Source organism: Poecile atricapillus, chromosome W (genome assembly GCF_030490865.1).
Source record: "Poecile atricapillus isolate bPoeAtr1 chromosome W, bPoeAtr1.hap1, whole genome shotgun sequence".
Taxonomy (NCBI): domain Eukaryota; kingdom Metazoa; phylum Chordata; class Aves; order Passeriformes; family Paridae; genus Poecile; species Poecile atricapillus.
Window position 1 is genome coordinate 91,862,328 of NC_081288.1, and position 72,089 is coordinate 91,934,416.

Sequence of the window (72,089 nt, forward strand, 5' to 3'; positions counted from 1 at the left end):
GGGGTACGGTGGATACCTGCAAGGTGCGTTCGCCCTGATCTGTGACACCAAAGGCAGAAAGCAGCCAACAGGCGACCCTCAGATGATGATCAAGATACCGATCATCATTCGGATGGTCCTTCTACAAGCAGAGAGTGAACATTCTTACTTGTCGACAAGTTAGACTGTCAATTTCAAGCAGACTAACAATGTTTTATTTGCTGTGTGTGTTAGTTCACTGAACTAGTTGTATTAGAGTCAACCATCAAATCCTTGCAAAGGAAACAATCCTTAAACATCAAAAACATAAACCAAAATTCTAAATCAGCATCCATTCAAAGTTCTGGTAAAAGAAACCTCTTGTGCTGTGTTTGTTCTCTTTCCTGCAAGGGCCCAGCAGAAAATTACAAACACTGCATTTTTATTTTAAAAAACCAAAAAGGGTGAATTATGGATGCTAACTCTGAAACAGAGAAGCACAGTGCCTGTGTAAATTACAGGCCACATAACTTTCTCAGTCTTGTCTGAGAAAGTAGCCTGGGAAAATCATGAAGAAGAATTAAAACAATCCTCAGAGACAGAAAACAGCCTTGCAGGTGCTGTTTGTCTGTCCCTTGTTTTCTTTGCAGGAGAAGGTCAGGGGGTGGTGTGCCCCACTGACCAATGATGGTGATGTAGTAGTTTGCTAACCAATAAGAGTTTCCTTTCTATACTTTCCACGTGTCGGTCTATAAAAAAAGACCTGAAGTAATAAACTAGGAGAAATTCTCCTGATTAACTCCTAGAGAGTCTGTGTCGTTTCTTCCCAGCCGTTCCTAATAGAATGACACTAGTCCACAAATGTGAGAAACAACATAATTATTTTACACCATTCTCTGAGTTAGTTACATGAATAAAAGCATTTTAATATTACATAGCCTCTATTTTAATATTTTGCTAAGGTCTATGCTATATTTATCACGCTACTATTTGTATGAGCTATACGGTGTGTACATAAACTGATAGATTATATTATACTAACAAGCAGTTAAAAAGGAATTATAAATTGTACTATAGCAAAATACTTTTGATTAATAACAATATACAAAAGCTAATAGATAAATGCAAAAGACAATATTATATTGCCATTTATAACATAATGTATCCCCCCCTTTGTCTTTTCCTTTTGTCAGTCAGTGCAATTCCTATGGAATTTATGGTTCTTCCCATTGTTTCTTTCGTTTCTCTGTATTCAATTTTATTTATCAGCAGACCTACAGTTTGTTTGTAAAGAAAAATCTCATTCCATTTTTCAATCAGTGGAATCCTTCCCATTGTTTCTTTTATCTCTCAGTATCTCACTTTATTTATCAGCAGACCCACAGTTTGTTTGTAAAGACAAGTCCCTCATTCCTTTCAAGAAGACCCTTTGCTTTATGTTGAAATAGCTCATCCTTAAAATCCTACCTCATAAGCCTAAATTGCCCATGAAAAGCAGTTGTGGAAAAGCTGCTCACCATGGGAGGGACCTCACAATTGCAGATTTCTGGGCAGGCTGCTATTTGTGAAAATTAAAACTCCAAGAGATTGTTTCCTGTAGCATTGCAAAAGAGACTGAAGAAAGATTTCTTTTTAGAAGTGGTAAACTGACTGAAAATCCCAGGTTTTTCTGTTTGCATTGTCAGAGAAGGAAAAAAGGGCTGGGGGGGGGAGAAAAGTGTTCTAAATGTTTATTTAATTCTTATTATTCTTTTTTTAGTTCTGTTAATAAAACTTCCTTTATATCCTTTAAAGTTTTTGAGCCTGCTTTGTCCTTCTCCTAATCCTTATCCCACAGAAGAAAAATGAATAAATAATTTTAGTGGGTGCACTGGCTTTTGGCCAGCCTCAATCCACTACAGCTACCCTCCATGGGTGCCTGTGGAGGAAGCCCAGTCTGACAGGCATCCTTCCTGGAGATCTACCCCCTACGATAAGACAAAACCGCCTAGTCATGGTGACTAAGCTATGGACCCCTTCCTGCTTCAGGACCCCATGTTATCTCCCTGTTAACTATTGGTCATCTTATCCTGGTCTCAGACCATTGGTCCCCTTCCTGTTTCTCCCCTTCCCTATAAAAACCCCAGCTTTTGCCCAGATCAGGGGCTATATCATCACTGGCCCCCTTCGCTGAAGCCTGCATTAAAGACTTTCTGTGGAATGCCATATGATCTTTCCATCTCTTGTCTGCGTTGGCTGGGGTAACTCCTGAAGGGAGCTGGCTAAGCTGAACAGAGCTGATCACAGAGCAGAAATCACTTCTAATAGCTGGTGACCTTGAAGCCTTTTCCCCTGCTCCTAAGGGTTACCCCTGGCTGGAGACTGCCTGGAAACCCCGGTCAGCGGCTCTCTTTCCCGGGATGTCTATCTGGGCTGTTGCTGACAAAGGCTGGGAGTCGGACAGGCCCCCAGGACCCAGCCGCAACAGGTGCCCTTCCAGGTTTACACCCCAAAGATCCCAGTGTACTCATCAGTGAGATTTTCAGTGGTCTTCCCCTGCGGACTCTTCATGGAACTCCCTGGTCTGTCACTCATATGTCTTCTGGACAGTCTCGGGAACCCAATCAATTGCTTGGTGCCAGCTGCTACCAAGGGGAGCTGATTACTGAAGCTAGGTGAGGCAAACCTTCCGCTTCGCTTGCTGCCTGCTGCTCCAGGTTGGTGGAAATATCCTGGACACGAGTCCCCAAATTTTCAGGAAAATTAATCTACAAACACCAGAGGTTTATGTCCAAAAAGGACACAGAGAAGTCCTCTTACTTTATTAGAATAAAGAGGGAGATGTTGTGTCTCTGTCGGACACAAAATAAGTCACATGGACGCAGCTCAAGATATGATGATGGAAAGAGCAAACTTTATTTCTTCTCTCACAATTTATAGGTTTCTGACCACGGCCAGGGATTGGATAGTCAGGATAACACCTTTCCAACTACACTGGCCATGAGACATGTCAATCAAGAGACGTGTAACAGAAGGAATGTACACATATCTATGTTTATAGTTACTGTCCTGGGAAAGTTCTTTATAAACTATGTCAACAAGGTCCAAAGCTGAGTTTTCAGGGCGACAATGTTGTGTATACGCAAAGCCTTATAAAATAAGGGCCTTGTTACTGTTGTAAAATCATGGCTCAGGCCTGCTACTTCAGCAAAGTAGAAGAGGACTATGGGAAAGTGACTCAGATGAATTAGAGGTAGAAAAACAAGTTATATAACCATTACATGTTCACATCCTGGTTTATGCTGGTTGGTTTAATTACATTTGTTATGCTTAAATGCAATGTAACTGATAATGGTGTATTGGTTTGGCACAGCCTGTTTTTTGGTAGCAGGGGGGCCACAAAGATGGTTCATGCGAAAAGCTCCTAGAAGCTTTTACCATGTCCAGCAGAGTCAATCTCTGATGGCTTTGAAGATGGACATGCTGATGGCCAAAACTGGGCCAATGAGAGATGTTGGTAACACCTCTGTGATGACATATTTAAGAAGAAAATCAAACCAGAGTAACAAGTTTTTCTTCTAGTCGAAGGAGAGGAGGAGGTGAGAACATGTGAGAGAAAACAACATGGCAACACTGAGGTCAGTGCAGGAGGGGGAGGAGGCGCTCCAGGTGCCAGAGCCAAGATTCCTCTGCAGGCTGTGGTGAAGACCATGGTGAAGCAGGTTGTCCGCCTGCAGCCCTTGGGTCCATGGGGGATGCAGAGATCTGCCTGCAGCCCGTGTAGGAGGTGCCCATTCTGGAGCAGGTAGATACCTGGAGGATGCTGTGATCCAGTGGAAAACCCAGTGAAGAGAGAGGGCCCTTGCTTCCAGGCTGGAACAGCCTGTCCTTGGAAGACAAGCGAGTCCTGTTAATTTATTCTAATAAAGGGAGAGGCCATGGGCATTTCTCATGAGGTCTTTCAAATTGTTAGAGGACACAGCCTCCTTTTTATCCTAATTCCCTGGCCACTTTTCCCTCTCTCTTTCCCCATTAGCTGAGGAACTTGAGAGGTACAGACTTCCTGAATCGCCTCATACAGACCCCCTTCTAATGTATACCCCCCCCTTTTCTATTCCTATGGAATTTATGGTTCCTCCCATCATTTCTTTCATCTTTCAGTATCTGGTTTTATCTTCCAGTAGACCCACAGTTTGTTTGCAAAAACAAATCCGTCTCATTCCTTTCATTAAGAAAGCACTAATGAAGGCTACGGCTTTAGGCTTGCCAGATTCTAGGTCTTTTGAATTATTCACTTATGCCTAGAATGGCCCAGCTGTTTGCAAGCATTTGCAGCTATGGTGCTGTTGATTCAAGAAACTTGTAAATTGACTCTGAGTCAAAGCATGATGGTCTGTGTACCACATATGATGTCTTGGAACAAAAGGGAGGTCCCTGGCTGTCCACAGCCAAATGCTGAAGTACTGTGGCAGGATGTGTCCTCCCCCTCTTTACCACAGATAGTGTTACTATGGGATAAAATGTTTCTGAAAATGTTTCTGAAAATCATGTAGAAGTAGGCCACAAGAATGCTTAGTATTAGGGATGGTCTAGCAAGCTAAAATATTTATGGTAATGGGAACTGGTACTCAGGGTCTCTAAGATACCCACCCAGAGATAAGATTCGTACATGTTCGTACAAGGATGAGCTAACTCTAATGAAGCAATATTGATAAAGTTAATGAATCAATATTAATGAAGCAATATTGATGTTAGGGGTTAAGTGTCCTTTTTTTAGTTCTGGCTTGCCCCTGGAATTTTTACCCATTAGTTGCAGGGACAACCTAACTGTGGGTACTTGGTGGGTGCTTGACAAAAGACAAAGAGTTTGGCTGGGCCCAGGGGGGGAAAGGGGGCAGGAAAAAAGGAGGGTGGGGACAGTTTGGTGGGCTTTCTTCAGCTTCGGAGAAGGACACTTTGGGCGTGGAGCTATTGCGGTGGGGAGAAGGGAATTTCACCATCACCCAGACGGAGCTGCTGCTGCTTCACCTTCCCTCTTCATTGGTGGCCTCGCACCCCCTGTCCTGCTGGGACGTGTGGCAGTGCCAGCCACCGCCGCGGAGCTGCTGATACACCTCAGCCACCGGCCCAAGATCTCAGCTCATTCCTGCTGTTCCAGCCGACTGTTCCTGAGAGCCCTGCAGGAGCACCGAGACTGACTGCCCAAAGAGGTTTGTGAAAACAAAGCCTCTCCTCCATCCCGTCTCAGCCGAGAAAGCTGTCACCGGGCCCCTGGTTCTGTTTTCTTGCTAATGCTGTAGTTATTGTTGTTTGTTTGCTTGGTTATACTAGTAAAGAACTGTTATTCCTATCCCCAGATCTCTGCCTGAAAGCCCCTTGATTTCAGAATTATAATAACTCGGAGGGAGGGGGTCTACATTCTTTCATTCCAAGGGAGGCTCCTGCCCTCCCTAGCAGACGCCTGTCTTCTAAAACCGAGACAATCGATAAGGTTGTTATAGTGATTACAGCTAAAATTGTATAAATATGTGCACTTTGAACAGAGACGATGGAGCTAGATTTGGGTTGCTGATACCCCTAGCTTCCGTGCACTTCAATAAAGCACCTGCATATAATCAATCTGTGATTATGTGTGTTCTCGAACAATAACAATAGTGCATACGGAAGAGATAACCCAGGCAGGTGAGAGGCTCAGCAAGGGGTCATCTCTGGTGCCAAAAGGGCTAAGGCCTCAACTAAGAATCAACATCTTAGTGTTATAAATGTGATGGCAAAATGAGGTTAAATAAAAACAATTTATTATAAAGCAATTTCAATGAAACAAACAACAAAAGGAAAAACCACAATAAAATATATCAGCGCAGCGCTGGGTGGACAGGGGTCTATACTCAAAGGTACAGATTTTCCCAAATCCATGCTGTATGTGTTGCAGTCCGGGGTTCTTATAGGGGTTTTGTGCCCTGAGGCCAAAACTCCGAGCAGTCACTGTTCAACAAAGAGTCTTGATGGTTGGTTGAATGGATTTCCTGGAACCGGCGAACTGCATCAATAGACAGTTGGGCAGAGTCTCTTTGCATGTAGAAAGGTTCTGAGTGTCTCTTGATTTCATCTTGGGTTGGGCTATCAGGACGGAGTGGTTGGGTCTGGGTTGGAGCCGATGAATATCTCGGCTGGGCTTCTTTCTTTGTCTAGTTTGATTGTTTCTCCAACTGTGGCTTGCAGGGTGGGGCGTTCAGGTTCGGTGATGAGTATCTCGTCCCGTCCGGGCTCGTTTCTTTGTCCAGCCTGATGGCCCGTGTCCTGCTCATTCTCTTAGGTTGATGGGTGCCGGCTAGAATCGTTATCTCTTGAATGGGTATTTGCTGCTGGGTCTGGGGAGGAATTTTTGGGCCACACTATATTTTATATTTTCTTATATCATTATATATACAGATATATTTATTTAGGCTTTCACGAATTTTTATTCATAGATACATTTATCACATTAGTCTGGAGACCAGATATGGGAAGAGATAAAGATAATTATTCTTGACTGAGGGACACTGTTTTACAAAGACTATAAAAGACGCACAGTTTGCCATGGAGGCAGAAGCCTTCTACACACATGCGTCCTGAAAGCATGTGAGACTTCTTCCCGGAGTTTGGACGCAGATTCCCAGGTTACTTTTTTGGGAATTGAGGGAAAGGATTTTTATGTGTGCTCCATCACAAATTGGTTGGTAAGATAAAAAAATTTATAATCTTCAAATTGGTGCAATTGATTTATTAAAATATGGATATGATCTAGTATCAATATCCACTGTGACAGACAAAAGACACTCTAACTGTTTGAAGTTAGAAAGTGTATGTTTATTCAGCACCGGGCTAGTGCAAGGATATCCCCCTTAATATGCACTGCCACGATTACAGGTGATTTTAGGTCTTTTATTTACAAAAGCATTGAATACAAATACATATTCATAACCCAGTTACCACCCACTCTCTACTTCGTATGTTAATTAGCAAAAAGCAATTAAGCATGCGTAGTTTGTTCTTTCAAATGGGTCGGTGGTCTTTTTATGGGGAGGGGTCATAAAAGGAGGAAGAAATACAGGTCTTCCTTGTTCTGACCTTTCTACCTTTTCAATGCAAAGTGACAAATGAACCTCTGGTTGGACTCCCAGTTTCCTGTCTTCAATAAGTTTCTGAATACAGGAGATTTGTAATTGTCTTGTGTTCTTGAAGTCTCTAATCAGACTCTCTGTTTCTCATTACAAGCCCAGCTGAGCAAACATAAGGTTGACAGGCAATCAGTTATTCAAATCTGGGATAGCTAACTATTAACTTCTAATTTTAGCAAGACCTATCTATCTACCTTTAATTTTAGCAAGACGGATCTATTTATTTTCAATTAGTTTCAGCAAAGCTTATCTTTAGTTAAAATCTTAACGTCTCTAAAATCCTAAATTCCTCAAAGTTTGTTTCTCACAATTACACCAGTCATAAGCTTTCTTCATCCTGACTCTATCCCAAAGTGTTGCCCCGAGGGGTATTTCTCATCTGTGGGGACTGCGTATGGGCCGGCATCCCCTCACGCCTCCAAGGAGGTCCTTGTAGCCTTGGCCAGCTTGCTACCCTCGCCCCAAATATAACTTTACTTCAAAATTGGAATAATAAAAGGAAATTGCCATGCCAAAAGAGAACATATACTGAATTTGATGAAAATTGTGACAGTCAAGTTACTAATTAGAATAAAGCAAAGAGGGTCATGATCTCATTATTTTTACCTCGGGTAGCTGCAGCTAGGGCTCGCAGTGACCTTTCTCACCTGGGGTGTTGGCTTTGTAAGTAGGCCAACACCACCTCCGGTGCACTCAGTGACCTGCTGAGTGATGTTGAAACTACCAGGCACACGTCTCTACGAAACTGTGTGGCAATAGACTTTTTACTTCTTGCCCACAGACATGGCTGCCAGGATTTTGAAAGAATGTGCTGCTTCAACTTTTCTTCACACTCCAAATCTATCCATGCAAACATCCAGAAGCTGAGGGAGCAAATAAAGAACTTGAAAGTGGAAAAGAACCCAGACTGGGTTGTCGTTCTAATTGGGAACGGCAGAAAGAACGACACGGACTCTCAAAGGAGTCAGAACAGGAGAGAATCTCCCAGTTTATTGCTCCAGGCCTGTTTTATAGACAGATACGTGGAAAGTACAGAAAGGAAACTCTTATTGGTTAGTAAACTACTACATCACCATCATTGGTCAGTGGGGCTCACCATCCCCCTGACCTTCTCCTGCAAGGAAAACAAGGAGAGCAAAACAACACCTGCAAGACTGTTTTGTTTCCCTGAGGATTGTTTTAATTCTTTCTCATGTTTTTCCCAGGCTACTTTCTCAGGCAAGCCTGAGGAGCTATGCGGCCTGTAATTTGTACAGGCACTCTGATTCAGATTTAGCATCCATAATTCACCCCTTTTGTTAAAAAAAATAAAATAAAAGGGCAGTGTTTGTCATGTCCTGCTGGGCCCTTGCAAGAGAGAGAACAAACACAGCACAAGAGGTTTCTTTTAACAGAACTTGGAATGGATGCTGATTTAGAATCTTGACTTATGTTTTGATGTTTAAGGATTGTTCTCCTTGCAAGGATCCGATGGCTGACTCTAACAGAACCGGTTCAGTGAACTAACACACACGCGCACACAACAAAAACCATTGTTAGTCTGTTCCAACTGACGGTCTAACTTGTCGACAAATAAGAATGTTCAGTCTCTGCTTGTAGAAGGACCATCTGAGTGATGATCGGTATCTTGGTCATCATCTGAGGGTTGCCTGTTGATTGCTTTCTGCCTTTGGTGTCGCAGATCAGGGCGGACGCACCTTGCGGGTATCCACCGTACCCCAGTGTCTGTGGAAACGCATGCATACCCGCGACCCCAAGCGATGAGTTCACACGGGCCTTGCCACTTGTTAGTGGTTAGGTCTTTCACCCAGACTTTCGCTCGGGGCAGGTGCACCTCGCCTGAGGACTGCAAGGAAAGAAAATGATTCAAAATGGCAGGGTTATCAGAATTTTTTTGCACTGTGAGGTGATTGATTGTATACAAGGCTTTCTCCAGCCGGCTGTGTGGAGTTTCTCCAACTATCCCCGTTTTTTGCTTTTCTAGAACACGTTTTAGGGTACCATGAGCGCGTTCGACAATAGCCTGCCCAGTGGGAGAATGTGGAATACCGAATGTGTGTGAAACTCCCCATAACTGTAAAAATCGTCGTGTCTTCTGTGAGGTGTAGGCAGGGCCATTGTCAGTGTTCACAGAAGAAGGTATGCCCAAGACTGCAAATGCAATTTTCCAATGGGCAATAACATCACGACCTTTTTCCCCGGTGTGAGCAGATGCCCACATAGCAGATGAGAAGGTGTCAACAGACACATGCACATACTTAAGTCTGCCAAATTCCGCAATGTGAGTAACATCTGTCTGCCAAAGCTGTAGGGCTTTCAACCCTCTGGGGTTCACCCCCGCTGGCAGAGGTGCTGCAAGTCCATGACAGTCAGCGCAAGAACTGACAATGTCACGAGCTTCGGTCGGTGTCAGGTGAAACTGTTTTTGCAAAGTATGTGCACTTTGGTGGAAAAAATCATGCGATGCCTTGGCTTGTGCAATTTTGTCAGGCTGAGGTGCTACCCATGCAGGGTTAGCTAACCTATCAGCCCTGGCATTACCTTCTGCTATGAAACCTGGTAGATTGGTATGACTCCGAATATGCAGGATATAATATGGGTGAACTCGAGCTGGGATTACACACCACAAAGACTTCAGCAGCTGAAATAGATGCTCATTATCAACTTCTTTCAGGAGCACACAATCTAAACGCTTAGCAAGATCTGCTACATAAGCAGAATCAGTAACTAGATTCAATGGTACCTGAGAAAACCGCTGGAATGCCATGGTTGCAGCCCTTAGTTTGACTAACTGGGCTGAGCCTGACTCATGGCCTTCCAGCACTTGCCACTCAGACTCATCCTTCCATGTAACAATGGCTTTTCCCGTCCTTCCTGAACCGTCAGTGAAGATGGTGGGTCCCTGCACCGGCACCCGACTACTCTTTTGTCGAAAGGACAATTCAGCTGACCCTGCTAATTGCAACAGTTTGTGGCTGGGCAGATGATAAGCAACCTGCCCTGAAAAGTTTTGCAGCGCACTCTGTAAGGAGGCACTGTTAGTCAGACTCCATTCAAATTCCTCCCGCCGTATTGGGAGGATAATTTTCCCAGGGTCGGCTGCCATCAGCTGCAAACACCGTTGACGGCATTTAATTATCAATTGAGCAACCAATTCAAATACCGTGGGCGCCGTCTTTTTCGGTTGATGGGGCAGAAAGATCCATTCCAAAATGTGCAAAGGATCAGACCATTGTTCACTCCATTGGCCAATGATACCTGTAGGATGAGACTCTGGACAAGTAATAAAAACAGTGATATCAATGGATGGATCCACCCGGTAAACCTGCCGAGCAGAAACAGCCTGTTGAACATCCTCCAGCGCTCGCTGCGCTTCAGGAGTCAGCTCCCGAGGGGAGTTCAGATCAGGGTCCCCCTTCAAAAGATTGAACAATGGGGACAACTGTGCCGTGGTCAGCCCTAAGTAAGGACGCAACCACGTGATGATACCCATCAATTTCTGGACATCATTCAGAGTTTTGATAGAATCCACAAATTGCACCTCTTGATGGCAAATGGTTCGATCTAAGATTTTGACCCCTAGATATTTCCAAGGAGGATGCTGCTGAACCTTTTCCGGAGCGACCTGCAGGCCATGAGAACGCAGAGCTCCGAACAGCTGGGGCTGTATCCTCAGCAGTTCATCCTGGGTGGATGCTGCCACCAGGATGTCATCCATGTAATGATAACAATAAGCTTCAAGAAACTGCTCACGGACTCCTGATAAGGCCTGAGCCACATACCACTGACAAATAGTCGGGCTGTTCTTGCAGCCCTGTGGCAAAACCTTCCATTGATACCTCTGCACGGGTTCAGTGTTGTTGATCGCAGGCACTGTGAAAGCAAACTTGCATTTGTCCTCAGAATGCAATGGAATAGTAAAAAAACAATCCTTTAAATCAAGGATCAGGATTTTCCACCCCATGGGAAGCATGGTAGGCGACGGCATGCCAGGCTGCAGTGCCCCCATGCTTTCCATGACTGCATTGATCTTGCGGAGATCCTGCAACAATCTCCATTTCCCAGATTTTTTCCTGATCACAAAAACAGGACTGTTCCAGGGACTAGTGGAAGGCTCAATGTGTCCCTGCTGTAACTGTTCTTGGACTAATTCACGAAGGGCAACCAACTTCTCCTTAGCCAGGGGCCACTGGTGTTCCCAGATGGGTTTGGTCACCAGCCACCGCAAAGGCAGCGTGGAAAACTGTGTCCTTCGTCACAGTGGCCCCTATCAAAAATTGTTGCTATATTTTATATATTAGTAAAGGCCTGTATGCACAAACCAGCCTTTGAACTAAGTCGTGATATTAAGGGCTAAAGTCCTTGAAACCTTCATGCAGAAGAGAGAGTAAAGTAAAACAATATCCCTGTGTGTAAGAGGAAAAATGTAAACTGTGTGTGTTAGCCAATAGTAGCTCGTTCTGCTCGCAGACCCTGTAGAACCCTATAAAGGTGTGCTAAAGATAGAAATAAACTGGCATTCACAATTACTTCTGTGAAGACTGGTGAACAGCTCGGGGGTCTTCTCAATAAAAAATGTGTCCCAATCCGCACTCCCCATGCTGCCAAGACATCCCGCCCCCAGAGGTTAAGTGGAGCTGCAGTGACATAAGGCCGGACCGTAGCTGTTTGCCCTTCTGGGTTTCTGATCAGCACGGGCCGCTGGCTCACAAATGTCTGCGTGGTACCTCCCAGTCCCTCAATGGCCGAACCCATAGGAGTCAAGGGCCAGGACGGAGGCCACGCAGAGAAGGAGACGATCGTCACATCTGCCCCGGTGTCGATGAGACCTCGAAGCTGAATTTGCAGCGGGCTGGCAGTCGGCAGACTCAGGGTGCACGTCATTTGAGGACGCTGAGTAGAGATACAGGCAGACCAAAGGACTTGGGGCAAGCCGGTAGATCCAAAGCCACCATCCCCACGGGTCCGACCAGCAGTCCTAGGAACACAGGACTTAAAAGGCACAAGTTGAGCAATGCGAGTCTTCTCAGGGATGGTAACTGGGGGGGAAGGAGTAGAAACCAGGGCACAAATCTGTCCCATTACATATCGTGCCCTGGGAGCAGCCGCTTCTATAGTTTTTAGCAATGCTCCCATACCAATCTTCTGCCCTTGCTCAAGGACTCTGATGTCCCAACGGGCCTGGAGGTCAGGATTGGAAAAGTCACCAATACCCATAAGGGCCTCTACTCTGACCCCCTGTCTGGGATCATGTGCAGGCAGACGCACATTCCCGTCTGCAGCCCTCTGAGCCATCTGTCTCCAATTGTCTTCAAAAACTTTAAACTGCACAGGCTGGAACAAGACTTGGGCCAGGTGCCTAATATCAAACGGAGCAAGCACATCAGTGTCTAACACTCTAATAATCTGCATAACCTCGGGAGATCCGAGCCCGTATTGTGCCACCTTACTCTGTATATCCTGCACCACTCTCCATGCTATCACATTATGCTTGTCGGCCTGTCCCGTATTCGGGGCGGCCTTAAACACAGGGAAGGCTTGGGCCACCCCTTGGGGCGCCCCTTGGACGTCCCGTCCCAGCCGGACCCAGTCATCAGGAGCCGAAGCGGTTTCCAGTCCTCCCGCCGTCTCCCCCGCTCCAGCCCCTACGGTGTTAAAAATCCCGGTTCCGGGTGTCCCCAGCCTCTCGAGCAACTCCCAATCCCCCACTTCCAAAGCTTGCTGTTTCACCACGTCCCAAAAATGCCCCCGATGCATCAGAGACGCGGTCACCGGACAGGGTGGGGATGGGCCGAGATGGTCCCAGGGCGGGCCCGCTGCCGGGTCGTTGCGGGCACCAGAAGAGGTGGACGGGCCGGCCACGTCAGGCGGTGCAGATCGTCGCTCGGAGGCCAAAGCAGGTACAACAGCAGAACAGCCGCACCGGGCTCGGGGGAGGGGCGGCGCCGGCCCCGGCACGGGCCCCGCCGAAGGCAGCGGGGGGGAAGGAGCCCCCGCTGCCGCCGCGGCAGAGCAGCCACAGTGAGTCCGGGGGAGGGGCAGCGCCGGCCCCGGCACGGGCCCCGCCGAAGGCAGCGGGGGGGCGGGAGAAGCACCCGCCGCCGCTGGCGGCAGAGCCCGCAGCGTCGGTCCTGGGGGGGGGAATTTCTGGCGCGCAGCCCGCGTCCGCCCGCGGCCCGAATCTTCCAGGGACCCGGGCCACTCCGGGGAAGCGCTACGCCACTCATCTACGGTCTCATCCCCCTGTCTTTCATCTTGTACAAAAGAGGCACTCCTGGCATCTGTCTTCCACCCCGGCCTCACTGTTTTCAGACTGGCTCCGTTCCAGCGCCTTAAAAAGCGCCCCCCAGGTGACTGCCAGGCTGCACACACTGGTATCCCCATCAGTCAATTCAGACCATAGACGGTCTCCTACCGACAGCCAAACCTCGAGATCAAAGGCATTATCCATAGTCACAGCAAAACCTTGCTCTTTTATCCACTGAAATAAGGCACGCATGGCATCTTCAGAAACACAGAGTCCCATACGGGGCAGGGCATCCTGCCAAGCGAGGTAGGCAAGCTGTTCATCAGCTGAATTACAGTTCCCCATTATGAGAACTTTATCTTGGTGGCTCCGCGAATGTAATTATACAAACACTATCGGCTTGGACCCGGGATTTCAAGCTCTGCTTCACCAAGATAGGCCGTTCCAAGCCCGCTCTCTGGCAGGCTCCACTATCCCGTTGGTTAGAAACCAGCTTCCTCTTGGGAAGCCCGGGAGAATTCCACTTTCCCCTCTAGGGGGAAGGGCTGGTGTTTTTCCCGCTCGCTGCTTACCCTCAGGGGTTCAGCGTCACGTCGGTTGTCTTCAGACCTCAGGGGTCAGTAGATACAGTTCACGTCGGGTTACCAGACCTCGGAGGGTCGGTTCATCCTCACGCGGGGTCACCAGATGTCGTTCTAATTGGGAACGGCAGAAAGAACGACACGGACTCTCAAAGGAGTCAGAACAGGAGAGAATCTCTCAGTTTATTGCTCCAGGCCTGTTTTATAGACAGATACGTGGAAAGTACAGAAAGAAAACTCTTATTGGTTAGTAAACTACTACATCACCATCATTGGTCAGTGGGGCTCACCATCCCCCTGACCTTCTCCTGCAAGGAAAACAAGGAGAGCAAAACAACACCTGCAAGACTGTTTTGTTTCCCTGAGGATTGTTTTAATTCTTTCTCATGTTTTTCCCAGGCTACTTTCTCAGGCAAGCCTGAGGAGCTATGCGGCCTGTAATTTGTACAGGCACTCTGATTCAGATTTAGCATCCATACTGGGTCAAAAAACCTTTTGGACCATGGAGGTTGACAGCATGGGTTTCATCTTTTGTTAAAGGGATTTTGTGGGTTGGACTCATCGTTCTACTTATATTCTCCTGTTTAGTTAAGTGTCTGCATAAATCCACTGCAGAAGCCTTTTTAATAAGACTAAACAGGGGAGTTGTGGAGGCCCTTGAGCCTATTAGGGAAACTTCTGGGGGATGCCCTGGAAGAATCTGCCACAGGCTTTGAGAAAGTCTGACTGCTTAGGATGAGACAAAAAGGCTTTCCCCATGATGCTATGCAACACTAGGTTAATCTACCTCAGTTTCTATAAGTCATTGCCCTTTGCCTTGCCCTTGTGCCACCCCTGTGTCTCCAGACCATTGGCTCCTGACCCTATACTTAACTTGAGACACTGCAAGGAATCCTGGTCTTTTGTCACTGGATCCCTTTGGTGGGAGTTTGCAATAAACCTCCCTGGAATACTATAGAAGAGACCCTTCCCGTCTTTCTTTGCTGACCTATCTGTGGTGTGTCTAAGTTTGTATACAGTGAATGTCTGTGCCCACCTGAGCCACTTTCTCAAGAGATGCTTTGGAGTGGTAGCTGCAACACTATATATTTTCCACGCTGCTACAGTAAGAAACATTGGATCCTAAGTTATATTGAATACAAATGCATATTCATAACCCAGTTGCCACACACTCTCTCCTTCTTATGCTAATTAGGAAAAAAGCAATTAAGCATGTGTAGTTTGTTCCTTGAAATGGGTTGGTGGTCTTATTATGAGGAGGGGTCACAAAAGGGAGGAAGGGATATTTCTCTTCCTCGTCCTGACCTTTCTACCTTTTCAATGCAAAGTGACAAATGGACCCTTGTCTGGGCTCCTAGTTTTGTCTTCAATGAGTTTCTGATTTGCAATTGTCTTATGTTCTTGAATTTCCTTACCAGATTCTTGGTTTCTCATTATAAGATCAGCTGAACAAGCATAAAGTTGACAGACAATTAGTTATTAGCCAATGATTAGCCTCCGATTTTAGCAAAGCCTATCTACCTTTAATTTTAACGAGGCACATCTATTTATTTTAATTAGATTTAGCAAGGCTTATTTTTAATTAAGGCCTCAGCTTCTCTTAAATCTTAAATTCTTCGAAGTTTATGTCTCAATATTATTTCTTCACCAGCTGTAAAATTAATGGTACCTTTAACTCACGCTGTATTTATTTCCTAGTAGTCTCTTTTTGTCCTTATTCCTGTGTAGTATTGATGTGCGGAATAAAGGGACTCTATAACTAGCAGAGTAGTTATAAGAGCAGGTATGAATTTATTCAGCGCTGAGGTGCATGGGGATATCTCCTCCAAAAAGTATGCACCCCTTTTTGATTAGGTTTTCCCTTTTTATCCTTTACAGACTAGGTTTACACGATACGCCTAATACATATTCATTTCCTAACCTCGCCTGTCTTCACTTCATATTACAATTAGCTCCATGCCCCTTTCAGTCCTTTGGCCGCCTTTTGGGACTTCAAATCCGTTTCTTCCTGCTTAGGGTCCTAGGACTCTCCTTTATCCTGTGGTGCCTTTGTCTTTGCATCTTATTTGTGTATTCCAGCTCCTTATCTCATCTTGCAGTCTGACTCTTTTTCCTGTTCTTGTGGATTAGGGTGTCAGGGTATGGTTTTTGTCAGACACCTCTTTTAGTCAAGCATTTCTTCCTAATTCTTAATTTCTCTGTTTCAGTATATAGTCTTTTTTAAGTCTTATGTCTGTTAGTTTTGTGTCTATTAAATAAAGAATTCATTCTATAATAGACCATATCAGCCATAATTAAAGAACTTCTTGTTATAAATTAAATTCAGCCAAATTTATCAATAATAATTTTATTGAAAAATTTGCAAAATCAAATTATGGAAACAACCACAATCACGGCTAGCGTCAAGCCCAGGGTCGGTGCTGAGTGAACTCTGAACCAGCCTCTATCGCACTGATTCCCCCAAGTTCACTGCCTGTCCTTTGGAGAGATGAGTTTTTATACAGTTTTTACAGCCTGAGGCTGTGCAGTCTTAGTTTTTTCTTTCTTCCGAAGTTCATTGCATATTCATATTTTCTGTTGGTTTGTTAACTAAGTTTCAGAGAAGAGAGGAAAAGTCTGAGTGGCTTTTATGGGAACTGAGTATTGAGATGCATGGTCCGGAGAATCAGATCAGGTCGGTATCAGGTGTTAATCACGGGTCGTTAGTATGCTTATCTTGCTTGGGTGGGCTTTGTTCTCCTTGGTGCCTTTCCTGTTCTTTTGCAAATTACTCTTCTCCTTCTGCTCCTGGCTGTCCTGCTGCAATTTCTTGCTGTGCATGTGTGTTTGATATCTGTAACAATTTTTATTTCCCTTTCTGCTTATATACATATACAATAAAACACGAATTATACAAACATATATTACATTGTGAATGATAGTGGGTTTTGAGGTGCTGGCCACCTCAATAAAGCTACTGCCTGCTGCTGGAGGCCTGGGAAAAAGGCAGGGGCTTATCTAAACCCCCACATCTATTTATAACATGTACCAAGTTGTACTAATGGAAGAGGATTACATTATCCTCAAAACCAGCCCTATTATTAATTCTGCTATGTTTATGTTGGCCACCAAAGTAGAAAGTACTCCAGAATGATTGCCTACAAACAAAGAAGTTTATTCCAGCCAACCAGATTTAAAGGACAGTGTGACAGAGAACCCAGATTGGTAAGTATATACTGATGGAAGTAACTTTGTTTACAATGGAAAACTCATGTTAGAATATCTGGCAAGTACCCTGAACAAGGTAATTGTATCTAAGACTCTAATGTCAGATGTTTCAGCACAGAAGGCCAAACTGGTTACTCTAACACAGGCATTGGAACTCAGCTAAGAAAGTAATGCCTCAATATCTTTAGCTTTTTATATATTTTTCATATATTTGTAACTTTGTAGACTGTTAATACATAGTTATAACTTCTGTATATTCTTAAAACTGTATTTGTCCAGGTTTAGGGCAAATTTGGGAGTGAACTTCCAAATGGGGTTCCCCAGAAAAGTAAAATTCAAACTACCCGTCCTGTTGGAGTCTGAGATAGAGTGTGTGCCCTTGTTTCTAATACTTAGTTCTAGGATCCAAAGAAACACTGAATTTCATATAGCATGAAATTCATGAGCATGTTTTCGTGGTGATACATGAGAACAAATGTTAAAGTTAGAAAAAGTGTAAGTGTGTAGATTAGAAAGTTTCTTAAATCACTGGGTGAAAAAAGTAGTTTAGAGAGCAAAAGACAAGATGGAGGATTTAGGATGTTGTCTCTTGTCTTTCTTCTTTCTTCTTCATGTTCATCTCCTAGACGTTTTTGGGTAGTAGGAAGTGATTGGATAGAAGATGCCGCAGTGCAGCACACAGGTGTTGGGTCATTGGGTCACTAAGAAAAATAATTTAGTTGGCATCTGTTAATTGGGTAAATGGACATATAAAAGACCTTGAAAAGAATCTTTGTTAGCCATTTTACCCCCTTTCTATCATAGTGCACATAGCTCCTTGTACCTTGTAATGCTGATAAGAAAAGAATAAACAACTGAGACCGAACAAGAGGAAACTGCCTCCCTCTCGTCAATCTTCAGTTCAAAGGGAAAAAGACCCTAACCCAAAAGTCCTTAACAGGACACCCTCCCCCCAACTGGTTTGGAAAAAGAGATTTCCTTGGAAAGAAGTGGAAAAAAATGTTTATTTAACAGAAATTGAATAATATTAAACAACAAAAGCTCTCACTGTTGGATGAGATGGCAAATCCAGGGAAAAAAGTTTTTCATGTGGTGTATCTCAGCTCACTTAGGTTCTTATCAGTCCCTCCGGCGCCGGAAAGTGCCGAGGCCCAGGCCCTGGTGGGCAACAGGCGTGAGCTCCCAGGGTTTGGTTGGGTTTTTTTCAGTCCAGAGCAGGTTTGAACAGGTCCAAGAAAAAAAGAAAAAAAAGTCCAGGGAATGCCTCTGCTTCAGCTAGCTAAAAACTAACTAAAAGCAAAAGAGAGCTCTGTCCCGCTGTCTGTGCTGCAGACAACACAGTCCAGGAGCAGGATGCAGGGGAGTGATGTTTTTACTCAACACAAACTGTGAGCTTCTTCTTCCCCCCTTCGCTCTCAGAGTCAGTCTTAAAGGTGCAGAACTTAAGATGTAACATAAACCAGGCGATTGGGGATACAAACTTCATAGTTACCCCAGGACAACGTGCTTTTCCTGCTGTCCTGGGGTGATTGTATGGTCTGGTATCCCATCGTCTAGTACTTTCTGCTCAGAAATTGGTCCTGGATCTTTAAGCTAGGCCCAGAGAGACAGAGAGGGTGAAGGAGGAGAGAAGCAGTGTGCAGTTTGTCTGCAGAAGCTTCACTTTACTCCCCCAGAATTCCACTCTCATGGACTGTTGTCTGCAGCATGGATAGTGGGAGGACAGCTTTCCTTTGATTTTTAAGCTAGTTTTCTCATCTGTGAGCTGAATCAAGAAAGTTTTTCCTGGAATGGTGTTTATTTCTGGAACTGCTCAGCTCTGCTCCAGACCGAAAACCCAGAATAACACTGGGAGCTCACACCTGTGGCCCACTGAGGCCCAGGACACTGCATTCCAGCACCACAGGGCTTGAGAGATGGAGCAAGAGCTGAGGCCACACCCACGAAAGTACTCTCTAATCTACAGAAGGACTCTCTCTAAATTTGCCATCTCTTCAGAGCAATGAGAGGTTCCATTGTTTAATATTATTCATTTCTTCATGTCTGTGAGTATTTCGCTTGTGAAATAAACTGATTTTTCCACTTTTCTCCAAGGGGATTATCTCATAAACCAGTTGGGGGAGGGGCTGCTGGAATCTGATTTTAAGAGGAGACCCCTTTGGAAGTTTCCTCCTAAATTTTGTCTCAAACCAGGACAGTAGCACAGGTAAAACAGGGCACCTATGGAGGGTAGCAAAGGTAAAGCCAGGAAGGGGCCCCAGGAAAAGGGATGACGATCCCAAAATCTCTCTGAAGAATCCCTTGGAAGAATGTGGAGTTGGTTTACACATTCTCCCAGAAGTAATTAAAGACATGGATGCCCAAAGGGGGAAATAAGTGGAGTTGAGAAGGAGTCCTGACAACAGGAGATGGACAAATAGTGTTGAAAATTAGTTGAAAGGGAGCGTAGAGAAATATGCTTGAGGCAAGGAACGGCAGGACTGGGAGCACAGGCTGCGGGCCTGTGCAGGGCTCTGGGGCAGCTGGGGCTCAGTGCTGGGCAGTGTCTGACCCTGCCAGCCCCTGGGCGGGGGCTGCAGTGGACCCCAGCCGCCCATGAGGCTGCAGGACACTCCGGCCACCTGCAATGCTGCTGACCTTGCCTGCTGGGAGACGCGGGGGGGGAGGAGCCGTTTGGACACTGGCAAAGGACAGGGACTGGCTCTCGTATATGGTGCGTGATAGAGTGAGCACAAGGAGGAAGAAGGAATATTTGGGAAATGGAAATTGTATGTGGAAGGATTAAGATTTTCTTTTAAGGATTTTGTTAGGTTCACCAGAAAAACTAATTATTTTGAGCTGTGGGAGAATGAATACTGTTATAGGTGGCAATATAATGTTGGCTTTCACATTCATAGATTAATTTTTTTGTATCACAAGTATTTTGATATAGTACAATTTATACTTATTTTTAACTGCTTTTGTATAGTATAATCTGTCAGTTTACATATACACTGTATAGTTTATATGAATGGTAATGTAATAAATACATTGTATTGTAGGTTTTAGCAAACTGTTAAAAATAGAGACTAAAAATATCGCTATGTAACCAAATTAAAGAATGGTGTAAAAACACTAATTTTCCTTACATCTGTGGACTGACATCTCCAAGTGATAAGAATGGTGGAAACCAGAGCATAAGCATCTGGGAAGGTTTTATTGATCATCACGCTTGGGAGTTGTGAAACAACAGGATGGGAACACTGGAAGACCTAATCTATAGAATATCCTGCAGGCAAGTCAGAGGTTAAAAACCAAACAAGAGGGATCCTGAAATATCAAGAGTTCCCAAGAAAGTTTGAATAATAAAACACATGAATATGCATGAACCTCAGTAATGTTACAGTATAAAGGTAACACTTTCAAATCTACAGTGTCTCTGGCTAACTGTCCAGAGACACCCTAGCACTGGATATTTTTGTCCCTTCTTTTATATCTTATTAAACTTTTTTAAAATTCTAAAGTGTGAACTTTGTTTTTCTCAGTACTGGCAGGCAGTAGCAGAGGAGACTAGAGGAAGAACAGAATAAATCCCTGAATGAACTAGTTAGAAATATACAGCAAGTGTATGTAAAAAGGGATGAGGAAAATGTGAAAGCAAAGGCAAAGTTGATGGGAGATTTTTTTATGGCCCCAGAAGGATAAACTGCAGGACCCAAGGGGTGTCCTGGGATAGAAGGGGTGGGGTTGGCCACAAGGAAGTGGCAGAAACTTTCCCTCCTGAGCAGGGTAGACCCAACCCAAAGAGCAACTGGGAAGGAATCAGTGTGCTGTCTGCAGGGCAAAGGGACACTGGAAGTGGGAATGTCTGCAGAAACAGCTGGATCCTCAAGAGGAAAAAGTCTGGAGGATAATGGAGATGGATTGTTAGGGGGTGTCAGGGGCTCCTATTATACCAGGGACCCAGTACACTGAAGCCCTTGTAAACTTTTAAGGTGGGTCCAGATCAAGAGGAGGTGTGTTTCCTGTTAGACATGAGCCTCTAGAGACACTTTGAATTTTATCACTAATGGGGGAAAATTGTCAAAAATATCTTTGATTATTCAAGGGGTGAGTGGAAGGTATGAGCAGGTGTGTTTTATTCAACCGCTGTTAGTAGATGTGGGGGATATATTTGAAATGCATGAATTCCTGTTTTTTCCTAATTGTGATTGCAATTTACTGTGAAGGGATTTGATGGCTAAAGTGGGAATGAAAATTAGTAATGTGAAAAATGATACAGAGGCTAACAGTGTGCTAATTTTGTGTAAAATGTCTGAGAAGGTGTCGTGGTTTTAAACCAGTAACTAAAAAATTACTTATTTCTTGCTGTGAGAAAACAGGCTTAAAACTTAAAAGGAATAAAGACAGTTTATTAACAAACTACAAGAATAAGAATACCAGAATAAACTTTCAGAAAACTCTTTTACCTTTCACTACTTGACCATTTTTTATACACATGATAACATAGAGACAAAATAACTTTAGAACTTTGGTGGTTAAAAACAGTTTCAATTTTTTCTAGAGTTTTTTCATCAGTCTTTGTAGAGAAACAGAAGTCTCTTTCTGCCAATTTATGGAGTTTTTAGAGTTCACTCCTCCCATTCCACACTACTCCGAGGTGTGCATGGGTCAATGAGTCTAGGGATGCTATTTTAAGGATGAGGTATTTAAAGGTAGAAGTCCTCTTCATTTGTTTCTGTGAGCCTTCCTGGAAAACAGCTTTTCCCTTGCCCCCCCAAGGCTTCAAAATCTTCACTTTACTCATTTCCAGCAACTCACAGTATCACAACCACTCTCTCTTTTCTTTAAAGTCCACACTTTGAATACTCTATTCCTCCCATACTCTAGTCATAAATTAAAGGAGTCTTTGAAACTACTATTGTCTATCTCCATAATTGTAACAGAAAGATATTTCAGCGGCAATCATCTTCTTATTCTATCTTTCTTATTTAAACTTAACTCTTTCTCTCACTGTTTTTGGTGGTTCTATGATGTTTTTTGCATGTTGATTGTCTCTCTCGTTCTCTGTCTTTTCTGAGAAAAAGGAGTAATCTGTTCATTTATCCAGGTAGTAAAAGAATTAAAAGCTTTATGAAAGCTGCAAGAGCCTATGGTGTCAAGTTTCAGTCCAGCAGCAGAAACCGAAAACAAAGCTCCGCTAACCGTCTCTGCTTCTCTCCCCCCGCCCCCCTCCCTGCGGCCTTATCGGCCTGGAAGGGGGGGGGGGAAGGCCAAGACAGAGCCTGTTACCTCTTCAGACGCCGGAAATCAAAGAGAGCCAGAGAGCTCTGACTGTAGGGGTGTTTACAAGTTGAAATCACTTTTTAATGGTCAGAACTGCTGTCAATTCTTGGAAATGACTGATAATTGGTCAGGAGGAAAAACTCCCATCAGCCACCAGCAGCTTCAACTTTCCCTCTTTCCAAGCCGTCTTAAAGGTAAAGCTACCCTATGACAGAAGGTTTGTGAGGAAGGAAGGAAGGAAGGAAGGAAGGAAGGAAGGAAGGAAGGAAGGAAGGAAGGAAGGAAGGAAGGAAGGAAGGAAGGAAGGAAGGAAGGAAGGAAGGAAGGGAGGAAGGGAGGAAGGGAGGAAGGGAGGAAGGGAGGAAGGGAGGAAGGGAGGAAGGGAGGAAGGGAGGGAGGGAGGGAGGGAGGGAGGGAGGGAGGGAGGGAGGGAGGGAGGGAGGGAGGGAGGGAGGGGAAGGGAGGGGAGGGGAGGGGAGGGAAGGGAAGGGAAGGGAAGGGAAGGGAAGGGAAGGAAGGAAACTGAGAACAGAGCAAAGCCGCGACTACCTCCTCGTTCTCGTCGCTGATGGTACCACTAAGCGCCTTGCAGATGATCTTTCAGAAATGTCCTGGGGTGACTTTATGATACTGGTATCCCCAATCGTCTGGTTTATGTTATATATTAAGTTCTGCACCTTTAAGACTGGCTCTGAGAGCAAGAGAGGGGGAAGAAGAAGCCGCAGTTTGTGTTAAAGAAAATATAACTCCCACACATCTCGCTCCTGGACTGTGTTGTCTGCAGCACAGACAGACAGCGGGACAGAGCTTCTCCCTGGCTTTTAGTTAGTTTTAGCTAGCTGAGGCAGAGGAATTCCCCGGACCTTTGTTTTTTTTTCCTTTTTCTTGGATCTGTGCAAGCCTGCTCTGGACTGAACACCCAGCCAAACCCCGGGAGCTCACGCCTGTGGCCCACCGGGGCTTGGGCCTCGGCACTTTCCAGCGCTGGAGGGACTGATAAGAAACTGAGCGAGCCGAGCTACACCACATAAAAAGGACTTTTCTTCCTAGATTTGCCATCCCATCGAACAGCAAGAGGTTTTATTATTTAATATTATTCAATTTTCTGTTAAATAAACAGCTTTTTCCACTTCTCTCCAAGGAAATTTTTTCCCTTTCCCGGACCGGTTGGTGGGGAGGGGCATTTCCCTGGGGAAATCCCCATTTAGAGTTTTCCTCCCTAATTTGCCCTAAACTAAGACATATACAGCTTTTGGCGCCCAGTGCGGGGCGAGAGAAAGTGGAAAAACCTGTACTGATTGTTGGTTGTATTTTTGGTTGTATTTATTCTGTGTTAAAATAAAGCAGTCAGTAGCCATGTTGTTTGGATACATAATATCTCTCGGGGTGGAAGCCTTCATGTCGATCTGGTCCCTAGAATTTTTGAGGTTTTAATACTTGTCTTTTCCCTCTTTCACAATAGAGGGGCATGGATTAGAATGGTTATTGTGCTGGGCTTGGTGATAATTATTTGTAGGAAGTTTATAGAACTACTGAAGTTTCTGTCAGGTATGTTTGGCTTATGGTTTCTTCGCCCGACCCTGCCTCCCAGTCCCAGTAGCACATTTTGGGAGTTTATTGGTAATTGTACCCAGTTTGTTAGAGGAAGAGCAGGGGATGAGGCTTTTCAGCCTTTTCTTTCCTTTTTCTCCTTTGAATCTGTTATGTCCCTCTTTGAGAATATCCAGTTTCCCCTGAGTGTTAAGGATACCACTTTCCTGGTCACTTTCCTGGTAGTTCAGCTGTTAAGCTTCCTCTATACGGCCTGTAACTTCTCTAGAGTGAGGGCTGAGATATCCAGAGGAGCCAATGAAACCCCTGTCCCAGAAGTAGGCTCAGGTGTGAAAAATCCTGAGTGGAGTAGAGAATGGGAGAGAATTGGCCGAACTCTGGAGGAATTTTCTGATTCCCCAGCCTGGGAATTTTCACGTGAACAAATTCAGAACCCAGATGAAGTAGGGAAATATCTGGAAGAGAATTGCTGTGATGATTCTAAGAAGAAAAATTTCATTGCAATAAGCTGGGCCCTAGTGTATGCTTATCGCACGCTGCTAGATACTGTAGGGCAGGCAGATAAATCAGCAGCTACCCCAGTCACTCAGGCTGCAGCCAAGCCAGCAGCCAAACCAGACAGTGAGCCTAAGCCAGCAGCCAAACCAGACAGTGAGCCTAAGCCAGCAGCCAAACCAGACAGTGAACCTAAGCCAGTGTCTGTTGCTCCTACCACGAGAGGTATGAAATTCAAAACCAAAACCGATCAGCCAGTAGATGATGATAATGGCGATGCGGGGGAAAGACCCTCAAGACCAGCAACTGATCAAAAATCAGAAGGCGCTGGTGAACCTTTCTCCCTGAAGGACCTTCGTGGCCTGAGAAAAGATTACACTCGACGACCTGATGATTCTATAATTAGTTGGTTAGTCCGTCTGTGGGATGCTGCAGGTGAAGCTACAGTTCTGGATGGCACTGAAGCGAGGCATCTGGGATCCCTGTCACATGATCCGGTTATTGACCAAGGAGTGATGAGGGGGGCTGACCCTTACAGTCTCTGGGAACGGGTCCTAAGAAGTGTGGCACAAAGATATCTGTGTGCAGACGATCTCTATATACAGCAAACTCGTTGGAAAACCATAGAACAAAAGATTCCGTGCTTGAGAGAAATGGCAATAGTAGAGGTTGTCTTCGTGGGTGACTTAAGTACTAGAAATCCAGATTTGGTGCCATGTACATCTGTGATGTGGCGAAAACTTGTTCGACTTGGGCCACAAGAATACGCTTCTGCTTTAGCAACAATGAAGCGGGATGACCGAGAGGAGACTGTGCTGGATATGGCGAAGAAACTTCGAACATATGCAGATACCGTGCATGGCCCCATGCAGGCAACAATTGCAGCTGTGGAAACACGTATGCAAAACTTCCAAAACAAAATGGAAGAGAATTTCAAGAAACTCAAGGAAGATCTTCTTCCAGTCTCGGCAGTACAGTCCAAGAGCCCCGGGACTCAACGCAGAAATTCCCCAGATAGAGAGAAAAAGCTACGAGCTGAGCTGTGGTTTTTCCTACGTGACTGTGGAGAAAACATGAAAAGATGGGATGGAAAATCTACTGGTGCTCTGGCACAACGGGTGCGTGAATTAGAAGACAGCAAGACTCAGGGGGGATACTCCACCAAAAAGAAAGCCGCTCCAGTAGCCTGTAGTCAAACTGACAAGTATGATGATGACATGTCTGATTCCCTTGAAGGAACCTCCAAGACATATACCCAAGGAAAGAAGGATAACCAGGCTTAGAGGGGCCCTGCCTCTAACCAGGTAGAGGCTAGGGAAAACCGTGTCTTTTGGACTGTGTGGATTCGTTGGCCTGGCACATCAGAACCACAAAAATATGAGGCCTTGGTTGACACTGGTGCCCAGTGCACCCCAATCCCATCAAAATATGTAGGGGCAGAATCTGTTTCTATTGCTGGTGTGACAGGGGGATCACAGGACTTTACTTTAGTGGAAGCTGATGTGAGCCTGACTGGAAATGAGTGGAAGAAACACCCCATTGTGACTGGCCCAGAGGCCCCATGCATTTTGGGCATAGACTACCTCCGAAGTGGGTATTTTAAGGACCCAAAGGGGCTTAGGTGGGCATTTGGGATAGCAGCTGTAGAGACAGAGGGTGTCCAGCAACTGAACACCTTGCCTGGACTGTCAGAGAACCCATCTGCAGTAGGACTCCTGAAAGTGGAAGAACAGCGAGTACCAATTGGCACCTCGACGGTGCACCGCCGGCAGTATAGAACAACTCGAGATGCTGTGATCCCCATCCACAAGATGATCAGAGAGCTGGAGAGCCAAGGGGTGGTCAGCAAAACCCACTCACCCTTCAACAGCCCCATCTGGCCTGTGCGTAAATCTGAAGGAGAATGGAGATTGACTGTGGACTATCGTGCATTGAATGAAGTGACTCCACCGCTGAGCGCTGCCGTGCCGGACATGCTGGAGCTCCAGTACGAGCTGGAGTCCAAGGCAGCGAAGTGGTATGCCACTATTGACATTGCCAATGCATTTTTCTCCATTCCCCTGGCAGCAGAATGTAGGCCTCAGTTTGCTTTCACGTGGAGGGGAGTGCAGTACACCTGGAACCGACTGCCACAGGGGTGGAAGCACAGCCCCACCATCTGCCATGGACTGATCCAGGCTGCCCTGGAAAAAAGTGAGGCTCCAGAACATCTGCAGTACATTGATGACATCATTGTTTGGGGAAAGACGGCTGAAGAGGTCTTTAAGAAAGGAGAGAAAATCATCCAGGTTCTCCTGAAAGCCGGTTTTGCCATCAAGAAGAGCAAAGTTAAGGGACCAGCTCGTGAGATTCAGTTTCTGGGGGTAAAGTGGCAAGATGGACGGCGTCAGATCCCTACTGATGTCATCAACAAGATCACAGCAATGTCTCCACCAGCCAACAAGAAGGAAATGCAAGCTTTCCTAGGTGCCATAGGTTTTTGGAGGATGCACATTCCTGAGTACAGTCAGATTGTGAGCCCTCTTTACCTGGTCACCCGCAAAAAGAACACTTTCCAGTGGGGCCCTGAACAACAACAAGCCTTTGCTCAGATTAAGCAGGAGATCGCTCATGCAGTAGCCCTTGGCCCAGTCAGGACAGGACCAGATGTGAAGAACGTGCTCTACTCTGCAGCCGGGAGCCATGGTCTGTCCTGGAGCCTGTGGCAGAAAGTGCCTGGGGAGACTCGAGGCCGACCACTGGGATTCTGGAGCCAAAGCTACAGAGGGTCCGAAGCCAATTACACTCCCACAGAGAAGGAAATCTTAGCTGCCTATGAAGGAGTTCAAGCTGCCTCAGAAGTGATTGGCACAGAAGCACAACTCCTCCTGCAACCCGACTGCCAGTGCTGGGGTGGATGTTTAAAGGAAAGGTTCCCTCTTCCCACCACGCCACCGACGCTACATGGAGCAAGTGGATCGCCCTCATCACGCAGCGCGCCCGTATTGGAAACCCAAATCGCCCTGGGATTTTGGAGATAATTACAAACTGGCCTGAAGGTGAAAACTTTGATCTCACTGATGAAGAGGAGCAGGAACAAGTGACACGGGCTGAAGAAGCTCCACCATATAACCAGCTTCCAGCAGAAGAAACACGCTACGCTCTGTTCACTGATGGTTCCTGTCGCATCGTAGGGATGAACCGGAAGTGGAAAGCAGCCGTATGGACCCCCACACGACAGGTCGCAGAGGCCACTGAAGGAGAAGGTGGATCAAGCCAACTTGCTGAACTCAAAGCTGTTCAACTGGCCCTGGACATTGCTGAAAGAGAGAAGTGGCCAAAACTCTATCTCTACACTGATTCATGGATGGTAGCCAATGCTCTGTGGGGATGGCTGGAAAGGTGGAAAAGAGCCAACTGGCAACGCAGAGGAAGGCCAATCTGGGCTGCTGATGAGTGGAAAGACATTGCCACCAGGGTAGAGAAACTGTCTGTGAGGGTCCGTCATGTAGATGCCCATGTCCCCAAGAGTAGGGCTAATGAAGAGCACCGAAACAATGAGCAGGTGGATCAGGCTGCAAAGATAGAGGTGTCAAAGATAGACTTAGATTGGCAACACAAGGGAGAGTTGTTCCTAGCTCGATGGGCCCATTATGCCTCAGGCCATCAGGGTAGAGATGCCACCTATAAGTGGGCACGAGACCGAGGGGTGGATTTAACCATGGACAGTATTTCCCAGGTTATCCATGACTGTGAGACATGTGCCATGATCAAGCAGGCCAAGCGGTTGAAGCCCCTCTGGTACGGTGGGCGGTGGTCCAGATACAAGTATGGGGAGGCCTGGCAGATTGACTACATCACACTGCCCCAAACCCGCCAAGGAAAGCGGTACGTGCTCACGATGGTAGAAGCCACCACTGGATGGTTAGAAACCAACCCTGTGCCTCATGCTACAGCCCGGAACACCATCCTGGGACTTGAGAAGCAGGTCCTTTGGAGGCATGGCACCCCTGAGAGGATTGAGTCAGACAATGGGACTCATTTCAAGAATAACCTTATAAACAGCTGGGCTAGGGAACATGGCATTGAGTGAGTGTACCATATCCCCTACCATGCACCTGGTGCAGGGAAAGTGGAGAGGTACAATGGACTGTTAAAGACTACCTTGAAAGCATTGGGTGGGGGATCTTTCAAAAATTGGGAGCAGCATCTAGCAAAGGCAACCTGGATAGTTAATACCCGAGGTTCCACCAACCGAGCAGGCCCAGCCCAATCCGAGGCCCTGTATATAGTAGACGGAGACAAAGTCCCAGCGGTACATCTCAGAGGTTTGTTAGGAAAGACAGTTTGGATCAATTCTACTTCGAGTGCAAACAAACCCATTCGTGGGGTTGTTTTTGCTCAGGGACCGGGTTGCACATGGTGGATAATGCGGAAAGATGGAACAACACAATGTGTACCTCAGGGAGATCTGATGGTTGGGTGAAGATCGTGAATTAATTCCCTTGTCTGTATAATGTATGTGTTGTAGAGTTAAAATATATATATATATTAATTTTGATAATAAGTTGACGATATGGGGATAAGGGGTGGAATGTCCTGGGGTGACTTTATGATACTGGTATCCCCAATCGTCTGGTTTATGTTATATATTAAGTTCTGCACCTTTAAGACTGGATCTGAGAGCAAGAGAGGGGGAAGAAGAAGCCGCAGTTTGTGTTAAAGAAAATATAACTCCCACACATCTCGCTCCTGGACTGTGTTGTCTGCAGCACAGACAGACAGCGGGACAGAGCTTCTCCCTGGCTTTTAGTTAGTTTTAGCTAGCTGAGGCAGAGGAATTCCCCGGACCTTTGTTTTTTTTTCCTTTTTCTTGGATCTGTGCAAGCCTGCTCTGGACTGAACACCCAGCCAAACCCCGGGAGCTCACGCCTGTGGCCCACCGGGGCCTGGGCCTCGGCACTTTCCAGCGCTGGAGGGACTGATAAGAAACTGAGCGAGCCGAGCTACACCACATAAAAAGGACTTTTCTTCCTAGATTTGCCATCCCATCGAACAGCAAGAGGTTTTATTATTTAATATTATTCAATTTTCTGTTAAATAAACAGCTTTTTCCACTTCTCTCCAAGGAAATTTTTTCCCTTTCCCGGACCGGTTGGTGGGGAGGGGCATTTCCCTGGGGAAATCCCCATTTAGAGTTTTCCTCCCTAATTTGTGGCGCCACCAGACTGGACGGCCCACACCCCGATTCTCTTGTCAGCCAAGGACAACGCCCGTTGTCGCTCCTGCGCTTCCTCCACTCGCCCAGGCCCTCTGCGGCACCCATTGGGCAGCCGGATCGCTGCTGGCCGATCCTGCATTTCAATTGGTTGTCTCGTCTGTTGTTTTCGTTTGTCTCCACCTCATCTGCGTGCCCGCGGGCCGTGGAGGGATCCGACCTTGGCGAGTCCACGGAGGGATGTGCCCCCTGTAGTGCTGCGACCCTGAGAGTGGGATACGAGGTCGCAGAAGTTGTTGCAGCTATAAGTACTATTTTTTGTAATTTGTTACTGCATCAAGTCCACCCCAAAGGTGCCTGTGCCTATTTGGTGCTCCTTCCTCCAGTCAAACGACTGCTCAGGGCAGGGCAGGGCAGGGCAGGCCTGGCTTTAACTTCTCAGGACATTTTGCAGAACCAACAGAAGTTTCTCTACATTGTTCCCTGAAAGCCCCACTTCAGTTGCAGATGTTGCTAAGCTGCACACCTCCTGGGAGAAAATACAATACAAAATGTGTGTTCGGCACTGCTGGCTTGAGGGCTCAAGGTAGGATTTGGGCTAAGCTGGGTAGGAGGCTTTTAGAAAAATGGGCAGTGCCCCTAAAGCTGCCCAAGGATGGTCTGTGGTGCCCTGCACCTCCAGGGACAGTGAGCGCTTTGAGTGGTCTACACAACTGTCTTGTAACATATATAAACCCTGCTTTCCTTTATATTAGGCTGAGTATATCCGTTGCCACCTTTGCGGCAAGGGCACATTGTCCTACTTTGCAAAGCTGCTTTCCAGCTGATGGGCCTCCAGCATTGGTGCATGGGGTTGTTCCTCCCCAGGTGCATGACTGATGTACGTACAGGTTCATCAAGTGGTCTCAAACCAGATTGTTTCCTATGATGGGAAGGACTTTGTTCCCCCAGTGCCTGCCTGGAGCTTCCAGGTCTGGAGGGATGTGGGAACAGTGATTTCCAGTGAAAACAGGGGAAAATAAATTGCCGAGTGCCACAACCTTCTCCATGTGTTTTGTCACTAATCTTTCTGGCTTATTTATTGGAGGGAAAAGGAAGGGGGGGCATGTGATGCACGCTTTCCTTAGTCTTCCTTTTTTTACCAATGCACCTGTGGAAGCCCATCTTAGGATTCTTCACATCCCTTGCCAAATTCAGCTCCAGGCATTCCTCAGCTTTCCTGATCCCATCCCTACAGACCCGGGAGGCATCTTTAGGTTCCTCCCAGGATATGTGTCCCTGCTTCCACTACCTATGCATTTCCACTTTGCGTTTCAGCTCAACCAGAAGGCCCTTACTCAGCAACACTGGGCTCCTGCCTCTCTTGGCTGATTTCTTATGTTGACCTCCTCCTCCTCCTCTTGATTGGGCAGCCTATAGTAGATGCAAACCATGAGGTTTCCTTTGTTGGCTTGTGTGGGATGACGACCACGGAGCCAGGAAAGGGCATATGGCCTACACTGTGTATCCTCCATATTATCTTTGTGGATGGAGAACTGCATAGCTGTTGCAGTCCGCAACCTCAGGATCTCGTCCAGGGAAGCAGCAGGATTCTGGGGACCAGCATGAAACACCAATGAGACCGGCTCCCTGTTCATGAAACCATTTATTCAGCATGGGAACAAACTCAGGTTGAGAACAGAGAGCCCTGAACAGAGGCACAGCAGGGGTTTTTGAGGGACAGAACCCCCAAGGATTTCCACCTTTGAGGGTGGAGTTCAGGGTCAGGGACCAGTAGAAGCACCAAGGGAGAACCCCCCCCAGGGACTCAAACCCAATCAGAACACCTGGGCCGCCCTTCACAAGGGGTTTGGGGTGGGACAATGTTAACTCTTTGCCTCCCCTGAGGCCGCTGCTACACATAGCTGATGTCAGGACTAGGCAAGTTGGCTGAAGAAGGAGGTCCCGGGCAGTTAGGATAGTCCTCTTTTGGCTCTGATGAACGACACAGAATGGAACAAAATCTTATGACCAGAATTTGAAGGACACCACAGCCAAAAAAGTAACCTTTTCCTGATTAAGAGTCGTTTAAGATGCAGACCCCTGAGTATGCCAATAAGCTTAATGAAGTACGTTACCACATATACGACTATATTACTCAGCTGTCCTCTTAGATCATGCTATATATAAGGAGGATATCCCAAAAGACCTTGAAGACAGTCGACAGGCTGCTCTCTTTTCTCTCCTCCCAAGCAGGGACACCTTCTTGGGAAGCTTCTGCATACGACTGTTATTATTATTATTACCTGAGTTAGCACAATGTTATTAGAGCTCTATCACAGCTAGTGCATTTCTGAATCTGTATTTCTGCAGCTTCAATACACTGCACTATTGGTGAATCTATGCTCACAAAGGTTCTTAGAGAACACAACCAGACTTATAGTGCTGAATTGGTTGTAACAGGAAACTAAGCCTAACCATACCCAGTCCCTCTGATCTCTGAGGACCAGCTGGAACACAACGGGCTTTATTTTCTGTCAAATTTCTTACTCTAAATGTGAAATGAGAAACATATATGGTTTTGAAAATTCAGAATTTTAGAAGCCTATAATATACTTAAGCAGGTAGAGGAGAAATAGAAAACATAGCAGAAACAGTTTGTAACAAACCGCACAGGAACTTAGTTACTAGGAAAAGCCATTAAGATATATTATGAAAACTTAGTAAAGCATGACCTAGGTATTGTGAAAACCTGACAAAGCTTGAACCTGTGGCTTCAGAAACCAGCCAGGACCAGATGGGTGGTGTTGAGCGAGACAAGCTGACCTGAAGGAAAGCCAAACCTCCACTGCGCCTGCCCAGAAGCAGCGGAAGAGATATGGTCTTCATCCCAAAGACCCTAGCCCACGACCACCAGGAGGTGTGGCAGCTAATTACAATACAAAGCAAGAGAAGATGGAGAATAGGTGGGCAGGGAGGTGTGGGCTTGCAGGATCAATGTGTATTTATACCTAGGACCTGTCTTGACCAGGTACTCATGGTTTATAGGAGATATCCCCCCATGTGTCCCAGCTGGCAATAAAACATATCTGTAATTTCGGTTGTCAAGTCTTGATTCCCGAAATCAAATGCAACAGCTTGGCCTCTAATTTTCCCCCATAAGCTCTCAACCTGTTCATCGCTGTCTTTCAAAGACAGCTCTATGCAGTCAATCCCTCTTATTTTCAGTTTATATAGAGGGCAACCCTTGCCTTTCCTTCCTTCTTACTAGTTTATAGCCATTGATTGCACAGTTGTCCCAGCACATTTCTGTTATGGTGATTACATAATTTGTTTTCTGGCTGCATGGTGGCTTCCAGCTCCTCCTCTTTCTTACATGTACTGTGAGCATTGGTACAGAGTCACTTCTGTTGGGCTGTTGACCGTATCACTTTTTTGGAGGATCAAGCCCAAATTCCTTTGTAGCCTTTCTCAGGTATTCCCCTCTTGCTTCCCAATGCATTAGCAGCACCTGGCTCTTCTCTGTTGCTCAAAACTCCATTGTCTTTCCCTGCTGAATCTTGTTTAAAGCCCTCCTTGTAAGTCTGGCCAGCTTGTTGGCGAGGACCATCTTGCCCCACTTGGTTGTGTGAATCCCATCAGCTCCAAAGAGACCCGGCTTCTTAAAGGTAGATCCATGATCATAAAAACTAAAACCTTGAGTTATGGCACCAGCTATGCAGCCCGGTATTGAGCTGTTCAGTTCGTGTCCTCCTTCCTGGACCCCTTCCTCAGATAGGACATCAATAGAGGCTGTGCTCCTGATCCTTCTAACATCACTCCTACAGACAATAGACTCCTGGGAGGGTTCTAAGTTGCCTTGTCAGACTCTACACAGAAGAATAGGAGTAGATGATAATCTGTAGGGTTCACCAGACTCAGCAGCCACTCAGTGACACCATGAATGCAAGCTCCTGGTAGGCAGCAGACTTCTCTAGAGAAATAATCTGGGCGGCAAATGTGTGCCTCTGCCTCTCAGGAGGGAATCTCCAATTACTAATACTTCTATGTGCTTCTCTGGTCATGTTAGCGTTCAGGAACACATAATCATGGAATGATTATACGAAGGTGCTTTATTGAAGAGCTCTGGGTGTCAGGGGTACACATACCCAAATCTGACCCACCTTGGTTTTGAGCTGAACATGTTTTTATACTCTATCGTTATATAACTTACATATTAATTATTAAACTTACATTGTTCTATTGCATGCATTATTTTTACCCAAGCATGAATTTCTCGTGATCCGCTCTCAATCCCCTAACATTGTTTCTAACGTTCGTTAAACAATAATTATATCTAATCACATCTAACAATTGTATCATTTATCATATACTGATTACACAGGTGCAGTTTCACCTGAACTTTAGCAAGCACGAGGCCTAACATTTCCCAGGGCCTACTTTTAACACTTTTCTCAAAGCTTGCCAAGCTTAACTTTCTTCTAAGTCGCTGAATTTTCTAAGATTTTAAAACTTTTTACTATCATTCCCCCCTTTGAATACATTTTCACTATAAGTGCAAATGTTTTCACTTGATACAGTCCATTGTTTCTGAGTTTATACTTGATGTCCTTCAAATCCTTGATTGATTTAAACATTGTCTTGGATGCTGTCACGAATTGGAGAACCAGAAGATGGTGGGTGTGGATCTCATGTCAGTGCCTTTATTATTTTCTGGTTTCAGGATGTTATCTTCTGTATTTCTCCCTTTAAGATGCTGTAAACTAACCAAATTGCTAAGAATACAATTAGTAAAATTATCACACTCTCAATGATAGATTTAATCCATGAACTCACATTCCACCCTAACCCTTTGAAAATTTTGCCTAACCAACTTGTAGTCAAATCCTTTTGCTCTTCCTGTGCTCCATGCTCTATTTGTTGCAACTGATTGATGTCATATTCTACATCTGCAGTTACATTTGGGATGTGGACGCAGCGATGTTCAATCCATCCATTTAAAAACCCACACACTCCCTGCTCTTTCAGGAGTAGCAAATCTAGGGCAAATCAATTTTGTGAAGTCATTTTTGTGGTGGCTTGTGCTTATAATTGTACATTTAGTTCTTCAAATCTTTCTCAGGTCACTCTTGACAATCTATCTACCTGACCAGTAAGTTTGTACAACATTTCTCTATTTGGATAGCTTGCTTAGGACCAAGCAAAAACTCTAGGGCCCACTCAAGTTTCACTCCACTAGAGGGTTCTTGCCAAGTGTCATTTTGATTCTATTCGTATCTTAATCCTTCCTAGCTGTGCCTGTGTTTAGGCACTGAGTTGTTTTCCAAGCAGATCTCACATTTTGACATTACTGATTTTGCCATTGTTAGCATCCGTACCAAGAATAATTTTGCTTTAGCAATTTTACCAATGCCTCTGCACCCCAATGACATTTGTTATGTTTAATTTGTAGGACTTCTCTCATTATCAAGGGGCATAACACTATTTGTCTTTGTGCAGTTACATACCACTCTTCTGAATTCTTTTGTGCATTTAGCAAATGTCCCAATTTCTCATGTTCTACTGATTATTTCAGTTTTGGAGGCAAATTGAATTGCGATAAATTAAAGGTATCAATGCTATTGTTGTTTGCATTCCTCAAGCAATCAGTCGGGCTGTCCAGTCTGCCTTTCGATTCCCCTCATAAATTTTGGAGTTTCTTGATTGGTGTGCTCTACAGTCCATGACTGCTACTTGTTTAGGTTTTTGTTCTGCTTTTATTAATTGCAGCACTGCATCTTGATGTTTAATGTACGCACCTTGAGAAGACAGTAGTCTTCTTTCTTTCCACAGTGCTCCGTGTACATGTTTTACTCCAAAAGCATACTTTGACTCAGTCCATATGTTTACCCTTCTCCCTTTACTCAATTTTAGTGCTCTGGTTAAGACAACCAGTTCTGCCCTCTGGGCAGATGTATTTGGTGATAATGCTTTTGCCTCCACTACTGTACTGTATTGAAAGACTGCCGAGCTGTTCACCAGTCTTCACAGAAGTAATTGTGAATGCCGTTTATTTCTATCTTTAGCACACCCTTTATAGGGTTCTACAGGGTCTGCAGGCAGAGCAAGCTACTATTGGCTAACACACACAGTTTACATTTTTTCTCTTACACACAGGGATATTGTTTTGCTTTACTCTCTCTTCTGCATGAAGGTTTCAAGGACTTTAGCCCTTAATATCACGACTTAGGTCAAAGGCTGGTTTGTGCAGACAGGCCTTTACTAATATATAAAATATAGCAACAATTCCCCCTTTCTCTTTTTGCACAAACCAGGCTTTGGATAAGATAACATACAACTTAGACTGTCATCTCAATTAACACTATAAGTAAAGTCCGTCCCCCTTCTAGCACAAGAGACCTCAACCATCTAGTGATGCCCCAGCTGGCGAACCAACCTCCGATGGGATCACTATCTTCCTTCAGGGCATGCAACCCATCCTGTAGCTGTTGTAGTTGCTTATGGATGGAAGCTGAATGATCAGCAAGATCCAAGCAGCACATGCCTTCAAACTCCCCACAACCATGTCCTTGTGCTAAGAGCAAAAAGTCAATTGCAACTTGATTTCATAGTACTGCATGATACACACTACTCATATCGGCTGAAAGCTCACTTAACATTGTGGATGTTAGGTTCAATTCTTCCTTAGTCTAACAAGCGAGCCTTTTTAGAGTTGCTAGGCCTTAATTCATTCAGGCTTCGCTTTGACTGTTTGGTGTTCTTCATTTTGCTAGCTATATTCAACAATTGATGTGAGCTTGGGTGGAACAAAGTAAGTTTCCCAAGATAACAGGGTCTTCTATGTGGATTAGCAGGAATCTAATTCCATGCTCTATCTCCACAGATTAGGAAGATGGAACTAGGTGATCATTTTGGTAATTGTCCTGTGAGATTGCACTACGAATAAAGGCTTTACTTACAGTGGTAGTAACGAGATCAGCTATAGGGTTGACTGCAGCCCAGTGCCGCATTACTTTGTTAGAATGACTTTTTGTCGGGGGTTCAAACATTATCTATCCACCTGAGGTATTGGTGGAACTTAACAAATCTAATTCTTCTGAGGGTTGTAACATTAAGAACTTTGGTAATTTTTGCTTGCTAACAGGCTTCAAGTTGTCTTAATGTGAAGCCAACAGTGCGACTACACTCTTGCAACATTGCCAATCGATTCAGTCGAGTCTCATTACTAATTAAACCTTTAAATGCTGGAGGATCCCATTCAGGGACTCCTATGAGACAGGTGCGAAAGGATCTCCAGGGGTGGCTAGGCTCAAACACATTGACCTTTGGCCAGTTCGATGTGCCAGAGTGACCCATATATTCTGTCACTTTTGGATGTTAGTTAGCAGACAGTTGGTCAGGACTATACACAACACAATTACCATAAGCATTTTACCATGTAAATGACACCATATTTGCAAACTCACAGCTAGAACTTCAATCGTTAAATGAACTTTCAAAGATGCTTACACTACCTCTTGAAGGGGGAATGCTTATACTTTATACTAACATAACAATTACTACACAAGCTAAACACTTAAACTATTATCTAACTACTTTTAACACAGGTGCTCTGGTATATGTGTAGTCTAAGCGTGAAAGCAATTTGCTAAAAGGGTAAACACACAACTACAGTTTGCTTTATATACAGTTAAATGGAGTCTCTTCTTAGATCTTCTACAGAATTTCTCCAGCACGATTCAGTCCTGGAACGTTCACTGCTCTCGTGATGTCAGCTGGCAGCTGATCGGTGACTGAGGGCTTTGATGTTCAAGTTGTTCTTCAGATCCTTCTAAATCTTAAAACAAAGGATACCTGAAAAATTGGTAGAGACACAACATCATAATAACAACATAGAATTTCTGTTGGCAACTGTCTATATAGTGTTCAGACACAACTGTGTCCTGACAGGTCCACTACTGATCCATGTCTGGAGTACCAAGGCTGTGTGATGACATCTCCGTTCACTGGATCTGTGTGTTCAGAGACATACAGTCTGGTCAGATGGACAGGTGACCTTTTTGAACCTGCCAACAAAACACAGGCACTTCTCTCCTTGAAGTTAATGAATTACACTAATTAAATGCTTTTAGGGCATCAATCTCCCCCGTTTTTCTTAAAAAAAATAAAAATGAGATGTACTTCTGTTATAAACATCAATAGCAACACAAAACCATATACACAATTAATAAGAACTTATACTAGTTAAAAATCAATTAAATCTTAAACATTATTAATAGGGTATATAATATAAAACTACTATTAATTACTAAAACACTGCACTAGCATCCCATAGTTAGCAAACAAACAGAAACAAAAATCAGTGAAGGATTGGATCATCACCTCTGGAAATGATTCTCCAAGCCCACTTCAAAATTGATCCAGCTGTCATATTAATAGGGTCAAATTGCTGAGTCAAAAAGTGACTCAAATACAGTTTTGGTACAGAAAATATCTGGATCTGTTGGCAAACATTCTATCCAGGTAAAGTCAAGGCTTGGCCAGGGCCTTAGGCTTTAAACTGGAAAGATGCCTCTTAACTCATTTCTAAAACAAGGTTCTCAATAGTAGCAGCTATGAGATGCTTACAGCATAGCAAATTGTTAAATTGCATTTGTACAAAGCAAATGATCAGGAGCCTTAGGTACCAGACTAATTAAACCATGCAGCAGTTGGTTTAATCTGAAGCCTCTCCTATGGCATCTGATCCTCAGCAATAGCACATCTTCTTAAAATTCTGGAAACACTGAAAAATAAGAAAACTATAACAAACAAAAACTGCAGAGATTGCAACAACTAGTAGAACTTCTAATGGAGTCAAGGGTGTCACAGACTGCATTCACTTCTATCCATAAGCAGGTGTTCACCAGTGTTCCATCACAGCTGTCTCAGCGGTGGCCGTCCTCTTCACTCTAGGAAAATAACTATACTTTGCAGTTTAAACAAGTGTCTCCAAGAAAACATAAAACAATTTAAATTAAACAATATCTAAACCCAACAATAATTACATATGACAAAAGGAAATAATAAACTTAACTTTAAAAGAATATCTAAGTTAGAAAACTTAACTTAAAAGCATTCAAGCTTAAACATTATAAAACTTGACTATCCTTAATTCTATTAGCACTTAATCTATATTAAATGAAAACATAACTTAATCTTATTCTGTTACTACAAAAAAGCAACTAAAAGTTTAATATATACCTTTTAAACACAATATATCAATAACATGGATTCACTATCAAGATTATAAAAATGTAGCAAACACATCACAATTCTATGTCATCTAGCTTTGAGAATAACCCACAATAACTGCAAATGTTACTAAAAATACTTATTCATAATAGAAATTTGCCTAGTATATGCTTAAATTGGTTAGGATTTTAAAGTGCAGTTTTTCTAGAGAAAAACCACAACAACATGGGATTTGGCAGGTTGCCATCCAGCTTTTATAGCACTTTTCAAAAAGATTAAGTCCAATTTTTAAACTAAAATCTAAAATCCAAATTGGTATATATGCAGTTATATGTGTTTTATATAACAAAAGAACTCACATTAAAATTCCCTTATTAAAATTGTGGAAAAACCAAGCAAATAGATAATATATACCTTAACTTAACTTTGTCTTGTACAGTAAAGTTCTCTTAACTAATTATTTTTTTTTTTTAAACCACAAATCTCTTCTATAGATAACACTAATTGGAAGAAGGTTTTCCTAGAAGCTGTAAATCACACCATATTTTAACCTTAGGTTCTAAGACCAATTATTGCAAGGCAACTTCTGTTAGTATTCACCTTAAACACTTTTTTTTTTTTCTTTCTTAACTTTTAAAGAACCACAATAATTTCTGTAGTAAAATCCTAAAAACTGAAATTGCATAAACTCATAATTATTTAAAACACAAAATTAACTCTACAATGGTATATAAAAACATTTTGAAAACCCAGTAAATCATGACCCTGCAACAAACCAGGCACCATCCCAGTGCCCCCCCCGAGAGAGGGAGCGGGGGGGTGGACGGCCCACTCTGCTGCTGCTGCAGCTCTGCTCTTATCTTTCTTCACATTCTCTACATACTCTCGCAGCGAGGAAAAACGGAGAGAAAAAAAAAAAAAAGCCTCACAAAGTTAACTTTAACAAATGCAGTTTTTTCTCTCAATCTCTCTTGTTGTTCGCCGATAGAGGAAGAAAGGGCACGATTTTGCAAAAGCAGACGATTTTACATGAAAAGTCTCTCACGGCCAGGTGCTAACAACGGCGATCATTGCAGTTTATCAGCTTCTAATTACAAGGATGAATTTTGAACTAGATACCATATAGTTTGAGATTTTTTGACTAGTTTGTCTCTGAAGCTGTCTGAGCCACCTGTTTTTGCTCAGTTGTTTCTGTAATTGTTCAGAGTGGCCTTGGAACTTTTCTTGCGCTGCTTCTACCCCCAGGGTGCCTTTGTTCTCTGCGCCCACCTCGCTCCCTCATGTCCCCCTGGTTCGGGTGGAAACCAGTCCACATCCGGCTTCTTTTCTTCCAGGGTGGTAAAGATGGAACTTAAATAAGGTTGTAGTGCTAAAAGTGACTCCAAAAATGAAGCAAATAGTTCTGGATGTATCACATCCTGCCATAACTGAACAGATTCTGTTCGTTGTTTCAGCGTTCGCTGTGGAACTTTTTTTCTCATTATTTTCTTCTCCCTAACTCTCCCTCCCTCTCTCCAAGGGCAGCATGATAGGAGTACTTGCCCAGCAGTGGGAGGTAAAGGCATCTGCCGCTGTGACGCAGGTAGAATTACGGGGCTCACAGCTTCAGCATATCTCACTTTTCTGTTTTTTAAGGTATTAATTACAATCTGCCAAGTTCGACCGAGAAACACAGTGTCCTTGCTCTTTTCCGTAATTGCCGTTTCTCACATCAGAGCCAATATATCAGTCTGTTCTTGCACCGCAAAAAGCAGTGAGCACTGCAAATGCTCATGACAATTAGCCCATATAATGAGCATATCCAAGTCCCTTTCCTGGGCTGCTTCACCTCATTTAACGAGGATGCAGAGAAGCAGTTTATCTGCCGCCGCAAATTCCACATCCATGCTGACGTCAACCCGCAAGAGGGAAGGTTGTGACCCTTCTACAACGCCCTTGCCTGCCTGGGCCCCCCCCAGCAGCCCTACTTCCACATCTAACCGCTCCGCGTCTCACTGCGCTCAGGCTGCCTATCTGGTGCCGATCCGAGCCCGCGACGATTAATGCCCAGATCCACTCCGCTGACTCCAAAGCCCCTCTGCCCGCAGGGGTGTCCCTGTTCGGGCGCCAAATATTGAAAGACTGCCGAGTTGTTCACCAGTCTTCACAGAAGTAATTGTGAATGCCGTTTATTTCTATCTTTAGCACACCTTTTATAGGGTTCTACAGGGTCTGCAGGCAGAGCAAGCTACTATTGGCTAACACACACAGTTTACATTTTTTCTCTTACACACAGGGATATTGTTTTACTCTCTCTTCTGCATGAAGGTTTCAAGGACTTTAGCCCTTAATATCACGACTTATGTCAAAGGCTGGTTTGTGCAGACAGGCCTTTACTAATATATAAAATATAGCAACAGTACTGACTGTTGTTACCACATATCCAGCGTATCTGGTCCCATTCTCCACGAAGCTGCTTCCATCTGAGAATAGCTCCCATTCTGGTTGCTTTAGTGGGATGTCTTCCAGGTCTTCTCTTGCTGAATAGGTGTACTCTATTACTTCTACAGTCATGCTCTAATGGGCCTTCTTCAGTTGTGATACCTAGGAACAAAGCTGGATTCAAAAGGTTAGTTGTCTTTAGTGCGACATCATCCTGCTCAGTCAGGATTACCTGGAATTTCATCGTCCTGTTTGGAGATAGCCAATGGGCCCCCTTTTTGTTCTAAAACAGTGGTTACCATATGTGGCACGTAGACATTTATGTGTCTACCCATAGTGAGTTTTTTTAGCTTCTTGTATCAGCATCACAGTGGCTGCAACTGCCCGCAGGCACGAAGGCCATCCGGCACTCACATTGTCAAGTTGTTTGGAGAAGTAACCTTCCGGCCTTTTCCAGCTTCCCAAACATTGGGTCAGCACTTCCAGTGTCGGGTATAGAGATCTTTTGCGAAATTCTGCAGACAGAGCCCTCAAGCGAGTGTGGGGTGCTTTTCACCTTGGCGTGTGCGGTTTACAGGAAATTCGAGTCGCCCCCCCTTGCTTTCTAGACACCGCTCACTCTTTTGGGAGTGTTGGGCTAGGTGCAGCTGGAGCAAAACGTCCTTCCCCTAATACAGACTACACAACAAACCTGCAGCCCCTTCTGTCTGTCAGAAATCCTGTCTGTGACTCCAGTTTAAATATCACGATTTGCTAACACGAGTGGGAGTCGTGAGAAGTTAGTTTGATCTCAGAGTGCAAAAAGGACACAAAGGGATTTCAGTTTAAATCACAACAGCAATAATGCACCTTTATTTTAGTGCCAACAACAAGGGTTATGTGATAGAGGAGAGGGAGAGAGAGAGGGAGAGATAAAGAAAACAAAGTAAAAAGAGAGAGAAGAAGGGAGTTATAGCTACCAACAGATGAGACGGGGTCACTGGGGTCTTCTTCCGTGGGGAGATCTCGCTGAAATTAATTTAGCCTTATGTAATTCTATGATTTTAAAACTTTTTACTATCAGTCGCAGTGGTTTTAATGTGGGCAAGTGGTTAGATCAGCTTTGCATAGTTGGCTTTTCCTGGGTCCTGTCCATTACTCATGTACTCTTTAGTCTCCAACCTTGGAGCATCCTGTCTGTTGTGTAGGGGCACATCAGGAGATGGGAGAGGGTTCTTCCTTCTACCCCAAGCACAGACAAGTGTCTGGTCTCCTTCAACTCAGGAGTTAGTTGTGTCAGTCACCTCAAGGTTGAAGTCTGGCTTACCTTCCTCTTGCAGAGCCTGAAGGCAGGCTGTCACTCAGCCTAAGACAGTGTACTGTTGCCTTTTTCCCAACCTGGAAATTAAACTTGAGATAATTTTAGTAAGGAGGTAATATAAGAGCAGACCTCTATTTGAAGGCCTTCAGGGGCAGCTATGGAAAGATGTCCACAAAAGCCCATGCCCCCAGGGATGACTACATTTTTATAGGTTTTAGGAAATTAGCATAAGTGATAAAAAGAACCAATTAGGAGCACAAGTGGTGATGCAATTCCCTCCCAGGTCAAGCCCCTTCTCTGGAGTCCCCGCCTTGGCACTAGCTGTACTTTGTCCATGAAAATGTATCTCAAAGAGTTGCTCTCAGCCTTGGTTCCCAGGAAGAACCAAGATAGCACTGGGGCCTTGTACCCCCCCCAGGGCTTGGAGCTCTGGAATTTGTTTTGTCTTTCTGCCTAGGGAAAGGCCATGGAAAAGTACTAGGGAAACTAGCTACTAATACAATAGGCTACAGAGCTACAAATACATGTGTGAAGAATACAGAGAAACATATAAAAGAAAAAAAGCAAAAACCAAACAGCATCAGTACAATACTACACATGGATCTCCTGCTTGTGTTCCAGGATACTGTGCTGCCTGTTGAGCTCCTCTTGTAACAGTTACTTTTCCAAGGAGATCTTCCTCTTGGGCACACTTGCAGCTATGACATCCACCGCTACCTTTGGACACTAAGGGGGACTTCAAGGTACTAGAGCTCTTTCCCTGCCCTTTGCTCATTGTCCATCACTCCCACACAGAGCTGTTGGTTACTCTCTATTTCTCCCTCCTCACACCCTCAGTTATAGTTTAAAGCCCTCCTAATGAGTTCAGCTACCCTACTGGCAAAAATACCTTTGCCCTGCTTAGTGAGGTGGAGCCCCTCTCTCCCAAGCAGATGCTGATGCACAAACAGGGTCCCTTTCTCATAGATCCCAAAAGCCTGTTGCCAGCACCAGTTCTGCAGCCAATTATTGACTCGCATTATTAGCACCCTTTCCCCTCAGGGGCAGGACTGAGGAGAACACCCCCTGGGCCCTCATGCCCTTGACTACTGCCCTCACAGCTCATGAGTCATTGCTAGGGGAAACCTTGTGTCACAGATGCACTCCTCCTGTTAGAACTAACTGAACTTTGGTCCAGGCAGATGCTCAACAAGTAAGACTATCCAAAGTTAATCCTACTGTGTGAGGCTATCGTCGAGAATGCAGCACCAAAGCCAACAAACTGTTTTTGCTGGATGCTGGGCTGATAAGCGGCCAAAACTGCATGAACACAGCAGAAAATCTGACTACAAGTCAACCACTTGATGCTATCAATATGTGCAGCCATCAGGGTCCGTTGAGCTCTCCCTCCATAGCATCTGGCTGCACGGCAGTGATCTCTCCTGGAGTAGGAATGCCTCTCAAGGTTACCCCTCAAGGCTGAGAGATCCCTTACTGGATACCAGGCATTGATGGGTTACTAAGGGACATTTTTTTCATAAGCATAGTAACCTTACACAATAATCTTTGTATTCTGTACTGACATTAAGTCTAGCAAATAGCTTACTGTCTCAGTTCTGAGACAATTTGTAAGAGCACTCTGGAATGGGTCATCTTCTCTAAAAGGTTCTCAACAATCCCTTTTCACCAATAGGAAATGAATACTAATAGATGAAAGTGAAAAAACCCAAAAATGGTTTATTAGCAAACAGAATTCCCACAAGGCAAGGGGAAAAGAGTAAATAACTGCTAGGTATTAAACTGTCAGACCTCAGCCCCCACACATTGGAATAAAGACCCAAAATCCCGGAGGAATACCTGCTCACAACATGCAGTACAAGATTGCGCCGGCTTCCCTCTCAGGCAAAACAGGAGCTATCATGGATCAGTTCCAGCAAAATGAAAGCCCAGTGCCTCATCTGGTGTTGAACTCCTCCCCACGGCAGTGAACAACAGAATGGTTATGGCAGAGGTGAAGCAGCTGGGCTGAAGTCTCAGTGTTTTTTCTCTCCCGGCTCAGCTCGCAAGGGCTTTAGACTGGAGTAGGGCCGCTCTGTTCCTGACAGTGCAGTGTCTCTGATCTCTGAAAAAGCAGCTGCTCAGTTTGCTTCAAGCAAGTCCAAAGATCGCTACTACAGCTTCTCCAAGCCAAGGAAAGCTTTTTTCCTGACTGGGCCAAAAAACCCAAGCCAGCCAGGCAAAAAAAAAAAATCACACTGCACCGACCCACAGAAAACCTGAGCAGCAAGAGTTTAAAAATGCTCGTGTAGCAACAGAAGCTTCCCCACCCTGGCCCCACACACATCCAGTCCCTGGGCCTTAAAGACACAGCAACCATATTTGGGCACAAAGCAGATCACGGAATATGCATTCATAATAACTCACTCCAAGACACTGACTATTGACCGCAAATCCATCTCTACTTATTAAAAAAATTCAGTACATAAATTTACTGACTAGAACTAAATAAACCAACTGCTAGATCAGATCTGAGTGATCTCTGACCCTTCTCCTGTGACACCTGGACAGCATCAAAAGCATTTGTGGTGGCTTGACCTTGGCTGGATGCCAGGTACCCACCAAGCTGCACCATCACTCCTACTTCTCAGCTAGACAGGGGAGACAAAATTAGATGGAAAACATCTCACAGGTTGAGATAAGGCAGTTTACTAAAACAAAAGTGAAAGGTTTTGGGTGAACAAGCAAAGTGGAAAAAGAAAATAATTCTATCCTCTAATTTTCATCAGCAAGTGCCTCATGGCCACTTTCTGGGAAGCCGGACTTCAGCATGCATAGCGGTTGCTCTGAAAGGCAAATGTTGTGAATAACAAATGTGCCTCCTTCCTCCTCCTTTACTTAGCTCTTCTATCTGAGCTGACATCATATGGTACAAAATATCCCTGATTCATGGACAAAGACTCTCCAACTAATTAAAGTTAGAAAGTGGTATGTTTATTACAATGCTGGGCACACCCAGGAGAAATCTCCCACAGGCATGTGGAAAATCCACGGGGCTCTTGCCCTCTTTTATCCACAGAAATCTTACATATTCATATAATTATTCACTACACCTATACATATGAATTGCCTAACCCCGCCTACCCCCCATTTGTATTAAAATGAGCTTAAAGTCTTTACGCACCTGCGTAGTTCTTTCCTCCAAATGGGTGGGTGGGTTTCAAAATGAGTCAGTGGTCTCCTGAGATGAAGTCAGGGACATCTTCCTCATGTTAAACTTTTCACCTTTGTCTTGTTGGCAGGCTCTCTGCTCCCTTGGCCATAGTCCAGACCTCCCCATCCTGGTTCTGGCTGGTCCTTGGGCCCAGGTGCAGCTATGGTTTCTTTATCTTCACAATGGCTCATCTTTCTTGTCTCCTTCTACAAACACATCTAAATCAAGCAATTAATATATTGTCTTAGCTCTAACTAGGTCCACCTGGTAATAATTAACCATCTACATAGTTTCTATTCCTCTTGATAAACTCTTAATCAAAATATATTGCTTCTGTCTTGCTAGCTACATTCTTAGCTTCTAAGTTCTTTTAACCCTTTGATTCAATCCCTCTGGCCAATTTGGGTCAGCTGTGCTGGTTGTGTCCTCTCCCAGGATTTTGCCCATCCCCAGCCTACTGATGATGGGACAGAATGATGGAGAGACAGCATTCATGCATTGACAACACTGCTCAGCGGTAGCCAAAATACTGGGGCGTCATCAACACTTTTCTAGCTACCAATACAAAGCATGGCACTGATAGCTGCTATGGAGAAAATGAACTCCATCTCAGCCACACCCAATACAATCTCCACCCCTTACTCCATACCATTTGCATCATACTCAGATCCCACAGATTTTTATACATCTATATCTATATCTAGATATCTTCTAACTATTCCATTGTATTTATTTGTCATGACTGAAATCCCTTCTTACCAACACAACTTAAACTCCATCATTAAACACTCTTTATACCCAAGACATAGATGTATACATTTTCATTAACTACTGTCCCCCATCCTTTCACAGATAGTTATTATTTTCCCATTTCATGGGCTTCCTCCACTATTACAGATGTTCAAAAAGAGGCCATAACTTGGGCTCCATTCCATCAAGATGGGTGCTCAGGACAGGAGAAGCAGCGCACTTGATCACTGGGCCCCAACACCGGCCCTGCCTGGGTCATCATCTCACTCTCCTCTCTCCTTGTAAAATTCACTCATCGTTGGTTCATGTCACTCCTGCTACTTTACTTCCTGCAACATACAATTTACAGATTATTTTTCATGCAAGGTTTAATCTCCTTGAGGCACACACCAAGTCTCCCCATCCTTTTGTGTTACCCACCAAGTACACCCAGGTCCTTGAGCAAAGGCAATCCCACAAATGGGTTTGCCTTTTCCCATGGAAGGAGAAATCTACATAGACTTGCCCAGCCACTTCCCTGTGTATAGTACAGGAACCTTATCTCCTCCCACAGTATGTAGGGGTTTTGCTTGGGCAGGACCAGGGTGGTTAGGAGATCCCTCTGGTGTTAACCCACCAAGTGGCTTCTGCTAAATTTGTATCCCAAAGCTTCCATGCCCCATTGGCTAGCACTCTTAAAATAGTCTTTAGCACTCCATTATAACTCTCAATTTTTCCAGAGGCTTGTGGGAAATGGGAGATGTGATATATCCACTCAATGGCACGTTTCTTTGCTCAAGACTTTAAGAAGTTATTTAAAAAATGAGACTCTTTGTCTGATTTCATTCTTTCTGGCATACCATGTCACCATAAACTGTGCCTCTCAAGACCTAAGTGGTGTTTTGAGCAGTGGCATGGTATAAAGGGCATGTTTCCAGCAAACCAGTGGTTGCCTCCACCATGATAAGTACGTAGCTCTTGGCTTTGTCGTGTTTATGGCAGTGATCCAATATAGTCAATTTGCCAGACCTCATCATATGGGAAAACCAGCCACGGCCCTCTATTCCAAGGAGATTTTACTCACGTGGCTCCCTTGATTGTAGCATGTTTCACATTCATGAGTGAACTCTGTGACAGACTCCATGACCAGTTCCACACCTTGATTGTGAGGTGCGCCCTGCCCAGGGAGGCAAAGATCTAGGTTCAGATAAGCATTGTTAAAGTGAGAGGCGTGGCTTTAAAACCCGGGAAGAGGGAATTCCATTCCTCTGCCTCAGGGGATGGGTGAGCCTAGGAGGAATTGATCCACCCCTGACCCCTCGTGGGGTGGCAGTCTAGGGAGTTCGGATTAGTTCTGTGCCCCTGGGGTTTCTCCCTTGCTCTGTCCCTATTAGTCCCCGACCTTAAACTCCACCCTGGTTCTGTCCCACAAAACCCATCACCCTGCCTCTGTTTGGAGCTCTCTGTCTCTGGATCTAAGCCAACTTTGTTCCTGTGCTGAATAAATAGTTTCCTGAGCAGAAGCGCATCTTGTTGGAGTCTCATGTCGGTCACTGGTAACTGTAGCCTCTCTGGATGTGATTCTGCAGCTCCAGAAAGCTACACTCGATCATTAGTGTAGTGGGCCATCTGATCCTTGTGTCTTGGGGATGGTTTTCATCCCATATCCATTTTTTTGGTTTGGATTTTGTTTATTGTCTGGAAATAGTAACTGCCTCCTCCCCAACTCGGGGAGTATCACCATGGGTGAGAGCCCCCTGGGATTACTGCGAGAGTTGGGGAAAGGGGCAATTGCTTCTTTCTGGTGGGGTGATCATCTCCATGGCCACACAGCACAGTGTTTCTGGCTAGAGATATTGTTGCCTTGTGGTTTTTGCCTGTTTCTTTTTTTTCTTCTTTTTTCCTTCGGCACTGTGATGGGAGCTTACTGGCTTGCTTCTCTGCTCCTTTGCTTGCTTGGGAGCCCACAGCCAGAATGTGCTGCACTGGGAACCCACCATCCCCATGCCGGGGCCGACCCCTCTGTGCATCCCGACCCTGGGACTAGCCATTGCTGGTGAGCTATCCAGGGGAGTGACTTCCCACCCAGCCCCACTGCTCTCTGCTGCTGCTTCAGGGCTTCTTGCTAGACTTTAACCCAACACCTAGACACCCTGTAGCTTCTGGTATGCCCTGGAGTTTCTGCTACATTTTTTTTGCTACCCTCAGGTATGCCTGCCTCTGCCATTTCAGCTTGCTGCTTCTGAGGTTTCCTGCTGCAGTTCATTCCATTTTCAAAGTGGCACTGAGACCAGCTGCTTCCTGTGAGTTTGCAAAGGAAAGCCCGTTCTCTCTCTCTCTCTCTCTCTATGGCTTGCCTGCCATTACCATGTGAAGAGAGATGGCTGAGCTCACACCACAGCACCCCCTGCAGCCACAGGGAATCATCGCACCTGCCCTGCCCAGCCAGGAGCCAACAGTGTCCCTGCTGGCTGTGACCATAGCTACACCAACAGGGAAAGCGCTTGACAGCCAAGAGAAGGCTCGTGTTGGGTTTCTGGTTTTGTTTGTTCTTGCTGCTGTCGTTGTTGTTTGTTTGCCTTGTTATATATATATATACATATATATGTATATATATACATATATATGTATATATATACTAATAAAGAACTGTTATTCCTTTTCCCATATCTTTGTCTGAAAGCCTCTTAACTTCAAAGTTACAATATTTTGGAGGGGAAGAGGTCAAATTTTCCATTCCAAGAGAGGTTCCTGCCTTTCTTGGTAGACACCTGTCTTTCAAACCAAGACACCTCGATAACCCTGTCTCTAAAACCCTAATGGTCAACCTTGGGTTTCCCCTGATGTTCTTTGCCAGAGGCTCCAAGTGAGACCATGCTACCCAACTGCAGTGTAGAGTATATTTTGCATAGCTGGTCCCGTCCGAACAGGACCAAGAGCTACCTCACAAGCTATTTCCTGTTTGATCTGCTCAAAGGCCTGTTGTTGCTCAAAGCCTCACTCAAAATGGTTCTTCTTCTGGGTCACTCGATAGAGAGGTCTCACAAGCTGACTATAACCTGGAATATGCATTCTCCAGAACCCCAAAAGGCCTACAAAAGCCAGTGTTTCTTTCTTGTTAGCTGCTGGAGACATAGTTGCTATCTTGTTAACGACACTCATAGGCACATGATGACATCCATCCTGCCAATTGACACCCAAGAACTGGATGCCCCATGCAGGTACCTTGACCTTACTTTTTTTATACCAAACCCAGCTTTCAGAACATTCTGAACTATTCTTTTTCCTTTCTCAAACACTTCTTCTGCCTCACTGCCCCCCACAATGATGTCATCAATGTATTGTAGACATTCAGAGGCATCACCCATTTCCAGTACACTTTGGATCAGTCCATGAGAGATGGTAGGGCTGTGTTTCCACCCCTGGGGCAGTTGATTCTAGGTGTATTGGACACCCCGCCACATGAAAGCAAACTGTGGTCTGCATTCTGCTGCCAAAGGAATTGAGAAAAATGCATTGACAATGCCAAGTGCAGCATACCACCTGGCTGCCTTCAACTCCAGTTCATACTAGAGCTCTAACATGTCCAGTACAGCAGCACTCAGTGGAGGCATTACTTCATTCAGGCCATGATGGTCTACTGTTAACCTCCACCCTCCATCAGACTTTTGCACTGGCCATATGGGATATTAAAAAGCGAGTGAGTCTTGCTGATCGATCCTTGGCTCTCCTTATCCACCTTCTCTTTGTCACTTCTGGGGGCAATTACTGTAGTTGCTGTTGTTTGGGTTCCTATCTCAGCCATAGTGTCCTTAAATGCAGTTTGGGTCCCTGCCTCAGCCACACTCCTCTGCAGTACTGAACTGTGTCTCAACAGGCACAGGCCAGGTCCCAGTACAGGACGAGAAGCTGCTGGGTTTCATCAGGGTAGGTAAGGCACCCTTCTATCAGGTGACATGTCAGTTTGCCAGGGTTCATTACCTGTTAAGGTGTAAAGTCCCAGGCAATGGGAGGTGATAACCGCTCTAGAAACCTGCCCAAATCCTTCCACACACACTGCCACACAGGGACCAGCCACTTCAGGGCGCATTCCAGTATCTCCTCACCTACAGTTTTTGTCTTACACCAGGATCACACCATATTCCACAAACCCCATAGTGTACCAAAAGCATTAGTTAATAGTATTAATAGTATTCAACAGCTTACATAAGGAGGAACAAGGAACACGGGAGCCTGCATTCTAAAACCATGCACATCATTCCCAGGTAGGGAGAGGCATTCCCTCATCGTCCCCAGAAAACAGATTCCCTAGCATGACAAAGCCATGAATGTTACAGCAAAGCACAGAGCCACTGTTTGTATTAACACGTTCCCAAACTCAATAAAACAAAGAGATAAGCAGTGCACCTGACAAACCCCATGTCCTGTACAGGAGCTTGCTACTCAATACCTACTATTACTATACCATGCAAGATATATAACTGCTATAGTCTTGGCTCACACTGGGTACCAAAATGTACTGTGGTGGGTTGATCTTGCCAGGATGCCAGGTGCCCACCAAGACGCTCTAAACACTCCCCTTCTCAGCTGAACAGGGAAGAGAAAATAAGATGGAAAACAACTCACAGGTTGAGATAAGGCAGTTTACTAAAGTGAAAGCAAAAGTTTGCGCACAAACAAGCAAAGAGGTGAAAGGAAAAAAAAAATATTCTTTACTTCCCTTTACCTCCAATCAAGAAGCACTTTGTGGCCACTTTCTGGGAAGTGGGGTTTCTCTGGAAGGCAAACACTGTAAATAAGAAATGTCCCTGCTTCCTCCTCCTTTTCTCAGCTTTTATATCTGACCTGATGTCATATGGTATGGAATATCCCTCTGGATAGTTTGGGTTAGCTTTCCTGGTTATGACTCCTCCCAGAATCTTGCCCACCCACAGCCTACTGATGATGGGGCCAAATGTTGGAGACATAGTGCTGATGCTGTGCCAACACTACTCAGGAGCAGCCAAAACACTGGTGTGTTATCAACACCTTTCTAGCTACCAATGCAAAGCATGGCACCGTGAGAGCTCCTTTGGGGAAACGAACTCCATCTCAGCTACACTCAATGCAGCATCATTGGTGCCTGATTCTCAGCTTTGGGTGTCCTTTGCTGCTGAAGTTGCAGTTATAGAAGATGGATTGGTGCCTGCGCTTCAGTCAAATCAACATTCTGTTCCAATCCTTGTCGAAGAAAAGGGTAGGGAATTACATTGCCAGCCTTACTTATTGTCTTTTTACCCTTCACGTCCTCAAGACATTGCCTTCTGTAAGGTCCTGTCCTAATAAAGGTTAGCCAGACCACCCTCACATATCCTCCATGGCATCTTTATAGCTGGTCCTGGGTTTCCAACACATACACACACACACACACACACAAAGAGCACCCAATGGGCTCTGCTCAGTGGCATCCCTTCCAATGCAGGAGTTCCAGATCATTCCCGCTTGTATCACCAAGTGAGAAAAAATGGAGACTAGATCTTTTTTCTCACAAGAACCTCTTATTGCTCAGAAAGAAGGCTTTTTCCATTGAAACTTTCCCCCTCTCAAAGTGTCTGGATCCCCAGATATTGATGGAATTTGCTACTTCCAAAACATTCTGTTCCTACCCTGGTCACTATCAATCTCTAAACCACCAACCTCCTTCTACATGGACAAATCTGCCTTTAAGGCTTTCTGATGCCACATCTTGGCTGACTGCCAAGGGCTCAACCAGCTGTTCTCTCACTGCCCCTCCTCAACAGGATGGGAAGAAAATAGGATGAAAAAATTCCTTCAGAACATAGCCACCTTCCAGATCTAAGGGCAGCAGGGAAATACCTGCCTCAGACATCATTTTGCTCTTTCTTAAATATGCTTACACAGGGGTGCCACCAGTTGCTTAGCTTTGGCCCTCAGGGAGTCCAGTGCCTAGCTGTCAGGAACTAGCTGTGTCCTTCACAGGGCAGATCCTGACCTCTTCTCACAGAGGCCACCTCCTCAAGCTGCACCTGGAGCACTGTGTCCAGTTCTGATCTCTGCAATTAAAAAAAAAAAAAAAAAAAAAAGACACACTGGAGAGGGTCCCAAGGAGGGCTATGAAGATGATCAACGAGCTGGAGAACCTGCCCTATGAGGAAAGCCTAAAGGAGATGGGTCTTTTCTCCCTTGGAAAAGAGAAGGTTCAGGAGGAATGTCATCATAGTATTCTGGCTCTCAAAAGGCAGCTGCAAAAAGGACAGAGGCTCTCCCATCTCAAGGAGCCATATGGAGAAGGCTCAGTGGGAGTGTATTCCTAATTCATTTTTACACTTACACTTTCCTCCCTCCCCTCAATCCAGTCACCACGTCGATAATTTGTAAGTTGATTTTGGTTTTAGATTGATTGATTTTAGATTCTAGTTTGATTTTCCTCTATGTGCCTTAACCATTTAGTAGTAGTAAAATGACCCTTACCAACAAACTTTGTTGTGCTTTCACCTTTATACGAAACTTGCTTTTGCTGATACCTTTGCCGGTGATTCTTTAAGCGACCTAAAACACCCATTTGCACAAATTGGTGCAATTAGCAGGATGGCAAGTGATAGCACTGACTACTTACAGCAGCATGGAATAAGTCCAAGTTCTAAGTTCTCAGACAAATGGGTTTAGCATGATCCAAAAGCTGTGGAGAAACATCTAAAAGGAGCTATTGGCTGCATGAAGGCTAGCAAAGAGAAAGGGATTATTTGCAAAATGTTAGGCACCTGCCTAGTCTCAGGGGGAACCTCCTCATAGTATTCCAGTACTTAAAGGAGGCTAGAAAGAGGACAGAGGCTTTCTTCACAAGAAGCCACATGGAGAAGACAAGCGATAATGGGCAGAGGTTGCACTAGTCCCCATCACTAGTTTTTCAAGATGAGATTGGAAAGGTTGCTAGATAATCTCATCTATACTCCCTTTCCAAGAAAATGCTGGACCAGATGATCTTTTGAGGTCCCTTCACACCTGGGCTGCTCTAGGATCCTACGATTATCCAGTGAATCTGTTTCATAACCCTTGTCTCTCTCTGGTTTAGAGCAAAGTATCATCAACCTTGCCTGTGAGATGGGACATAAAATTCCACCAGGCACTACAAATTTCCAAAGCCTATGGCAATCATCCCATCTCTCAGAATGTATAAGCCTTACCTAGCTTCTCCAAAATCCCCCCACCCCCCTGAAAGTGGGAACACCTTCTAGGTACACAGACAGAACAATAGGCATTACCTACCTCAGCCATTCGGTAAGCAAACACTACACCAGTGCAGTTTCCATCTACTTCAGGTAAATAAGTTCAATCTCTGCCCTGGGACTATTAAATAAAGGGGAAGTCCTTGGGTTACTTATACACCTGCATCACCAAACTTCACCCAGTTTCTTGGGGATCTCTACGAAATGAAGACACCTTTTAGTTGGCACCTCACATGCCTCCGTAACATAGAATTCAAGGGCAATGAAGGACCGCCCTCTTTTCCCATGACCATCTCCCTTTTTTAATAGCTCTTAAAGCAAGTTGAAATTTGCTGTCTTCCTGCAACGTAGTTTTGGTTTCCATCTGGCTTGGGATGGAGGTTACTTTCCCCATAGCAGTCCACATAGTGCTCTGTTTTGCAGCTGTAGCTAGAAGGGTGTTATAATACACCAGTATTTCAGCTACTGTGGAGCACTGCTTCCATAGCATGGAGGCTGTCACTCCAACCACCCACACAGTCCAGTAAGTGGGGAAGAGGCAAGAGATTGGGAAGGGACAGAGTCAGAACAGCAGACCCAAATTGACAAAAGAGAGATTCCACAGTGCTATGGAAGCACCACAGCTACCAGTCAGACCCAGTGTTTTCTTCTACCATACTTCTCACCAGAAAAGGGATATTGATGGGACCTTATCACACATCTGTTCATAAAGCAGGAGGTGGATGCTTCTAACACATCGCACCATGCCAAAAAACACTCGGAAAGCATGCATGTAGCCTCACATACAGTATCTTCTACAGTTTTAGCAGCAGCCTACTACACAGGCTTTCTGTACACAGGCGTACCACTGCCAAAGAACTGAGACGTTGCTACCTACAAGATGTGGGAGACTGCTAAGCGCTTTCAGCATCATGCTTCAAATGACCAGACAAATCGCTATCAATAAAATGCTGCTATCAGGCTGAAACATTCCACATACTTGCACTCCAGGGAGACAGTGCTTGAACTTGAAGAACTACTTCTCTTCAGTAAGACGCGCAAGACGGAGATGATATCCCCATGACAAAACTTTATTGTGCAACTGCTGCTAAAAGCTTTTATTACCTTTCACAGACACATGTCACAAAAAATTACACACCAACAGCGGCTAGATTGACGAGCAACAGACGAAATCCATTCAGTGGCGATTTGTACATGTGCAGCAACTCTTGCGGTGCAAAAACCTTAGCCAGGTGGCCAGCCCAACTGACAGCCACCCAGAATAGGTAGATGTATACGATAGACAGACTGCCCACCCTCGGGCCCTTCATCCACGACCATCCGGAATCCATTGATCAGGCCCAGGTGAGCAATACACATCTCGCCAACAATCATTACATGCCCAAGAAGCTGGAGAAGGAAGTACAAACCCATAAATAAGTAAAATATAAAGAAAAAAGGAACACACAAAGAGGGGAGAGAGCAGGAAGGGAAGGAACAAGAGCAGAGAACCACCCAGAGAAAGCAGCTAGCCAATTCCTAGCAATTCAACCATTGCATGTCAAATTAATGCCTGTCCGACCGCCAGCAACTGAAGCTTTCCAAGCAAAGCTACAAAGACCGGTTGTGCACACTATAGGGGCAAAAGAGAGCTACGCAATTTTTTTCAAGCTAGGCAGCAAAGGACTACAAAACAGCCACAGAAACTGGCTTTGCGTCCGGGTTAAAGCCCCCATTGTGTCTTCAGGCAACATAAGCAATCCTGGTGGAAAATAAACTTTAGGCTGCCTTTTGTGTGGGTTTACAAAGTCTTTGAACTTGACTTTCATATTTAAAAGCATCCAGCACCTCACAACAAGCTTTGTCCTTCCTCACCCATGACCTGCCAATAACCCCAAGCCCTCTTTTCCATGTTAGAAGTACTACTAGTCTTACTCTAAACCATGACAATAGGCACCAGACCACACTCAAAAAAAACCACTGCATTTTGCACCAGAAGTACATACCAAGGGTTGAGTACTGCTTTAAGTCAAAAAGCTCAACTCCATTACAAGCTAGAGGCAAAAGATTATAGTGCCACAAAACCCAAAGTAGCCTACTGTGCCCTGTCAAGATGGAAAGGGGGGGATGGGAAAGAGTAGTAAATGAGAAACTCTCTACAGGTACAGTTTAGTTTAAAGACAGCTTCCAAAGTACTTACAGATTCACCAGAATCTCCTGCTTCAGACAACCCGATAATTGGTTCCTTAGGCACGACTAGGAAAAGCATCCCAGCTTGGGGTGAAAGATCACAGAATGCACAGCACTGGAGAAAGAGTAAACAGTTAAAACATAACCAGCTTCAGAGAAAAGTAATAGTTTAAGCAAATCCATCTGCCCCACTGAACTCCTACAGAAGCAGATTACCAGATACCCCAAACACAGGCCAGAACATTACTTTTTCTTGTGTGATAGTAATTTTTTCCATACCCAAAACACAAGATATTTACAGAGCCCCCTGCAGAAGTGGGATACAGCATGGAAGATGATGGGTAAGGAGATGGGCCACTACTTGCCATTAACAACCTTCAGTATGTTTAAGTTCGGGCTGATCGTTTCCTCAGTAGTTCTTCTATTGGATGTGGTCCATGCAGAGGCAGGAGACAAATGGCTTAACTGAATCAGCAAAGAGTTTAGTGAAGTGGAAGAACAGCGGCCATTCACTTACCATGGTACAGGGAGCTCAAGTATTGAACAAACTATAATCACAGGAAGCCTGCAAGTGCATAGGATGAGTCTGTCTTCTACACTGCACACAAACCCTACCATCAAAAGCAGAAGCCATCCCTAACTGTTAACTTTCAGCATTTTAATAACTACATCATAGGGGATATTACCTTAAAGTTAACATCACATAGGCAACGGCTTCATTGTTCACCCCTGGTCTAAGCAGCTCACTAGTTCCCAGACCAGCACCCATGACCCTTGCAAGCATGCTGCTATCACGGTCCCAATTCCCCACAGAAACAAGATCGGGGAAGCTTTTGCAGCCTGCAGGATGACCACTTCCTAGATTTTTAAAGAAAAAACAGAAAAACCTGTAATTCCTTGCCCTAAGAATCCAGTTTAGGGGTTCAGAACCAAAGCCTAGCACAGCACAGCTATGAAACCTCTTTAAAGTTATTACATAACACATCAAGAGCTGCATTTCTCCTAAGCAGAGCAAACTCATTACGGTCACTACTCAGACATTCACTGTTCGCACACCCATACACGCGGAATCCCCAGGAGACTGAGTACCTAAAGTAAACTTTCAAAACTATCATCCAACACGAGGTAGGACCATCATCACTCCCCGGCAGCAAACTTTGGACGACTTACAATACCAAAGGGACATCACGCGGAAAACACCTGCGGCTGACACCAAACGCGTTACCGTCGGAGACCTTTCTCTACGCACGCACGCACACGACGGGGGGGGGGGGGGGGGGGGGGGGGGGACCGAGGCGAGCCCGGGAAACACCTGACAACCACTACGCGCCGCGGCAAATAGAGGGGTAGGGGGCGGGAACGGAAGAAGCTTTGGGGTGATGCAATAGAGAGCGCCACAACCCAGAGAGGCACCGTCCGTCCCCCGTCCCTCTACCCACCCGCAGCAGCAGCGTCGGTAACCGCCCTAACGCGATCCCAGGTACCGAACATAGGGTCCGCGGCACGGGGTACCAACGAAGGCTGGAGGAGGGGGAGAGGAAGGAAGGAAACGAACCGCGAACAGAGCAAAGCCGCGACTACCTCCTCGTTCTCGTCGCTGACGGTACCGCTAAGCGCCTTGCAGATGATCTTTCAGAAAACAATAGTGGCGCCACCAGACTGGACGGCCCACACCCCGATTCTCTTGTCAGCCAAGGACAACGCCCGTTGTCGCTCCTGCGCTTCCTCCACTCGCCCAGGCCCTCTGCGGCGCCCATTGGGCAGCCGGATCGCTGCCGGCCGATCCTGCATTTCAATTGGTTGTCTCGTCTGTCGTTTTCGTTTGTCTCCACCTCATCTGCGTGCCCGCGGGCCGTGGAGGGATCCGACCTTGGCGAGTCCGCGGAGGGATGTGCCCCCTGTAGTGCTGCGACCCTGAGAGTGGGATACGAGGTCGCAGAAGTTGTTGCAGCTATAAGTACTATTTTTTGTAATTTGTTACTGCATCAAGTCCACCCCAAAGGTGCCTGTGCCTATTTGGTGCTCCTTCCTCCAGTCAAACGACTGCTCAGGGCAGGGCAGGGCAGGCCTGGCTTTAACTTCTCAGGACATTTCGCAGAACCAACAGAAGTTTCTCTACATTGTTCCCTGAAAGCCCCACTTCAGTTGCAGATGTTGCTAAGCTGCACACCTCCTGGGAGAAAATACAATACAAAATGTGTGTTCGGCACTGCTGGCTTGAGGGCTCAAGGTAGGATTTGGGCTAAGCTGGGTAGGAGGCTTTTAGAAAAATGGGCAGTGCCCCTAAAGCTGCCCAAGGATGGTCTGTGGTGCCCTGCACCTCCAGGGACAGTGAGCGCTTTGAGTGGTCTACACAACTGTCTTGTAACATATATAAACCCTGCTTTCCTTTATATTAGGCTGAGTATATCCGTTGCCACCTTTGCGGCAAGGGCACATTGTCCTACTTTGCAAAGCTGCTTTCCAGCTGATGGGCCTCCAGCATTGGTGCATGGGGTTGTTCCTCCCCAGGTGCATGACTGATGTATGTACAGGTTCATCAAGTGGTCTCAAACCAGATTGTTTCTTATGATGGTGTTATAGATACATAGTATAATATTGGCTTTTTGCTAATATTAAAATGAATAGTATATGTATAATGTTAAGATGGCTTTGATGTATAGATACAGTTTTTATTTCTGCTATTAGCAAAAATTTAGGCATAGTGGCAATAGTTGATATACTATGTTTGGACTCTCTGCTTGGTTGGCATAACATCCAATGAACAGATGATGGGGACTCTGCTACTTATCAACACTCACCATCTATGGAAAGAAGGAGCCTAGGCCCAAATTAAAAGGTGATAAGAAGAGGATTAAAGCCACAAGCCAGGAAACACACATGCTCTAAAAAGGTGGACCCAAGGAGTGGCCATGCTAAACAGTTCCTGGAAAGTATAAACTAGTTAGTGGAAAAGATTTAATATGTATGAAGGTCTATGAATATGCAACAGGCTGGTGTAATGGAAAAGGTATTTAAGTGGTACCTCCAAGGTAGTAGGTGTGCTCTTGTCCATGGAGACCTGGATAAGGAAAAGGATTTGTAAGTTTTATTCAGGGGGGCGGATATGGGGGATGAAAGGTGTATGAATGAGATGCAGGCTGGCCTGCAAAATGAGTGAGGAGTCTCTATACTGCTGTTCCGTTCTTTTGCATGAAAGACGGCCAGGAATGAGACAAATTGAAAGATAAAAGGAGTGAGAGAATCCCCTGGGGTGACTGGGACTGGGTCTCAGGGAAGGAGTTGGACCCCCTTGAAGAAAGGGAGCCGAGGGTTTCTGTCAGGAAAATTAATCCACAAACACCAGAGGTTTATGTCCAAAAAGGAGACAGAGGAGTCCTTTTATTTATTCGAATAAAGGGAGAGGCCATGGGGGATTCCCCTGGGATCTCTCAAATTTTTGGAGGATGCAGTCTCCTTTTTATCCTAATTTCCCGGCCACATGTCCCTCTCTCTTTCCCCATTGGCTGAGGTACTTGAGAAGTACAGACTTCCTGGCATGCCTGATACCTAAGATTCCCCTCTAATGTATAACCCTCCCTCTTAATTTTTAATTCTTATGGAATTTATGGGGTTTCCCTAGTGTCTCTTTCATCTTTCAATATCCAATTTCATTTATCAGCAAACCTACAGTTTGTTTGTAAAGGCTTTGTAATCTTTTCCCATTCATCAATGAGTGGAATCCATCCCATTGTTTCTTTTATCTCTCAGTGCTAGTTTCATCTATCAGAAGACTCACGGCTTGTTTGTAAAGACAAATCTGTCATTCCTCTCAATCCCTTCTCTTTTAATTTTTAATAATTGTCTTTACAAACTTCAGTTATCATTGACTTCATTTCTTGTTCCTAGGTATTTTTTGGTTTTGCAATTATTTTCGTGTGGATGCTAAATGCAAAAGCAATCAGGGAAGAGAGCCTGTGTGAAACTAAGTTACACAGGCTTCTCACTCTGGCCTGAGAAAGCATAAGAATCCAAACAGTCCTTAGTAAAGAACAACAATCTGTAGGTGTTGTTTAGTCAAGGGGTGGTGTTCCACTTAACCAATGATGGTAGATGTGTTACTGTCCTAGTTTAGGGCAAATTAGGGAGGAAAACTTTAAATGGCGATTTTTCTAGGGAAATGCCCCCTCCTCACTAACTGGACCGGGAAAGGGGAAAAAAAATTCCTTGGAGAGAAGTGGAAAAAGCTGTTTATTTAACAGAAAATTGAATAATATTAAATAATTAAACCTCTTGCTGTTCGATGGGATGGCAAGTCTAGGAAGACAAGTCCTTTTAATGTGGTGTAGTTCGGCTCGCTCAGGTTCTTATCAGTCTCTTTGGCGCTGGAAAGTGCCGAGGCCCAGGCCCCGGTGGGCCACGGGCGTGAGCTCCCGGGGTTTGGCTGGGTGTTCAGTCCAGAGCAGGCTTGCACAGATCCAAGAAAAAGGAAAAAAAACCAAAGCTTCAGGGAACTCCTCTGCCTCAGCTAGCTAAAACTAACTAAAAACCAAAGAGAAGCTCTGTCTCGCTGTCTGTCCATGCTGCAGACACCACAGTCTAGGAGTGAGATGTGTAGGAGTGGTTTTTTTTTAACACAAACTGCGCGCTTTTTCTTCTCCTTCTCTTGCTTTCAAAACCAGTCTTAAAGGTGCAGAACTTAATATATAACATAAACTAGACGATTGGAGATACCAGTATCATAAAGTCACCCCAGGACATTCCACCCCTTATCCCCATATCGTCAACTTATTATCAAAATTAATATATATATATTTTAACTCTACAACACATAAATTATATACAGACAAGGGAATTAATTCATGATCTTCACTCAACCATCAGATCTCTTTGAGGTACACATTGTGTTGTTCCATCTTTCTGCATTATTTACTATGTGCAACTTGGTTCTTGAGCAAAAACAACTTTACGAATGGGTTTGTCTGTACTCGAAGTAGAATTGATCTAAACTGTCTTTCTTAATAAACTTTTGAGATGTACCGCTGGGACTTTGTCTACTATATGCAGGGCCTCGGATTGGGCTGGGCCTGCTCGGTTGGTGGAACCTCGGGTGTTAACTATCCAGGTGGCTTTTGCTAGATGCTGCTCCCAACTTTTGAAAGATTTCTCACTCAACGCTTTCAAGGTAGTCTTTAACAGTTCATTGTACTTCTCCACTTTTCTCGCAGCAGGTACATGGTAGGGGATATGATACACTCACTCAATGCCATGTTCCTTAGCTCAGGTGTTTATAAGGTTATTCTTGAAATTAGTCTCATTGTCTGACTCAATCCTCTTAGGGGTGCCATGCTTTTAAAGGACTTGCTTTTCAAGTCCCATGATGGTGTTATGGGCTGTAGCATGAGGCACAGGGTAGGTTTCTAACCATCCAGTGGTGGCTTCTACTATCGTGAGCACATAGCGCTTTCCTTGGCGGGTTTGGGGCTGTGTGATGTAGTCAATCTGCCAGGCTTCTCCATACTTATATTTGGACCAGCGCTCACTGTACCAGAGGGGCTTTAACCGCTTGGCTTGTTTGATCGTGGCACACGTCTCACAGTCATAGATAACTTCAGAAATACTGTCCATGGATAGGTCTACTCTTCGGTCTCGTGCTCACTTATAGGTGGCATCTCTACCCTAATGGCCTGAGGCATCATGGGCTCATCGAGCTAGGAACAACTCTCTCTTGTGATGTCAATTTAAGTCTATCTTTGACACTTCTATCTTTGCAGCTTGATTCACTTGTTCATTGTTTCGGTGCTCTTCATTAGCTTTACTCTTGGGGACATGGGCATTTACATGACGGACCCTCACAGACAGTTTTTCTACCTTGGTGGTGATGTCTTTCTACTCATCAGCAGCACAGATGGGCTTTCTTCTGCGTTGCTAGTTGGCTCTTTTCTACTTTTTTAGCTATCTTCACAGAGCATTGGTTACTATTCATGAATCAGTGTAGAGGTAGAGTTTTGGCCACTTCTCTCTTTCAGCAATATCCAGGGCTAGTTGAACAGCTTTGAGTTCAGTAAGTTGGCTTGATCTACTTTCTTTTTCAGTGGCCTCTGCGACTTGTCGTGTGGGGCTCTATACAGCTGCTTTCTACTTCCGGTTCATTCCTACGATGCGACAGGAACTATCAGTGAACAGAGCGTAGCGTGTTTCTTCTGCTGGCAGTTGGTTGTACGGTGGAGCTTCTTCAGCTCGTGTCACTTGTTCCTCTTTATCAGTGAGACCAAAGTTTTCACTTTCCGGCCAGTTTGTAATTATCTCTAAAATCTCAGGGTGATTTGGGTTTTTAATACGGGCGCGCTGCGTGATGAGGGCGATCTACTTGTTTCATGTAGCGTCGGTGGTGTGGTGGGTAGAGGGAACTTTTGCTTTGAACATGTACCCCAGCACTGGCAGTCGGGGTGCTAGGAGGAGTTGTGCTTCTGTGCCAATCACTTCTGAGGTGGCTTGAACTCTTTTATAGGCAGCTAAGATTTCTTTCTCTGTGGGAGTGTAGTTGGCTTCGGACCCTCTGTAGCTTCGGCTCCAGAATTCCAGTGGTCGGCCTCAAGTCTCTCCAGGGACTTTTTGTTAAAGGCTCCAGGACAGACCATGGCTCCTGGCTGCAGAGTAGAGCACGTTCTTCACATCTGGTCCTGTCTTGACTGGGCTAAGGGCTACTGCATGAGCGATTTCTTGCTTGATCTGAGCAAAGGCTTGTTGTTGTTCAGGGCCCCACTGGAAAGTGTTCTTTTTGCGGGTGACTAGGTAAAGAGGGCTCACAATCTGACTGTACTTAGGAATGTGCATCTTCCAAAAACTTATGGCACTTAGGAAAGCTTGCGTTTCTTTCTTGTTGGCTGGTGGAGACATTGCTGTGATCTTGTTGATGACATCAGTAGGGATCTGACGCCGTCTATTTTGTCACTTTACCCTCAGGAACTGAATTTTACGAGCTGGTCCCTTAACTTTGCTCTTCTTGATGGCAAAACTGGCTTTCAGGAGAACTTGGATGATTTTCTCTCTTTTCTCAAAGACCTCTTCAGCCGTCTTTCCCCAAACAATGATGTCATCAATGTACTGCAGATGTTCTGGAGCCTCACTTTTTTCCAGGGCAGCCTGGATCAGTCCATGGCAGATGGTGGGGCTGTGCTTCCACCCCTGGGGCAGTCGGTTCTAGGTGTACTGCACTCTCCTTTACGTGAAGGCAAACTGAGGCTTGCATTCTGCTGCCAGGGGAATGGAAAAAAATGCATTGGCAATGTCAATAGTGGCATACCACTTCGCTGCCTTGGACTCTAGCTCGTACTGGAGCTCCAGCATGTCCAGCACGGCAGCGCTCAGAGGTGGAGTCACTTTATTCAATGCACGATAGTCCACAGTTAATTTCTATTTTCCTTCAGATTTACGCACAGGCCAGATGGGGCTGTTGAAGGGTGAGTGGGTTTTGCTGACCACTCCTTGGCTCTCTAGTTCTCGGATCATCTTGTGGATGGGGATCACAGCATCTCGAGTTGTTCTATATTGTCGGTGGTGCACCATCGAGGTGGCAATTGGCACTCACTGTTTTTCTACTTTTAGGAGTCTTACTGCAGATGGGTTCTCTGACAGTCCAGGTAAGGTGTTCAATTGCTTGATGCCTTCTGTTTCTACAGCTGCTATTTCAAATGCTCACCTAAGCTCCTTTGGGTCTTTAAAATACCCACTTCGGAGGTAGTCTATGCCCAAAATGCATGGGGCCTCTGGGCCAGTCACAATGGGGTGTTTCTTCTACTCATTTCTAGTTAGGCTTACATCAGCTTCTACTAAAGTAAAGTCCTCTGATCCCTCTGTCACACCAGCAATAGAAACAGATTCTGCTCCTACATATCTTGATGGGATTAGGGTGCACTGTGCACCAGTGTCAACCAAGGCCTCATATTTTTGTGGTTCTGATGTGCCAGGCCAACGAATCTACACAGTCCAAAAGACACGGTTTTCCCTAGCCTCTACCTGGTTAGAGGCAGGGCCCCTCTAAGCCTGGTTATCCTTCTTTCCTTGGATATATGTCTTGGAGGTTCCTTCAAGGGAATCAGACATGTCATCATCATACTTGTCAGTTTGACTACAGGCTACTGGAGCGGCTTTCTTTTTGGTGGAGTATCTTCTCTGAGTCTTGCTGTCTTTTAATTTATGCACCCGTTTTGCCAGAGCAGCAGTAGATTTTCCATCCCATCTTTTCATGTTTTCTCTACAGTCACCTAGGAAAAACCACAGATTAGCTCGTAGCTTTTTCTCTCTATCTGGGGAATTTCTGCGTTGAGTCCCGGGGCTCTTGGACTGTACTGCCGAGACTGGAAGAAGATTTTCCTTGAGTTTCTTGAAATTCTCTTCCATTTTGTTTTGGAAGTTTTGCATACGTGTTTCCACAGCTGCAATTGTTGCCTGCATGGGGCCATGCACGGTATCTGCATATGCTCGAAGTTTCTTCGCCATATCCAGCACAGTCTCTTCTTGGTCATCCCGCTTCATTGTTGCTAAAGCAGAAGCGTATTTTTGTGGCTCAAGTCGAACAAGTTTTCGCCACATCACAGATGTACATGGCACCAAATCTGGATTTCTAGTACTTAAGTCACCCACGAAGACAATCTCTACTATTGCCATTTCTCTCAAGCGCTGAATCTTTTGTTCTATGGTTTTCCAACGAGTTTGCTGTATATAGAGATCGTCTGCACACAGATATCTTTGTGCCACGCTTCTTAGGACCCGTTCCCAGAGACTGTAAGGGTCAGCTCCCTTCATCACTTTTTGATCAATAACCGGATCGTGTGACAGGGATCCTAGATGCCTTGCTTCAGTGCCATCCAGAACTGTAGCCTCACCTGCAGCATCTCACAGACGGACTAACTAATTATAGATTCATCAGGTCGTCGAGTGTAATCTTTTCTCAGGCCACGAAGGTCTTTCAGGGAGAAAGGTTCACCAGCACCTTCTGATTTTCGATCAGTTGCTGGTCTTGAGGGTCTTTCCCCCGCATCGCCATTATCATCATCTACTGGCCGATCGGTTTTGGTTTTGAATTTCATACCTCTCGTGGTAGGAGCAACAGACACTGGCTTAGGCTCACTGTCTGATTTGGCCACTGGCTTAGGCTCACTGTCTGGTTTGGCCACTGGCTTAGGCTTACTGTCTGGTTTGGCTGCTGGCTAAGGTCACCATGTCTGGTTTGGCTGCTGGCTTGGCTGCAGCCTGAGTGACTGGGGTAGCTGCTGATTTATCTGCCTGCCCTACAGTATTTAGCACTGTGCGATAAGCATACGCTAGGGCTCAGCTTATTGCAGTGATATTTTTCTTCTTCATCTGGGTTCTGAATTTGTTCACGTGAAAATTCCCAGGCTGGGGGATCAGAAAATTCCTTCAGAGTTTGGCTAATTCTCTCCCATTCTCTACACCACTCAGGATTTCTCACACCTGAGTCTATTTCTGGGACAGGGGTCTCGTTGGCTCCTCTGGATATCTCAGCCCTCATTCTGGAGAAGTTGCAGACCATATAGAGGAAGCTTAACAGCTGAACTACCAGGAAAGTGACCAGGAATGTGGTATCCTTAACACTCAGGGGAAACTGAATATTCTCAAAGAGGGACATAACAGATTCAAAGGAGAAGAAGGAAAGAAAAGGCTGAAAAGCCTCATCCCCTGCTCTTCTTCTAACAAACTGGGTACAATTACCAATAAACTCTCAAAATGTGTTACTGGGACTGGGAGGCAGGGTCGGGCGAAGAAACCATAAGCCAAACATACCTGACAGAAACTTCAGTCGTTCTATGAGCTTCCTATAAATCATTATCACCAAGCCCAGCACAATAACCATTCTAATCCATGCCCCTCTACTGTGAAAGAGGGAAAAGACAAGTATTAAAACCTCAAAAAATTCTAGGGACCAGATCCACCTGAAGGCTTCCACCCCGAGAGATATTATGTATCCAAACAACATGGCTACTGACTGCTTTATCTCAATACAGAATAAATACAACCAAAAATACAACCAACAATCAGTACAGGTTTTTCTACTTTGTCTTGCCCCACGTTGGGCGCCAAGAACTGTATTTGTCCTAGTTTAGGGCAAATTAGGGAGGAAAACTCTAAATGGGGATTTCCCCAGGGAAATGCCCCCTCCCCACTCACTTGTCCGGGAAAGGGAAAAAAAAATTCCTTGGAGAGAAGTGGAAAAAGCTGTTTATTTAACAGAAAATTGAATAATATTAAATAATAAAACCTCTTGCTGTTCTATGGGATGGCAAGTCTAGGACGAAAAGTCCTTTTCATGTGGTATAGTTCGGTTCGCTCAGGTTCTTATCAGTCTCTCTGGCGCTGGAAAGTGCCGAGGCCCAGGCCCCGGTGGGCCACGGGCGTGAGCTCCCGGGGTTTGGCTGGGTGTTCAGTCCAGAGCAGGCTTGCACAGATCCAAGAAAAAGGAAAAAAAACCAAAGGTCCAGGGAACTCCTCTGCCTCAGCTAGCTAAAACTAACTAAAAACCAGAGAGAAGCTCTGTCTCGCTGTCTGTCTGTGCTGCAGACACCACAGTCTAGGAGTGAGATGTGTGGGAGTGATGTTTTTTTTTAACACAAACTGCACGCTTTTTCTTCCCCCTCTCTTGCTTTCAAAGCCAGTCTTAAAGGTGCAGAACTTAATATACAACATAAACCAGACGATTGGGGATACCAGTATCATAAAGTCACCCCAGGACAGTTACTTTAATGACCAGTGTCAGTTTTAGCTCTCGGACCTTCTAAACTATGTCTATAAAAGAAAACCAAGAATAATAAACTTTTCTCTTTTAGACAATGTGTTGGAGTCTGGAATACAGAGTGTGTGCCCTTGTTTCTGATACTTAGTTATAAGGTCTAGAATAACACTGAATTTCATATAACATGAAATTCATGAGCATGTTTTCATGGCGATACATGAAAACAACTGTTAAAGTTAGATAGAAAAAGCTAAGAGTGTAAGTGTGTAGATTAGAAAGTTTTTTTAAATCACTGGGTGAAAAAGTTAGTTTAGAGAACAGGAGACAAGATGGAGGATTTAGGGTGTTGTCTCTTGTCCTTTCTGCTTTCTTCTTCATGTTCTTCTCCTAGAGGTTTTTGAGTAGTAGTAAGTGATTGGACAGAAAATGGCACAGTGCAGCACACAGGTGATGGGTCATTGGGTCATTAAGAAAAATAGTATACGTGTCTATTTTTAATTGGGTAAAAATAGGTATAAAGATAAAAGCACTGTAATTCGGGGCCATTTTGAGCACCAGGCACAGGGTGAGCCACAAGGTCTTGTTTGTACCATCAGAAGAAAGAAATGTACCAGATTGCAAAGATTAACCTTGTGTAGCCAGCCTGGAGAGGCCTGTTAAGTTTTGTGATGACCTTTTAATAAACACGAGAAACAAGATTCTAACGAGCTCGGGAGTTTTCTTTGAATCATAAGAACTGAGATAAGCAGGGCTCCCCACAAGGGAGGATCCCAAAAGAATTCAGTTCAAAGGAGGCTAAGAGATCCAAGAATAAAAAGAAAAATACAGAAGAGATGCAGCAGAAACAGAGACACAGAAAAAGGATTTTTTAGAGAAAAGTTACACAATGAAGCTAAAAGAGTCAGTGCTGTGCTTATCGCCGTTCCTAATCTAGTTCGACATTTGCAGTGACATCAATTTCTGTCCTTTTGTCGTCATCTCTGGATCCGTAGGCATGGCTGTGACCTGCATCCTTTTGATCATGTTGAATAAGTTCTACTAAGCAAGGGATCATGCATGGTAAAAAGACTAAAGTTGCTACAACACATAAGAGGAAAAAAACCATTTGTTTAACCCATAGTTCACCAGGTAACCATGAAAACATGTCCCATTCCCATCCTTTCCACGGTTGGACCGGTACATGAGCTAACTTTTTTTTATTCTTTTTGTTATCTTTTTTACTATTTTTCCATTGTCATCTATTTGCAAACAGCAGTTTGAGTAATTTAATTTGCCACACACTCCTCCTTCTTCTGCTAATAAATAGTCTAATACCATCTGATGTTGGAATATTGCATTTCTCATCTGAGTAGACTGGTCAGCAAGAAGGTCAAGAGCTGTAGCTGTCTGGTTGATGATTATTTCAAAGAGAGCTTGCAACCTAATTATCCAATTTAAGTTATAAATGGATTCTCTGGCACCTGATATTAATTCATTTGGGTTCCAGGTAGCTGGTCCATAGTGTTGTATGATTCGTTCAGGTGCCCATTCATTTTTGCCCCACTTTTGGGTGCTCCCTCCAGGTAGGGATGCATCAATTGACCGCTTTTCTCTTATTAGATCATAATATACTTTGACTCCTAACTGATTTTCCTGAACTTGTGGCAGCAGAAAGAACAATGGTCTAATATACCCCACATAACATATCCCTGACCAGTTTGGGGGTAGCCTGTGGTAAGCATATTGGCCACAAATCCAGTAATGCCCCTTTAAAGCCCAGGTCTTGTTGGCAAAGGGACTTCCCCAATTTTCATTATCAATTTGTGGGTCAAAATATAGCTTGCTTCCAGGGCCTAGTGGTCCTCCAACAATACTTGCCTTGTCATAAGAATCACAGTATTTGTGTTTCCAAGCTCCCACATGAGGTTTCCACTTGCAGTTACATCCCAGATCTGTTTTATTAGATCTGAATGAAAACCTATTGAAAAGGGTTCGAGTTCCATTCCGGTGTTGCCATTTCCACTGATAGTCATGGACAACACATGTCTTACTTGTTATCTTGGTTTTGGAAGACAGGTGTCTGCTAGGGTGGGCAGCAGCCTCCCTTGGAATGAAAAATGTAGACCCCCCTCCCTCCGAATTATGATAATTCTGAAATCAAGGGGCTCTCAGGCAGAGATCTAGGGATAGGAATAACAGTTCTTTACTAGTATGTATAACAAGGCAAACAAACAACAATAACTACAGCATTAGCAAGAAAACAGAACCAGGGACCCCATGTCAGCCTTCTTGGCCGAGACGGGAAGGGATGGAGGAGAGGCTTTGCTTCATAAACCCCCTAGGGTGGGCAGTCCCGGTGCTCCTGCAGGGCTCCAGGGAACACTTAGCTGGAACAGCAGGGATGAGCTGAGATCCTGGGCTGGTGGCTGAGGTGTATCAGCAGCTTCACGGCGGTGCCTGGCACTGCCACACGTCCTGGCAGGACAGGGGGTGCCAGGCCACCAACGAAGAGGGAAGAAGGAGAAGAAGAAGCAGCAGCTCTGTCTGGGTGATGGCGAAATTCCCTTCTCCCCACCGCAACAGCTCTGCGTGCCCAAAGTGTCCTTCGCCGAAGCTGAAGAAAAGCCCGCCAAACTGTCCCCACTCTCCCCTTTTCCTGCCCCCTTCTCCCCCTGGGCCCAGCTGAAATATTTGTGTTCTTCAAGTATCCACCAAGTACCCGCAGTTAGATTTTCCCCACAACTAATGGGTAAAAATTCCACAGGTAACTAAAAGAACTAAAAGGACACCTAACCCCCAACACTTGTGGAATTATCTTGGGGGAAGCTTAAAAATAAGGGGTCAAAGAACTTATCCTTCCCCACTGTCTTACAGCCTTCAAAATCCTTTTGGTAATTATGGTAGGAACACCTTACCCAGCTACCATTAGTGAGCTTAACAGGTGTTTGATTCCATCTGCCTCGATACCTGGAACAATCATAAGGAGGGCAGTTGGGGGTCCAACAATCTAAACCCAAAAATACAGTCCAGTCACAAACGCTTTTGCCCACATATATGTTTCCTGTTCTATTTAGGCAATAAATGCCTCTTTCAGAAGAATGAAGCTGCCATGGACTTCTTTCTTTGTCCCAAAATCTTGTTCCATTATGGACCTCACTCAGGGTGCTAACCCACCATTTAGGTGCGACTGGGCTGGCCACCTGTGGGTGCGGAGGAGCCCGCCGAGCCCGAGATCCTGGCTCTCTCCTGGAGACAAGATACTTCTCTCAGAGAGAGACACAATGTATTGCTCCCAGGGATCTTTGAGTTAGATATGTTAAACTGTTGTGCTTCACTGGTGTTCCCCCCTGCTGTCCCACCCCGATACATGTATCTCAGGCTCCCCCCCCGCCCCTCTCCTCCCCTATAAATATCCCGGGTTTTCCCCTGTTTGGGAGATTAGCTGTTGCTGGCTCCCTTCGCCAAAGCTCTGCCTGAATAAAGGTTTGTGCTTAGCGGAACGCTGGACCAGCTTTCTCGTCCCTGCTTCCTGTGTCGCCTGCCCACCGCCGCTGAGCTGAGCTGGAATCACTCGACTGTCCGAAGCTGCTCACACGCGCTTTGGTCCAGCCCTTTTCAGGGCTGCTTCTCTAGAGAAGTCACGGTGCTCCGGGCTTTCCGTCGCCGCGGCAACTGGCGTCTCAATGTGGGGCATTAAAAGGAGCCCTGAAGAGGCGTCCGCCTGCAGTTTTAGCTGTGAGGCGTGCCGCCGTTCGAGCCGCCCCTCAAGGAAGCTTGCTTGCGTTTTAGCAAGAGGCTATCCAAGAGGCTGCGTCCGGGACCCTCGCTGACCATCTGGGGCAACGAGAAAAGCCCCTGAGGACCAGCCGCCCAGGTGACCACCCACCCAGCAAGTTTTTGTTCGCCTGCCTGCATCTGCCGAAGAGAAATTGTAAGTCGATCCCGTGAAGGGTTTTTTTGGGCTTTTTTCTTTTTCTTTGCTGTTTTACTGCTGGGGGGGGAGTGAAAAAGGATGGGGAACCAGTCGTCTGGATTGAGGCTGACCCCACCTGAGAGGGACTTTTATATCCAAGTTGTGGGCACCCTAAAAGCGGGAAATTTTAAGTTTTCTAAAGGGGATTTAAAAAGATTTATTCATTGGGTTTTTAAACATTTTAAGATTAATTCGGATTCTGCTAAATCGGGAACTTTTTGGGATAATGGGGGAAGAAAGATATATACTGTTCAAGCTAAGGGACATTTTTCTATTGCAAAATTTTTTCCTGTGTTTCAAAATATTATTTTCTCATTGGAAAAAGAGGGAAAAAAAGAAGAGGGAGTTTTGGGTCCCTGTTGAACCCCTCAACCCCGTCAACCTCTCCAAGTGCCCTTAAACCCTCTTCCCTATCTGAGAGCCAGTCTGCGGGTGGACGTTGCCCCCGGGCACAGGGCTTCTGCCGTCTCCCTGACACCCCCCCACCATCTCTCTACCCTTACCAGGGCGGCAATGGCCATGCCGCTCTGGGTCTTTCCTCTAACCTCTCTCCTATGCCCTCAGACCCGGTTGTGTCCCCCCCAGTTCCCAGCGTTAGCACAGATGGTGCTGGCAGTGTGGCCAGCCCCGCCATTTTGTCGCACTCCCACCCCGGTTTTCCCGCCCTCGATGCCCAAAATGGTCACTTTCCCGCCTTCACCCCTTCTCTTCCTGCCGCGTCCTATTCCTCCTCCCCCCCCCCACTGTGTCGTTGGGTGTAACCGCGTTGGGCCCCACCCCATCCATCAGGAAACCCCTCCCTGTTTCGAACCCTGGTCCTGCCCCTTCACGCCAGGGCCCCGTCCCCAGCGGCACGCTCGCTCCAGGGTCCCAGTGCCCCGGAGGTCAGGACGGCTCCGGCCAGAGCGGGGCCATCTCGACTTCCCCACCTGGCCACAAAGGGGCCAGCTCTAGGCACCTGAGCCGGCCCCACGCTGCCAGCAAGCGCCCCCCATCTCCACTAGGAGATGATAGCAGTGAGTCTTCTTATTCAGATTCTGAGTATGAAGACCACTGGGATGAGGTGCAGAGGGAAGCCACACGGGCGGGGAACTCAGTTCTGTCCTGGAAAATACTTGCCTTTCCTGTAATAATGAGGAGAGACAGGGCAGGGGCACAAGTTGCAGCATGGGAAACCCTCCACTATAGGGAACTGCAGGAACTTTGTAAAGCTGACGAGGAACATGGCAAGGGTTCACATTTTTTTAAACACTTGTTGGAAGCCTCCTTCTCTGCCCACGTCATGGTCCCGCATGACATCAAGAATATTATGAACTGCCTTCTCTCCCCAGCAGAGTACATGTTATGGGAGAGGCAGTGGAAAAAACATTTAAAGCAATTGGCAGATGTTTATGCTAAAGATGCTAACAGACCTAATTTTACTTTAGAGCAATTAGCAGGAGAAGGAGATTTCCAAAAGCCCTGAGATCAGGCCCGGGATCTGCCTGAAGCAGCTTTACAAGATATAGCTAATGCTG

The 72,089-nt window shown here is 45.3% G+C and overlaps 1 long non-coding RNA gene across 1 annotated transcript; it reads right to left on the reverse strand.

The window, feature by feature from the left end:
• Nucleotides 1-41,121: 41,121 nt before the first annotated feature.
• LOC131591658 (uncharacterized) lies at nucleotides 41,122-47,675 on the reverse strand. Its single transcript, XR_009280431.1, has 5 exons — nucleotides 47,578-47,675; nucleotides 45,735-46,843; nucleotides 44,411-44,675; nucleotides 42,581-42,663; nucleotides 41,122-41,448 (listed from the first exon to the last, which is right to left on the reverse strand). It is a non-coding gene; the product is annotated as an uncharacterized LOC131591658 (long non-coding RNA).
• Between the last annotated feature and the right edge of the window lie 24,414 nt (nucleotides 47,676-72,089).